General features: G+C 43.2%; 1 long non-coding RNA gene across 2 annotated transcripts; it reads left to right on the top strand.

Moving 5' to 3' along the window:
- Nucleotides 1–19,697: 19,697 nt before the first annotated feature.
- LOC118520406 (uncharacterized) lies at nucleotides 19,698–41,260 on the top strand. Of its 2 annotated transcripts, none has more exons than XR_004909651.2 (4): nucleotides 19,698–20,008; nucleotides 20,232–20,337; nucleotides 34,596–34,834; nucleotides 40,345–41,260. It is a non-coding gene; the product is annotated as an uncharacterized LOC118520406 (long non-coding RNA). The 2 variants fall into 2 exon arrangements; XR_004909653.2 differs by having other exon boundaries at nucleotides 34,732–34,834.
- Nucleotides 41,261–72,089: the final 30,829 nt, after the last annotated feature.

The raw sequence follows: 72,089 nt of genomic DNA on the forward strand, positions 1-72,089 counted from the left end.
TGTTGACCTATTTTTATTGATTTTGAGAGGGGTTCTGTGTGCTTCCTGGATTTTGATGCCTGTTTCCTTCCCCAAATTAGGGAAGTTCTCTGCTATAATTTGCTCCATTATACCTTCTGCACCTCTCTCTCTTTCTTCTTCTTCTGGGATCCCAATTATTCTAATGTTGTTTCGTCTTATGGTATCGTTTATCTCTCGAATTCTGCCCTCGTGATCCAGTAGTTGTTTATCTCTCTTTTTCTCAGCTTCTTTATTTTCCATCATTTGGTCTTCTATCTCACTGATTCTTTCTTCTGCCTCATTTATCCTAGCAGTTAGCGCCCCCATATTTGATTGCACCTCATTAATAGCCTTTTTGATTTCTACTTGGTTCGATTTTAGTTCTTTTACTTCTCCAGAAAGGGTTTCTCTAATAACTTCCATGTTTTTTTCAAGCCCAGCTAGTATCTTTAAAGTGATGATTCTGAACTCTAGATCTGACATCGTACTAATGTCCGTATTGAGTAGGTCCCTGGCAGTCGGTACTACCTCTTGTTCTTTTTGTTGAGGTGATTTTTTCCGTCTTGTCATTTTGTGCAGAGGAGAATAGATTAATGAGAGAACAAAATGCTAACAGGGTAACAACGTCCCCAGAAAATATACTCTAAACAAATCAGAAAAGACCTGAAGCAGTGGGAAAAGAAAGGGAAAGAGAGAAAAAAGAAAAGGAAAGAAAAAAAGAAAAAAGAAAAAGATAAAGATAAAAACAAACAAAAGCAGAACAAAACAAAACAAAACAAAAACAGAATGTGATCAAATATGATCAGGCTGGATTATAGATCAGTGCCACACACTAGATTTTGGGTGTATTTTGGTCTGTTAAAAGAAAGTCCCTCCCAAAATTTTAAAGAAAGAAAAACTTATATATGTACAAAAATAAGGGTTGATATGATGAAGGGATGGAATATGACTGTAAAGATGGAAATTATAAAAAATTTTAAAAAAGGATTTGATAAGTTGTTTGAAAAAAGAAAGAAGAGGATTAAAAAAAAAAAAAGAAAAAAAAGGGAGAGAATGTGATCAGGCAGGGGAGTAGAAAAAAACCATACACTAGAGATTTAGAGTATATTTTGATCTGTTAGAAGAAACTATCTCAAGATTTTAAAGAGAGAACAATTTATATATATATGCCAAAAATACGGGTAACTACTATGAAGGGATAGAATATGACTTTAAAAATGAAAAATAAAAATGTTTTTTTTAAAAAAGGGATTGATAAGATGTTGGTTGAAAAAGGGAAAAAGAAAAATTCAAAAAAAAAGAAAAAAGGAAAAAAGAAAAAAAGACAGTTAAAAAAAATAATTAACTTTGAAAGACTAAAGAATCATGGTAAAAAAGCCATGAATTCTATGTGCAGTGTTCCCCTAGCGCTGGAGTTCTGCCGTTCTCATTGATCGGTAAACTTGGTCTTGGCTGGCTGTTCTCGCTGATCTTCTGGGGGAGGGGCCTGTTGCCGTGGTTCCCAAATGTCTTTGCCGGAGGCAAAAGTGCCCCGCCCTTGCCGGTCCGGGCTAAGTAATCTGTTCGGGTTTGCTCTCCGGAGCTTTTGTTCCCTGCAAGCTCTCCGTACAGCTTTGGAGGCGGAGAGTGAAAATGGTGGCCTCCCAGTCTCCGCCCCGGCGGAGCCGAGAACTCGGGGTCCCGCTCCTCAGCGAGCCCCCAGAGAAAAGCCGTCAGTCACTCCCGTCTCCCCGGTCTCCGGCCACACTCCGCGCTCACCCGGCCTGTGACCGCGCCTTTCTATCTGGCACCCAACCCCGGGTGGAGTCTCCAAACCCAGCAGATCCCCGCGGTGCACTCCCACACCTCTCCTCCCGGGGGAAGAAGGTGAGTCTCCCCGGATCTGCCGCTTGTTGGGTCCCTGCTGGAGGAGCTGTGGCCCGACTGTGCCGCGGATCACGGTTTATAGCAACCCTGAGCTGAGAGCCCGCGCCTGGGCTCCGTCTCTGCAGCCGGCTTCCCTGCTCCGGTACCTGGGAGCTCTGCCGCACTCAGGCACCCCCGGTCTTTCTGTGACCCCGAGGGTCCTGAGACCACACTGTCCCGCGAGGGTTCCACCCCCCACTTCGCCACCAGAGTGACGTCCCTCAGCGGAGCAGACTTCTAAAAGTTCCGATTTTGTGCTCCGTGGCTCTATCACTTGCCAGAAGCGGCCGTCGGAGGCCCCTCCCCCACCGTCTATCCTCCCGAATGTCGCCTCGGATTCACTTCTCCGCTCGTCCTACCTTCCAAAAAGTGGTCGCTTTTCTGTTCAGAGAGTTGTTGCTCTTCTTTTCTTTGATCTCCTGTTGAGTTTGTAGGTGTTTAGAATGGTTTGATCCCTATCCAGCTGAATTCCTGAGAGGAGACGAAATCCAGGTCTCCTACTCCTCCGCCATCTTGCTCCGCCCCCCCTGTTCTACTCTTTATAAATACCATTTTAATTGCTATATAACATTCTGTTAAATGGATTTACCAGTATATAGAGACATTCTTTACTTGTTGAGCATATAGGTTGTTTACAGTTTTAAAATACATATAAGTAACACTGTAGTGAACATCTTTATATATGTGTATTTTTGATGTTTTAAAGTATTTCTTTAGCATAAATGATAAGAAGTGAAATTGTTAGTTTAAAGGGTACCAATTAACATTTTAAGGTTCTTGATAACCTTCAGTTAAATTGCTTTACAAGAGGGTTTATGTCATTTCCACTGCCACCTATAATGTATTATAGTGATGCTGTTTTCAAAAAAAATGCATATATCCAATATAGGACAAAGAACTTTATGTATGTAATGAAAACATGCACAGACTTTTCTCTAATAGAGTAGAAAATGTCCAACCTCAAGAAACAATTGCTAATGACACATTTCTGGGACCACAAAGTGGAATGTATAAGTAACAAAGCAGAAAAATATTTTATAAGCACAATTTGAAAGGCTTTTCATATATTGCTTTCTCTACAGATAGAAATACATGAAGCTCTTGAACTTTTTTTTTTTTTTTAAAGATTTTGTTTATTTATTTGACAGAGAGAGACACAGCGAGGGGGGGAACACAAGCAGGGCGAGTGGGAGAGGGAGAAGCAGGCTTCCCGCGGAGCAGGGAGCCCAACATGGGCTGGATCCCAGGACCCTGAGATCATGACCTGAGCCGAAGGCAGATGCTTAATGACTGAGCCACCCAGGCGCCCCGCCATTGAACTTTTTTAAAGATTTTTTTTTCTTTTCAGTCACAAAACAAATGAATTGAAGAGGCACTTAGATAAAACATCAGTGGAGAAAGCAGTAGTAATTTGTCAGACAGAATGCAATTTGAGGGGATGGGGAAACCTTGTATTTCCAATAATTTGTACTGACCAACAAGCAGCAACTTTTAGGACCCCTGCTCCTCCTCCCCTGCCCCACTTTGTGTTAGGAAAGCTCAGCAGGAAATGAGTGGATATGTCAGTAAGCCTGCCACAGACTTCCTCTCTCCACCAACATCTGTGCTGCTCATCCTTCCAGGCAGCACTGCCCTCTCCCTGACCTCCACAGCTCTCCTGATGGTGAGCGGTACCAAGTCCTGCTGGTACTGACACAGACTGCCCCACGAGCCTGTACTGGAGTCCATGCTGGAGGACAGGAAGGACATCACAATGTCAGAAGCCTACCCTAGGTCCTCTAGATGGGGCTCAGCCCAACTGTATCTACCTGCTGAGAGGGGAGAGGACACAGGAGTGCTTCTACTTCTTTGCACATGGATTGAAAATGAAGGAGAATAAGTATTTACCAAATCATGCCATCAATATACACATTTCTAATTTGGCCCCTGCCTCTATTGTATATTTTGTGTAGATATAATACCTTGATTCAGCAAATACGTGGCATGCAAATTTTTTTCTTTATTATATGAAATCTTCAGTTGAGAGTTGGTAGAAGACACTGGTACTTTCAAAGGATATGAAATGTAGGAAGTGCAGAATAATTCATATATTTTATTATTATTATTATTATACAACTCTAATAATATATTATTATTTGGAAAAATAATAATATATTTCATCTATGGATGCATAAGTTAAAGAACTCTTATCTTAAGTCCAAGTTCATGTTCAACATAGCAAAGTTGTGCCAGGTGCCAGACACTAAAGGAAGCCCATGGAGATCCTAGCTCTTTAGAAAACGTGCATTGAAAGGAGTCCAGAATCTAACCTTGATACTGACCCTTTGGTCTATAGAATCACATATCTCTCACATGTGGGAGGGAATAACATACAGCCTTCTAAGGAGCAGGAGGCCTTTCCTCCCGAGCTACAGCTAACACTTTCTCACTCCGGGGTGCCAAGCTGACCTTTCACCCAGCTCAAAGTGCTCTACAAACTCTAGTGAGAAGTCCTCTTCTCTGCTGGCACTCAGAGGAGGCATGGGGATTTGTTAATAAATGGTATCCAGGGGCTGACACAAGGTCAGGGGAACACGGGCATTGTTATCTGGGGGCATCAGATGCTGATGAGCAGCTTCTGACTTCTCCCAAGAGGCCATTCACCTCAGTCTATATTCCCAAGAAATGTCCTGAACAGCCCTCTCAGTAGCCCATGACCTCCAACTTGTGGGAGATTCCCCAGGTCACCATGTGGACTCTGGTCTTCAGGTCAGCCTGGGCTCTAATTGGCCCTGACTTCTACTTGCTTCTGTGTTCTTTGCTAGCAGCTAAGCTGCATTCGCAAGGGGAAGGAAATCTTCCTGATCTTTGAAAACATTAAAGGAAAAAAGAAATCAAAGGACTCACATCTGAGCTATTGCTCAGGGCCAAGTACTCCACTGATCTAACAGAAGGGGGACAGGTACACACCCGTGCTGAAGAAAGAGAGCTCTGGGGAGAGGCTCCATAGATACCACAGCTGAAACAAGTGCTTTTATTTTTTTAAAGATTTTATTTATTTATTTGAGAGAGAGAAAGAGAATGAGCAGTGGGGAGGAGCAGAGGGGGAGAGAGAAGCAGACTCTGTGCTGAGCAGGAAGCCCGACTCGGGGCTTGATCCCAGGACCCAGAGATCAGGACCTGAGCTGAAGGCAGATGCTTAACTGACTGAGCCACCCAGGTGCCCCTGAAACAAGTGCTTAAAAGGAGGAAGAGAGTTGTAGAGAAGTACTAAGGACAACAACTTGCATGTGGAGGAAATACTAATAGATCACAAACCATTTCTTTATACATCAGTTCATTCCATAATCACAACCAAGTAAGGTGTTTTGCTTACTGTACCATGTATCTAAAGCCTTCCCTTCTTGGCTACAACTTGTGCTAAAAAAGGACAGTGCTCTTTCCAGCCACAATTCTCCATTCTGATAACTGAAATAGCCTCCAACCGTTTCCACACTCTACTCCAAGAGAACACCCCAGACTGCACTTTAGCAAAAGTCATCTTTATGTCTAATCCAGCCATGATTTTGTCAAAGAGATTAAGCCTAGAAAATGTACCAGTTACCCCAGTCCCAGTATTTCTTTGCCCCACATTTAGTACATGTTTTTTCAATTTCTGCTTGTGAGGTCTACGAAGGACTCAAGCTCCCCCAAGCTGAGGGTGGTATCCTGCTTTCCAAAGACCTTGCTTTCCCAAAGACCACACTGCTTTCCTTGGAACTTGAAATTACTCTGGTGGCCATAGTCCTTGCCTTCAGGGCTCCTGAAAGCTAACTTGCCTCACTGGCCCAAAGCTGGGTTACCTTATGCTTCTATGTATCACCTGTCAGATAAAACATCCCCCTGCAGGGATTATCCCTACTCAGGGCTGCAGCCAAGCTCCCATTCTCTCACTTACCTGTAGGTCTGGACACATTGAAATAGGATAAGAAAATATTAGAGTGTCTCTAGTCATGTTTCTAATGCAGGCTGAAGAGAAATGTAGGCAATTCTCCATTGCCATCACATCCCACTGCCCTTGGCTCTTGTAGACTGGAGGCGTAACCTTGGGCAGAACATGAATGGACTCATACACGTGGCTCAACAAAGAGCTGGTGGTGGACTGTTGGTAGCCCAGAGCACTGAACTCATCTTGCATCTGAAATGAAATGAATGAGGGTCACCCAAGATCAGCACCATTCTGGCAGCACGATCTCTTCTTGTTCTGTGAAAGAAATACCACCCCGGCTAGTAGGAACAATGTGCACAGTAGACTTTCCTCCTGAGACTGAGATCCAGTATATATATATATATATGAAAAAGAGTAAGAGGGGTCTTATATATGTGTATGTCTGTGTGTGTCTGTGTGTGTGTGCATGTGTGTGTGTGTGTGTCCATGTGTACTAATGTTGGGGGAGGGTGTAAAGGATTAGAGAGTGCTACAAAGCATAGAAACAGGAACCAAGACCATGTGAGACCCTGTCTGGGCTCTCGATTCTCTGCTTGGACTGCACTGCCAGACCCTTAGAAAATTCAAGGAATGCCTTCCAAAGTGTGGGGTCCTCTGGGTACAGGTCTCAGGCAATATCCCTTCTTACCCAGGTCTGAGGGCAGTGCTGTTTGAGCAGGACTTTCTGCATTTAACTTCTGCCTCTCCAAGCCTTGTCTTCATTGTAACATATTAAGCCTGTTGCTAGCCCTAGACACCGAACATATATATATATTTTTCAAGTTGGATAGAATCCTGAGTCTTAGGAAATATTGTAAAAAGCAATAAAAACCAAATTGGGCCCACATAACCACAGCAGGCCCTGATTGAGATCTCATTAATACTCTTTGTACTAATCCTCAAGAATTAGCAAATACAACTCTATCCTGCTATGAAATACTCCCCACCTCTAGGGCTCAAGGAAAGGCTCAGAAAGAAGAGCCAAAGAAGCCTAGTTAAATGTATCTTTGAATGCAAGCATTGGGAAGCATCTTTAATAAGCCCTCTCAGGCTTAACGGAGCTTTCTGATAATTCCTTATTCCAAACTCCCCTATATGCCTTACCATTTACTTCTTATAATTCCCTCTAGTAGGTAATCAGGGTATCACATTCAAAGTCACTTAAGTTTGAATAAGGTTTTCCAGTGCCCTTTGAGCGCTTAAACGTTTCCTGTCTGCTATGCCTGTGCCTTTCGGAGAGCTCACTGCCGCAGCATTGGTTGGCAAAGACTTGAATGCAGAGAAGCTCATGTTTCTAGAATCTTCTAAAGAAAATCTAACTCCGCCTCCATGGGGCATTCAACCACTGTCATCCACCTAGTGACCAGACCTCAGTGTCCATCTCTACCTCTGTAGCATCCTACACCTAGGAGTTCTGAGGAGATTTTTGTTTGTTTTGATTGTGTTTGTTTGTTTGTTAAGAGGAGGAGGGACCTATTCCATAGCTTACATTGATTTTTCTCTGTGGCTGATGAAATTAATCTCAACTAGTAGCTCTCCCATGTCTGTCCTCCTAGGAAGTCTGAAACTGACCCCATACTGGGGAAAGTTCTAGGCCATTAGATAACTTATAGCCATGATTCTCACCAAGACACAAAATATCTGATGGTGGAGAGACTTTTTTAAAGAAGGAGAGGGGGACTTTGATAAGAAGGAGGATAGTGAATATCAGTTAAATCAATTGGTCCAAGAGCCCGATGCCCTTAAGACTGGCTGAAGCAAGCCCCAGACAGGCAGGCCCATCACAAGCAGCTGTTCCATTGCTGAAGAATGCTGCGGGAGCCGGTGCATCTACCCCACACTTGCTATGAACCCTCTGGGATCTCAGGTGGTCTACTGGCCTTGAGCTCTTACGTTCAGTTGTGTACTCTCTCTGTGTCTCCTTGCTCACCCTGAACCAATCCTGGGGAAGGAAGGGCAGCCCTAGAACCTGACGCATTAGTTACTAGGACTACCATAACAGAGGACCACAGACTGGGTGTTTTAAAACAATAGACATTTATTCTCTCATAGTTCTGAAGGTTGGAAGTCCAAGATCACAATGTTAGCAGCGTTGGTTCTTTCCAGAAGCTCTAAGGGAGAAACAGTACCATGCCTCTCTCTTGGCTTCTGGTGGTTGCAGGCAATCCTCAGCATTCCTTAGTTTCTAGCTGCTTCATTCTCATCACGGCTTCTATCATCGCATGGCTTCTTCCTTGGGTCTCCCCTGTGTCTGTGTCTGAATCTCTCTCCTTTCTCTTATAAAGATAGCAGTCATCAAATTTAGAGCTCATCCTAATATAGCACAATCTCATTCTAACTAATTATGTCTGCAAAGACCCTCTTTCCAGTTAAGGTCACATTCTATGGTTCCCAGTGGACATGAATTTTAGGAAGACACTATTCAACCCACCATACCTGGTCTTGGCCTAAAGCACTATCAGCCTCACTGTTTATGGTCAGTAAGGACTGTGCCAATGGACCCTGCACCATGTAGCCAGGACATTGCCCAGTTTCTTCTTCGATGCACCAGTGAGTGATAATTAATGCACTGGCTCTAATTTGTTCTCTGCGCTTCTCAGAATTTTCTGACCTTTCTCTGTAGCCCATGCAGGGATTATACCCTGCCTTGACCACCACAGCATGTGCAAGTCTGCATGCAGTTCATGAACTAAATATATAAATGAGTGGTAGTCTATTCTGATCCTAGATAAATGATGAAGTAGGTAAAATTTATTCTCAGAATTTCTGTATCTAGAGGTCCAAAGCCCCTATTCTACCCAGGTTTCCAGAGTCTTCAATCATATTTAGACAATGTCCCATCCCCACATCTCTTCTGACACCGTGGTCTCCTCTTTTCAAAATGTTCCTCGGGTTACAAAAAGGGTACTGAAGCCATTTGATACATTACTTTATACTAAACTATTTATAACTATCAATGGAATTTCTATTTTAACAGAGACTTTTGATACCATAGCTGAAGCAGGGAAGTACTCTGAGTATTTTGGCCAGGCCAGAGACTTATAGACAATGACCTGGGCCAGGAATAGCCCCTTGCAACCTACCCTGGCCAAGGCCAAGCCACTATGCCTGCCCCACACATGGTTAGTTCTGGGCCCTCCCTCCACTGATGGGTATGACTCATGTGCTCTTGTCTTCCTGCACGTCCTCTGCCTGCTTGCCTACTTGTCCAAATGCTCTGTTCCTAGTTCTCTCTGCTTTAGGTTACTTTATACCAACTTTTCATCTTTCGTCTTTTCTTCCATTCTTCCATTCCCTCTCTAAGCCTTGGATAATAGTCTTTTTGTCTTTATTTAAAAAAAAAAAGAAAAACAAAGCTTACTGTTTTTTTTACCCCTTAAGAAAATTTTTTTTTGTCCCTTAAGGAAAAATTTTATAATTCTAATTATCAGGGACAAAGTTAACATATTCAGAATAGCTGACCTTTAAGATTACTTTTGAGGCAGGATTGCTGCTTTATTTTTTCCCCAGAGACTTAATGATGTGTAGCTCCCAGTTTTTATTCACTGTCCTTTCAGTCAATTCAATTTCAAGGATTAACTTTTTAGTAGCCACTGGGGAAAGGTCAGTAAACTGGACCAGGAATGCATTTTATGGCATTTAAGCCCCTAGGACCTTCCTGGTTCTGTTTTCTGGCCCTGCTCCCCAGGGCTTTCTCCTACACAGATGGGCAGGCCACAGTGTGAGCCCCCAAGTGGAAGAGGGAAGTCTGGGATTCTCACGCTGGAATCAACAAACAGCTGTCAAGCCAAAAAAGCACATGTGCTCTTGGCACTGGTGAAACAATGGAGTCATTTATTCTGAGCCACATCTGGAGCCCTTGACAGTCCAGGTACCATACAGCCGCAGCCTGATCCTCTTCTAGGCTTTGCATACATCTCCCACATGCAGAGAGCTTAAAGGTCAGTAACTGCACAGATTCCACAACTGTACCCATTAGTCAGCCTCTACCAGGTGACCAGGGGAAGGCTTTTCCATTTATGAAATAGATGCCACCTATTCTGGATGGCTTAGGAAATTTGCCAACCTGATCCAGGAGCTGATAGTTTTGAGATCGTGTCAAGGAATAAGATGATTTTATTTTCTCTAACAAATATAATTTTATATAGTTTAAAAGCAGAGAAATAAGGATGATGAGGAGAAGGTATGCCATGACTGAAGCAAAAGCTATAGATGTTACTAATCTACGAATTCCCCATTGTCATCTAGCACTCCGTCTTTCTCATAATTCTCTCACACCGCATTCATTCATCTTGAAGATATTGCAGTTTCCTTACTGAATCATGCTCTTAAAAGGGCAAATTCTCTGTAGGGCATGTCTTCTCTTCCTTCCCCTTCCATCTTTTTTTTTTTTTTGACAGGGAGAGAGACACAGTGAGAGAGGGAACACAAGCAGGGGGAGCGGGAGAGGGAGAAGCAGGCTTCCCGCAGAGCAGGGAGCCTGATGCGGGGCTCGATCCCAGGACCCTGGGATCATGACCTGAGCCGAAGGCAGACGCTTAACGACTGAGCCACCCAGGCGTCCCTCCCCTTCCATCTTTGCCTAGAAAACTATTCTTTATACTTCAAGTCTAATTAAAGAATCACCTCTTCTAGGAAGTCCTCCATGGTACATGTAGATTGTTGTCTACTTGTTCTCATCACAGACCCATTTTCTGACCTCTACCCTGTTCTGTGCCTGGGTACCTGACCCCTGGAGAGCACATTACATAGGCTCCCTTAACAGTTTACTGCCATCTGGGTTTTGCTGATGGGAGATACCAACAGGAGATTAGAAAGTTGAAGTAATAGATTTGAGTATTTCTTCCCTGCTCTCCAACACCTGCTTTAGCATCTAATACCTGATACCTGCAGCCTTGCAGGGATGCACTCCTAGCTGGTAGCCCTTCCTCTGTAGTTATAGCTCCCATGGGCTCATGTGTCCTTTCTTAATCTTTTCAGCCTAGAGCATCAAGAGCTTCCCATGATTGCTGGACTCTGGGTCCCTCAACATCTCAGTATCAGGAAATATCCTGCCCACAACTCTAAAGGAACTAAACTCTAAAGGGACTAAAAAGTTCCTTCAAGAAAGGTCACTCAGTTGAACCATGTAAGGTGAAACTGATATGCTGCCAAGGTTCTGACCTCATAGTCTTCCACTTATGCCATCTTTTACGTTCCCTTCCTTTTCCCTCCTTGCAGCACCCTCTTAAATTCATCACAGTAATTACTACAGGGCATTTGAATGGCTACTTCACTTGTTCATCTCCCTTTTTGGATTATTAGCTTTTTAAAGACATGTTTCTGATTATTATGCCTGGTACATAGTATTCAATGAATATCCAGATGCACTCATTTCTGGCTTAAAATTTTGAATTAATGCTCTAATGCCTTTACCAAAAACACCTAAAGTGGGGCAGCTCTTGATATAAAAACTCAATAAATAATAATATGAACATAAAATTGTATAACTTTTATGTTCTGCAAAGTGCTTTATATTGTCATAACAGCTTTATGAAAAAATACATTTGGCTAAATAGATAGAACCAGTTGCTGCAAAGTCAGTTAACAGAACCTAATGGTCAAGGACTGGGCCCAAGAACTAATCAGCTTAGATTCAAATACTGGTTCTGATTCTTTCCAGTTCTATAACTTCAGACACTACCTAAACTCTCTGTGCCTTAGGTCCTTAGATAGGTCCCTAAACAGAGGAAAATAACAGCCCCACCTTAAATTGATAGGGGCAAAGCACTAGAATGGGATCAGATACATAGTAAAAGCCCAATAAATATTATTTCCTTATTCTAGATAAAACATTATTCTCATGAAGGTGTTCAAGAAAATACTTCTCAGCTTTGCAGTATGAAGAGCTTCTCCTAAAATAAATGTTTATCTTTACATCCCAGGAAGGAAAGTAGAGAAAATTCCCTGAGGGCAGCTTGAATCAAAAGTTTTCTAAACTCATAAAAGCCCCCCCAATTTTACACTTTGTGTTTTCTTCACATAGACTTCAATAATACCCAAGCATTCCCTTAACAGACATTTATTAAAGCACCTTCTGGCTGCCTGGCCCCATGAGATGAATTATAATCCCTTTCATCACAAGAGACAAGGAGGTAGACTGAGATTGGGAGGCAAACTTTCCTGAGTCCAAATCCTGGCTCTGCCCCCTTGGTGAGTGTGAAAAAGCCAGGTAAATCTTCTAGGGCACATTTTTGTCACCTGACAAGCAATAAAAATAAGGCCTACTCATTGGGGGGTGTTGAAGAGTGTTTAGACACCAGTGCTGCCTAGTTGCAATCCATAAGGGTCAGAAGAGGGCCAGGGCCATACAAAGGGCCCTCTTCCCTGCTCTGTCTGGGCCCAGGAACACGTGTTCCAGAGCATTCTGATGGTGACTCTGTACAGTGTTTCAACTTCCTTATCACCACATCCCTCAAGAGAGGGCCAGCAGAAGTGCATGAATTTACCTTGGTCGTCAGGTTGCAGTTCCAGTTACTCTTCTCCATCTCAAACACTTGTCGTAAAGCAAGACCAAGCTAGGTGAGAAAGGCTACCAAGTGTGAAGTTTCTGAGCCTAAGCAAGTTGGGGAGAATGGCCAAACATGGGATGACTCTGTGGAGGTATTAGAATCCGAGCAGAGTAAGGTAGGGGTCTATGTGGGGTGGCTGGGATGAGGACTTGGCCTGTACAGGTAAGAAGGGTGTCCCAGCATAAGATAGCTCAGCATATGGTCAGAGCCCAAGCAGAGTGAGGAGGGAGTCCACATTAGGGGTGGCCAGTGTGGGATGTTGGACTCCAGTTAGACTAAGGAGGGCGTCCGTGTTGAGACGACTCAATGTAAGGTGTTGAACCTGAGTGGGCCAAAGGGGCATGACCCAGCACAAGATACTGGAGCCAACACTGGGTGAGATGGGCACTCACGGTGAGGAACAAGATGGCAGCAATGATGAGAGACTGGTCATATACAAGCAAATAAACAAATACCCAATATATTAGGGATAATAGAATCCAGTTTCCTTGCTGGAGAAAGATGGGAGTTACAATATGGAAAAAAAATTAGGGGCACCTGGGTGGCTCAGTCGTTAAGCATCTGCCTTCGGCTCATGTCATGATCCCAGGGTCCTGGGATCGAGCCCCACATCGGGCTCCCTGCTCTGTGGGAAGCCTGCTTCTCCCTCTCCCACTCCCCCTGCTTGTGTTCCCTCTCTCGCTGTCTCTCTCTGTCAAATAAATAAACAAAATCTTTAAAAAAAAAAAAGAAAAGAAAGAAAAATTAGAATGAACCCTGTGATGTTGATTTGGAATTAGAAGTATCAATGTGAACATGCAGCTTTTAGATACTGACTCTGTGTGTGTGCATGTGTGTGTGTGTGTGTGTGAGTGTTCCCAGCTCTGCTCACTAAGAAGTCCTGGAAGCAGTGACACCCCCAAAGCAGTATGCACCTCTAATACCCATTTCTTGACTTCCATGTACCATTTTTCACTAAAAGGAACCAAAATTCCTCAGAAAAATGGCAGATTCTAGGACTAGGGTGAGAAAATAAGTTGGAATACTGAAACATAAAGCAAGGAAATACTCAAAGGACAATGATGACATGTCACAAGCACACACAAACCAGCTTGGAGGAGTTCTCACCAGCCCAAACTGCGACAATCTGAGCATCAGAATGATTAATGAAAGCAGTGGATTATAACCCATTGATTGACTAAAGAGACATGTGTACATGCAAGACACATGATTCTGGACTGGATCCTCTTGCTGGGAAGGCTGTAATTGCGCAGTGTCAGAAATTTGATGGAGTCTGAGGATTAAATGGTAATCATGCTCCACTTACAAGATGAATGAGTCCTGGGGGCCTAATGAACAGCCCGGTGACTATAGTTAACAATGCTGTATTGTATGCTTGACAGTTACTAAGAGAGTAGATCTTAAATGTTCTTACCACCACCAACAACAAATGATAATTGTGTGAGGTGATTGAGATGTTAACTGACATTGTGTTAATCATTTCACAATATATATGTGTATCAAATCGTTATATTGTACACCTTAAAGTTACACAATTTTATATGTCAATAATATCTCAATAAATCTAGAAGAAATGGTAACCATGTACCAATGTCAGTTTCCTGATTTTGACGGTTATTTAGAATAATGTCCTTAATAAGGATTTTGGGGTAATGAGGTAAAAAGTCAGCAACTTACTCCTAAATAGTTCATTAAAATAAATTATTTTAATTGTACTTGCAAATATTCTGTACATTTGAGATTGTTTCAACGTTTAACAAAAATTATATACTAAAAAAAAAAAAAAGTCTATAGCTAGAACTGTAAATTCTGTCCATGGGAAAGAGTGGTGGGCCCTGCCCTTCACAATTACATTGTATCTTAAAAGGTTTGTTTTCCCCTTTTACTCTGTTGTGCTAGTATTAGCTAGTGATGTGTGTTTAATTTTATACCCTGTGCTGGGAATGTTTTAAATCAGATAAGAAGGCTAAGAAGGCAGAGTAGGAGTGAAATAATATACTCCAGTGATTTTTATAGATTCCCAGGGCCCTGAAAATGCAAACACTTATTATGTTGACCTCCCCAACTTTACCCATAACTGAAGGTATCATGGCTACTTAAAAATCTGGCTCAGTAATTGTTACCATCAACTATGCACTACAGCCCTTGCTAGACACACTTAGCTCTGTCTACTGGCACAGCTCACACGCACCCTCACAAGGTGCCATCGGCAGCGCAGCCTTTTGGTAGGGCATTTTGAAATCTGAATCTAACTTTTTATTTCATCTTGAAAGCAGGTGTCATGCTATTGTCTCTAAACCGAAACCATTCATGAAAAGGAAGGTTTCCAGCAAATCTATGACACAAGCAAAGAAAAGACTAAGTTTAGATTCAGATGAAAACCCCCAAACATCACAATTTTCCCCCAGATGTATTTCATGTATACATGATAGTTATGTAGTTATGCCATCTGGGACACATAGCCTCCTAAGTCCCTGTGGCAGAGACAGAGATAATGGAGAGGCTCTGGGTGCTGACCTGAAAGTGGCATACGTCACTTCTGCTCGTATCCATTGACAAAAACTCAGTCTTGTGGGCCTACTCTAACCACACAGCATAGAGTCTCCCTGTGTGCCAGGAGAGTAAATGTATGTAAGCACATAATATTTCTTCCACAACAGGCAGTAAGCAAGGGTCTGTAAGCAAACAAGATCAATAAGTAAAGGTCAACTAACTTAAGGACTTTGGGCAGGATAGGAGAGACTTATGTTTAAATAGAACCATAGAAAAGGCAGAATGTAATCAGCATCATAAAAATACAGACATACTGCTCTGGGAGCCCAGAAAAGGAGAACTATCCTCAGAGTAGAAGCAAAAGAAATATTTTATCAAAAAGAAAGCATCTAAGTTGGATTTGAATGATACGTAGGACTGAACACATTGTCAAGAACAAGGAGGTACTCAAAACTGTATGATTTTAGGTGAACACTCTCAGCCAATCATACAATTCACATTTTTTTGAGCATGTTCCTAAGTGGAAATCGGTTTTCTGGGGAATTCAGAATATCCACACAATTTCACCCAGTATTAGTAAGAGGTAAGGAAAGCTAAAATGATGCTGAAGGACCTAATATATGGAGTTGAGCAGGATGTGAGCCTTCATAAACCTAGCTACTGTTTACATGTTGATATGTGTCCTTGGAGGGGCTCCGGGGGAGACCAGAGAACTTTCTGGATGTTCCACTTATCTATTTCTGTGCAACAAAATACCCAAAACTTGAGGCACCTGGGTGGCTCAGTCGTTAAGCGTCTGCCTTCAGCTCAGGTCATGATCCCAGGGTCCTGGGATCCAGTCCCGCATCGGGTTCCTCGCTCCACGGGAAGCCTGCTTCTCCCTCTCCCACTCCCCCTGCTTGTGTTCTTGCTTTCGCTCTCTCTCTCTCTGTCAAATAAATAAATAAATAAAATCTTAAAAAAAAAATACCTGAAACTTAGCAGTTTGGGAGTTCCAGTCGGGCTCACTTGGGTAATCCTTTTGTCCTGTGTCCAGAGATGAAGGCCACTTATTGGCATTCAATTGGTGGATGGGCTGATCTGCAAGGCTCAACAGGGCTTCTCTTATATGTCTTGTACCTTTGCAGGGATGGCTGGGAGCTTGGCTCAGCTGGGATACCCACCTAAGTGGAGTGCTCACCTTGGCCTCTCCGGCATGGTAGCCTTGAGGTAATCACACTTTTTTCATGGTGGCTCTGGGCTCCAAGAATAAGTTTCCTAGCAAACAAGGTGGAAGCTGCATGACCTTTGCAATATCTCAAGTCCAGCATGTTCTGTTGGTTACAGCAAACCACTAAGTGTAGTCCAGCTTCAAGGGGATGGGAACTGGATCTAATCTGTTGATGGGGGAAAAGTAAAAAAAAAAAAAAAAAAAAAAAAAGTTGTAGCCATCCTTAATTGGCCACACCGGGGTTTGGAAGTTTTAAAATATAAAGAGCTATTTAAAAAGGTAAATCATCAAGTGTTTCTTGAGCCTCTCCTGTTTTTAGGGCATGGTGCTAGGAAATCTACACAAACCTGATGGGAGGCGGTTTGTAGCAGAAGTTCAGCCAGTAACATGGGGTCTTGTTGCTGGTTCCAAATAGCAGGGTGAGCCCCATCAAGTTACTCCCCTTCTCCCGGTGTCAGTGTCCACATCTGTTGTATGGGTATGGACACCCTTGCCCTGCATGGTTGAATTATTAGAAAGTGAATCAAATGGATGGGAAAGAGATTTGAAAAATGTGAACTGCTATGTAGTCAGGCGCTGCATTATCACCAGTCACGGAATCTACCCTCAGGGAACTAATTGTCTGGTTGGTAAAGGGAGACCTTGCTGGCATGGAAAAAAAAAAAAAAAAAGTGAGGAAAACAAGAGAGCATGTGATCAAGTCTGGGCCTTGAAGCTCTGACTATAAACACCGCAGGAAGGAGGAGAAAAGAGGGACTAGTATGAGCCACTGGGGAAATCAGACTTTTTCTTTGCCATTGAAGAGACAGGATAGATTTGCAGCTCCACAGGAACTCTGGGAATTAACATTCTTACACGCTTACACACACCGCTGTTTTTGTTTCAGGATGGTGACTCTTTATTTGCAACCACCTTAGCTGGGTTAGGGGAAACTGGCCCTGCTGCCTTAACCCCACACACGTCCCCTCTGTGTCACAGAATGCAGCAACCACACGTGAGGTGTGCTGTGGCCAATGCTCTTGGCATCACAGGAGCTTTTGAAGACCTCCGGCCTCCACACTCCCTGCCAGCCCTCAGCTTCGCTGTCTTTGAAGCAAGTTGAATCTAACAGGCCCCCGAGCCTCTCCTTGGGTCTTCTCTTTGCTCTCTGGATCTGCTTCTGAGTGACAGCTTCTGGTGGTTGTATCACCTTTGTCCAGACAGGAGGAGCTCAGCTCTTGGGGGCCAGCTTTAGGGAGAGTCCTATTGAGTCTCTGGCAGCAGGCCAAGCTCTCCAGAGAGGGATCTGGGCAAGACTAGAGACCCTGTGGCTCTGGTCCAGGGAATAGCAGGGAAACCAAAGGCTAGCCCAAGGGTCCCCTTCCTTGACGCACTGCCTCTGGCCTGGGCTCCCTGAACGTTTGTTAGGTCCCACCAGACCCTGCATGTAGCCTGGAGATGCTGGACACCTCCAGGAGTGCACCTCTGGGCCTGAGTTCACATCTCTAACCGACTCAAGGTCTGCCACCTTGAGGTTCTTCTCATACAGGAGTATCCATGCCCATACCTGGAAGTGCTCACAGCCAGTTTCCAAAAGGGGACAAATGTTAATGGACGAGGCAGATACTCCACATAGGCCATCCAGATGAGATAACTAAGGCTCTGACAGGTAATATGACTCTAAAGTCACAGAGCTGGTATGGGGAGGAAAGCAGACTCCTAGACCCGTGCAGCCACTCTGCCCAGCATGCCTTCCAGCTGGCACCATATCGTTTTTGTTCTTTCTCTGTTTTGCCCTCTCCAAAAAGACTGAACTCTGTGTGAATAGGTTCCTTACTCAATGCTCCTATTTTGAGTACCATGTCTCTTGTTAGTTAGTCCTACATTTCCAAAGGACTATGGGGACTCAGTATTCCTTCTCTATATTTTTTCTAGTCTTAAGTAGTTTAAGTGTTCCTGTACCATCCCTGCTTGTCAGTCCTCAGCAAGACTGTGCTGCAATTTCCCACTTCTCTAGGACTCCTTTTCTTCAATGCTAAAGTGTAGATACTACTAGCTTCTGGCATGTATGCACACGCATCAGAAAATTTACTCTCTCTTACTAAAAGTTCTCATCATCTTTTTATTACTTTTTGTCCACATCCTTTTCTGTGGCTTCCTGGGTGTTTTTGCACAGGTGACTGACTAGTGGGCCAGGCACTGTTATGCTCCAGATAAAGCCTGGCAAATCCCTTAATGTTCTCTCCCTCCTCTTTTATTACACTGCCTTTTCCTTCTTGTATTCATTTTGGTGGAGGCAAAACTGGCCAGCTGGGGGTCAACTTGAGTTCTCCTGTAGAACCATTTCCCTTCCAGTGTAGAGGGCTCCCTGAGGAAGAGGATGTGCTTGGACCTCCGGTAGCTGCTGCACATGAGCTGGACATGGTGACTTCTGAGAGTCACAGAGAGAGCCATATTTCAGCCACTTTTAGTAAGGTACCATATACTTTCAACTCTTCCAAGCCAAATCCTTTGCCAGCCTGAACTTCGCCCTGATGCCTGGTGGTGGGCTTCTTACCACTGACCAGGAATGTCCACAGGCAGCGTGCAGGCAGTTCTGTGGTGTTTGGCCTCATGTCTGCAGATTTCCTAGCTGGCTGGTTGAACCACGTGGTCACTGCTTCCAGGTCCTGGACTTCAGGGCTGGAAAGAGGACTTTAGAATCATGTCATTTCCACTGAGGCCACCCAGGCCCTCCCCGCACCACCCCGGAACACCATTGAGCAGAAAGCTCCCCATGGTTTCTGCGAAATTTAAGTGGAGAAGAGTAAAATCTCAATCAATGCAAGTTGGGGGTCAGTGTTACTATTACTATTATTGTTGTCAGGGTAGGGGTCTTACTTTAAACAAAGTAAGATGGTAGCCTCTGGATTCAGGCCAGATTGAATGTGAATCCTGACTCAGGCATTCACAATAGTATTTTGGGTGAGTCATGTAACCTCTCTGAATCCCGGTTTCCTCTTCTGTAAAGTCGGTATATGTGTGCCAAACTCATATGGTTTTATGAGAAAGAAGGGTAATAACAGATGTAAATTACCTAGTAGACATTCACCAGAGGTGAGCTCCCATCTGACCCCCAGTGGAGTGCAGATTCCAGCTGCATGCAGCTTGACAGGCTAGTAAATATTTGTAGGTGTAAGAACCCCCAGAAGAGAGCTTAAGACACATTACTTGGGCAACCTTGAGTCTGCCAACTGGCCCAAGGGAAACTGCCCACCTTTCCAAGGACCCACACTTTCTCCTCCAGAAGCCCCGCAAAGACTTCTCTCCTAGCCCTCCCCCACTGGTCCTTATTTATAGAAGCCAGATGACTCAGCCCAGGGAAGTATATGGGCACAGACCCATGGGACTTCTTGTTGTAGCCAGGAGACAGAATAAACCAGAAAACAGCCCCTGAAGTGATGAAGAATCTGGCCAGAAGCTAAAGCCAATTCAGCTGTACCCTTTGACCAGAAAATTAAGCGAGAGAGACTCCAGGGACTGCAAAAAGTGAGTTCCCTGAATTGTTAGGCTCCCCTGAGCCTCAGCTGGATCTTCGGTTTCGTTGGTCTGCCCGACAAACCCTGAACTCCTCCAGCGCCAGAACTTTGCCTCTCTACCTCCCCAGAGCCTCCCACAGTGCCCAGCACAGCGGAGACACTGGATGAATATTTGCTGAAATGAACTGACAGACAGCGGAGGTGCTATCACCGCTGAGTCTCAGGGACTGAGGAGCAGGCTTCGAGTGTGGAGCATCCAGGCTGCCGGATCTCACTTCTGCCCCAGAAAAAGGCTGGCAGTGGCTCCTCTCCATCTTCTGAGGTTCCCTTATGTGCAGGGAAAGTGAGAGCTTCCCTCCCGAAGCTTATTAACTTCAGTGCATCTAATTATCCTGTGTACAGTTGGGTAAGTTTGAATCGCCTGGTCTCCCTGCATCAGTTTCAAGGTTTTAAACGATTGACAGCTCCAATTAGCTGTAATTAGAAAGGATTAAAACCATCCATCAGGCGAGTTTTATAGATAGACCCTATGCTTATATCTTCATTTGAGATGGGGGTTGGGGCGGGGTGGGGACAACCTCATGTTAGTCTCTCCCTCTCAATCTCTCTCCCTCTCTTTTTTAAAACAGAGCCTATGGACCCAGATGATGTTAGTGGTAGAGAAGACACTTCTTGATCATGTGAGAACCAGCCCTGCTTTGGTTTGCATTGTCTTGGGTTTGGCAGCTGATAATGGTAAGGAAGCGGAATTCTAACTAGAGAATGAGGTGAGGAGGGTGTGGGGGGGAAGAAAAGCCTTCAAAAAGGAAAAATTGCAGAAGCTGTAATCCCTATTGCAAAGGCTCACTAGGAGTACAGGCATAATGAATCTGGCTCCCTAGCACTTTATCCTGCTTTTGTTTACCTAACAGTTTGACAATGCATATTTATGCAAATCGGCAGTGGGGCTGTGTTGGCTGTTCATTAATTAGCATCTGATTCCTCCTGTGTTAGCCAGGCTCCAAGAATTCCGCTAATTTGATAAACAGCTGATTTTCCCCTCAAAGGTCTTTAATGTGGTGCCTCAGTCTGGATTCAGTGTGAGTGGCAGGGGCCCTGAGCCCGGCGTGTTGCTGCCCAGGCCCGAGAAGAGCTGCCCATGAGGCAGGAACCCCACTGGCAGATGAGAGAAGAGGTCAAGCAGAGGATGCAGCAGCCTGAGGTCTGAGGGACTTTAGGATCCTGGAGCTGGAGGTGCTTTTGTAGAGGCGGTCAAGGCTGAGCTGGGATTAAGGTGGAGCAAACACTTGTTCAGATCCCACTGCGACTCTCTTTGGGTGTTTTAGAACGTTCCGTATGCAGTAGCCTTATTTAGTCCTCACAAAGGCCTGACAAGAAACACCCGTGGAGCATTATCTGATTTCATCCTCATAATAAGTATATTATTAGCATCATCCCATTTTACAGATGTGGGCATCATGGTTCAAGGAAGCCTGGCGGAAATGGCTGAGCTGGATTCCAAGCCCACTCGATTCCATGTTCCTCACCCTTTCCCCAGCTTTGCTGGTGGAGAGGCTGAGAACATCAACATCAAAGCTCAGAGAAGCAGACTGATGGGGGACAGAAATGCCTATGGTGAGCTAGCAACCCTGGAGGGCCTGTTGTCATCTCTGCCGTCCAGCCCAGACAGAAAGCTCATCGCCTCTGTTGGGAAGTAACAGCAGGAAGAGACTGCGGGGTCTGGACTGGAGGACAGGGAGGCCAGCACAGGGCAGCTGTCCATATGGCACAGAGTGACTGGTCTATTGGTTTTTATTCTGTGACACCTGAGCACAGAAACGGCAGGTCTATGGATGCCACAGAGGTGTTTCCTAGACAGCTGCGTCAGAGCCCTGCTGTTCCCACCTGGAGACATGCATCTGCTCCAGGCTCTGGGCAGACTGCCACTCTCTGCGGGTGCTGCCCTCTGACCCCCTACCTGCTTCACTGCCCTGCTGCTATTGAAGTCCTTTGCCCTTCCTGTGTCAGACCGCACACACACACACACACACACACACACGAACGCATGCACATGGCCAAACCCTCATGCACAGAGACATGCACACATGCAGGAACACCCTTGTGCCAACCTTCCTCCCACTCTGCTATTCTGAGCACAGGAACCTAGCTCAGCCCACAGCTGACCGCCCCCTCTGGCCCTGCTCCAACCCACGCTTTATTAATACATCCATCCAGTGTGCATCTCACTGAAGGAACCCTGGGATGTTGCTGTTTTTAGCCACATCCAGGATGGGAGCAAGGAAAGCACAGGAAACTTCTATCCCTGCAGAAACTGCAGGAGTCCTGGTAGGGCAGCCTGGGGCTCACAGGGACTGGAAACCCCTCCTCCTCAATCCCCAGGGAGGAGTTGCCCCTCTCGAGAGGCCTCTCTAGAGGTGTGGGCATGCTTCTAGCTAGACCACTAACTTAGGAGGTTGCAGCTCCCATTTTCAGAGGTAAACAGTGACAGAATATAAATTGATGGCTGGTGTTAAATGAAGTCCGTTTCTCCATTCAAGGCTCTGGAAAGCACCACTGTGAGTCCGTTCAGGTGTTTTCTCTTTTCATGATTCACATTATCATCATTTTGTTTGCAGGAGGAAGCAGAGCATGAGCGACTGCAACCAGGCGCCTCTGCAGGTTAAGTCCACTTACCTCCCCAAGCCAATCTGGTCAGCATCCCTAGCCAAGCATCCCCTGTGGGCCAAGAGCCAGCCATTAGAACTGAGCTGCTCATTAACAAACCAGCAGTAGCTGCCTGCATCCCTGCGTTCCTTTTGTCCTCCCCCAGGACCCTAACAGAGCCTTTGTTTCAGAGGGAAGAAAAGCAGGTAGCCTGTCTCACCAGGCTGTTAGGGATGAGGATCTCTACCAACAAAACCAGGGACCAGGGTCTGGCTGGGAGTAATTCTTTAAATTCCAAAGTGAGAAACTGCTACACAAACATACTAGCCCTTCTGAGCCCTAATGCTGACCAAAGCCACAAGGTTTCATAGAGTCCTGACTGCGTGCAGAGCAGTGAGGTCGGTGTGCTCTGAAAGATTTGAAATGAGAATTAAAACCACAAAAAAACAAGCCTGTGATCACAGCCATGCTGTGAAGAAGTTCGTGACCACATTAAGAGGCTAAGCTCTAGCTGAGTGGAGGAAAACCTGGCTTGGAATCCCAGTTCTGCCTCTAGCTGGGGAACCTTGGGGCAGGAGATCAACAAAGGCTTAGTGAGGCCCCTCCACACTAGCAGTCTAGGGTGAGGATCACTCCCATTTTATGAATAGCACCTCCACCCACTCAGCCCCCTTAGCTCTGTTTTAGCATTTTTGTCAGGTAGGGAAGGCAGGGATTGCAGTTCCCAGTTGGCAGATGAGAATCAGAGGATCACAGAGGCTGAATGATCCTTTTAAATTTGCCCAGCAAGAACACTGGAGCTGGACCAGACATTGCCTGTACCAGCCACCCCACTGCTGGGAAAGCCCTTCAAGACCGAGGCGCCTTGCTACTGCCCCAGCTTTTCTGCATAGAGGTTCCCTTAAATTGGTCCTAGAATGTAGCTTGTAACCTACTTGGGTGACTTCTGTTCTGTCACCTTGACATTTTCCCCAGCTCAACTCTGTTCCTCTCAAAATGTTGCCTTTGGAGAGAACTGGGTTGCAGCAGATCTTTCAGGCAGTATGTGGCCTCCCTCCCTGGCCACACGCCCTTCCCACCTGTCACAAGAGAGCCTTCTGTTCTTTTCTGTGCTTTACTACCTGTGGCTTCAGAGGGCCTTAGGCTGTTTCCACTGAGCATTCTGTTGACTGCACACTCTGCCTCCTTGTTCTGAAGCCCACAAAGTGTGGGGAAACCTCCAGGGCTTTGAAAGGCCATCTGAGAAGACCCTCCTTTGCCTCCCTTCGCCCCGACCCCTTCCCTGAAGAGATGAAATGTACTTGAAAGGGGTTCCCAATGCCTGGCTACTGCTTTGCCTGAGCTAAAATATGGCCTCAAGCTATTTCTGAGGCTTTGTTACTCACATACAAGAGATGTTTGCTCAACTGAAATCCACCCAGAGCCTCATTTTGAGGTAGCACCACAGCTGAATCCCGTTCTGTTCTCCTGGGTTACCGCTCAGCCTTTCACAGGTGCCGGATGGCCCCGGGGGGTTCAGGGCTCAGTGCCTCTTTCCAGACTTAACTCATTCATGCTTTGTTACTTGCCTTTTGTATGTTTTGCCTTTTTTTTTTTTTTTATCCAGGCAGGAAGAAACATTTTCCAATTTCACTTAACTTCTGTTCCCAACACAACCCTCCCCTCCCCACTCTGCCCCATCTACTCACACAGCCCCTGCCAGGAACATCACCTTCTGAAACGGGCCCTAAAATGAAAGATCAAGAGAGGCTTCTGCTCTTCCCCTCAAGTAAAATCCCTGGGTGTGTCTTAGGCAGGATGAAATCACTCTCTCACTGCTGAGGTTTCTCTGAACCTGGCCAAAAAAATCCTCTCTGTTTCAAGAGGTTTTTGTAGATCGATAGACTGTGCTTGTGGCTGTTTTATTGTACCAAAGTGCTCTCGGATATGTGGTGTCCAAAAAATAAAAAGAGAGAGACAGAGAGATCAATAAGGTAAGGATACCAAGAGCACATTGATTATCACTGGGAAACACTTTCCGAAGGGTTGCTGGGGCCGCTCTAGGCCCAGGAACTAACTCTGGGAGAGTGAGAATGACCTGTTTTCCTCACGCCCCCCACCATATTAATCAGTTTGTGGCAAATTCAGATGTTTCCACTTTCCACTCGTTTATGGGTATGTCATATCTGTGTGCTTTGGTAGGGCAGGTAGTCAAAATTAGGGTGGGGAACAATAGAGCTACATCTGCCTATCTGTTCTGACCAAGGGCTCAGCCTTTGAGGGTGGAGGCTGAAGAAGGCCAAGGCTCTTAGAATATCATCGAAGTGTGATTCACTGAGACCCAATTAACCTGAGGGCTCAGGGAACAAAATTATATCTGCTGCCCTCTGACAAGATCTCTAAAATGCTGAGTGACCCTATTACTTACAACACACACCAGGGTACTTCCAGGAATGAAAGAGGGTACTGTGAATAGTTGCACTAAAATCTGTCACAGGCTAGCCAGCATGTTGTTCTGTTGTCTCCCACCCCCTCCCCCTCAAAGCAAAGCACTTCCTTCAGGAGAAGATTCAGTTCAAAGAAAAACACACACACTTTGAATCAGAAATTCCAATTATATGTTCAAGATGATGAAGTTTGGCTTGCTAGAACTGGGGATAAATTGAGGGTAGTCAGGACACAGTGGTGAAATCCTGCCCTCTGTGACCAATACCATATCAGGAAGCAGAACACAAATACATCACCTGGCAGAGGAAGGACAGCCCCACTCCACACTGTGCCACCCTCCACCCTCTGTCCACCCCTCACCCTCCACAGAGAACCTAGATTCCTACTTCACTGGGACTACCCAAGACGTCCAGTGGGACCCTCCTCAATTTCCGACTCCTGAACTGACAGCCCATTTTTTGGGCCCTCCCTCATAGGAGAGGCGGGTGTTTAGGACCCAGGCCACCAGCTCCTCAGCAGTCTCAACATCATCAGTTGCCTTGCCTCTCCCCTGGTCTTTAACCTCTCCACCCTCTTAGATCAATCCTATGGGCATTCAAACATGTTCTAATCTTTCCCATTAATAGTAATAATAACAATTTCTTTACACTCTAAATCTTACACCATCCTCTAGCTAGGTGTATGGTTCTCCCTCTTTTCACAGCCAAACATCTCAAAAAATGTTGTCTGTGTTTGTGCCCCCACTGCCTCACTTTGCCGTCATGCTTCAGCCCACTCCAATCTGGCTTCTGCCCCCAGCTCATCACCAAAAGGGATCTCACTAAAGTCACCAACAACCTCCATACCACTAAACCCACTGGACATCTTTCAGTTTTCCTGTCATTTGCCCTCTTAGAGTCTTTCAGCAGCCCTGATGACCATTCCCTCCCTCCTTCTTGAAACACTCTTGTCTTTTGGCTTCTTGGCACTACAGAAAGTACTCCTGATTTTCTTTCTCTTTCTTTCACCTTCCTCTCAACCCCATTCCAGCCTCCTAATCCTCTAACCCAACCTTTACCTTTTGGTTTCCCTGGGCTCTCCCATGCCCCATTTCCTCTGCTTTCTCCCTAAGCAAGTTCATACCATCTATGACCCCAGTTACCCCCATACACCAACTTTGTATCTACAAACTCCAGAGCCTGAGAACCATGCATCCAAGTCTAACTTGGAATGCTCTACCCAAACACTGCATAGCCCGAGCACCTCAAACTCAAGATCCTGCTCTGGTAGGCCCCATCTCAAGAAAGCATCACTTTCCAATCCTCCCAGTTAATCATGATGACATCATGGCATCCTTCAGATGTGACCCTCATGTTTCACATCTATTCCATGACCAAGTCCAGTTGTCCCTTCTTTCTAAATTTTTTTTAAAACTACTTTTCTCCATCTCTGCTGCCATAATTATACTCCATCTTTATTACGATTCTTCACCTGGACTTATGGTGAAGACCCCTTTCTTGTCTTCTGCATCTACCCACCCCCCCAGAATAATCGCAGTCTCTCACTCTCTCATTAGATAGATAGATATAATATATATAATATATATGCATGTATATACATATATATGTATATAATCATTGCTCTTTCTGCTTAAAACCTTTCAAAAACAATATCCTTATTACAATCTACAAACTCCTACAAGATCTAGACCCCTTATCTGCAGTTCCAATCTCATCCCACAGCCCTCTCCCCAAGTCATTATTTTCCAGAAACCCTGCTTTCTCATTTCCTCAGACTTTCCAACTTCTAACCTCAGGGAGCCTTCTCTCTCTGGCTCTAATCATCCTCACTTCAGCTGATTCATTTTGACCTATTCTTCCAGTCTCAGCTTAATGTCTGACTTTTCTATCCTCAATTAAGTGCCTTTACATTTTGCTCTTATGGCATCCTATAATTCCACTTTGTTGCACATATAAGAACCATGCTAAAGAATTATTTGCTTATAGATACCTCTCTTAAGAGACTATAAACTCTATGACAGCAGTGCTTATTTCACCTATATATCCAGTGTCTATTATATAGTAGATGCTCATTAAAAACTTGATGAATGAACATTACACTTTCAAAATAACGGAAATAAACTGGAGTCTGTTCAGAAGAGAGAGACCACAGGGCAAAGAGGTCTTATACAATGCCATGGTAATAGAAGATATTTCCACAATACTTACTATGAAGTGAGGTGCATACAAAGAACTTCATTTATATTGTCCTGATTAATCCTCCTAGAAAACTGTTAGGGGGTTCTATTGTTACAATTCCCATCTCTTATATGGGAAAGTTGAGGCAAAGTTCTTTTCAAAGTTCCCTCAAGGTCACACACATACAGTTAATGAAGGGGGCAGTGGGGACTCTGGCCCCTGAGTCTGAGTTCTTACCAACTCCACCATATCATCTCTGTAGGAAAGAGAAGGAAACTTTCTTCAAATAAGTGAAGTGCTGACATGTGGAAATGAAAAGCAGCTTGTTCTGTATTGACCCAAGGGATAGAATTAGAACCAATGATTGATTGACTATAGGGAAACAAATTTTGACTCAATATAATGGGAAGAATCTTAGGATAACTAGATCTGTCCAAAAATGGAATGGGCTGCCTTAGGTGGAGGAACTTAAGTTAAGGTTAGGAATCAATTGGACATACAGAAGATAGACAAATGTTAAGTGGGCAGCTTGATTAGAACATTTGATGCCTGTCACAACCCTGACAGTCTGCACAATTTATCCGCCACACTTTATACATTTCCATCTATTGTACCGAGAGATGACAAATATTTTCAGCACCATGACCATGAATCTCAGTTATCAATAAAAAGATACCATTTATTTTCTATTTAATAAGGTGGCTTCCTCCCGTTCTTTTTGAATGAGGCAGTCTGACATTTTTTAAGTAATTAACTACTAAGATAGGTGAGCCGACTCATTTTGGCACAATTTGAAACAGGAGAGAGGCTTCCTGGCCTAGCCATATCCAATCAGAAATCCAATTAACCAGGACAAACATTCCCCAGCAATGCAGTTAATCCAGGTTTTCACATAGAGCCTCTCCTCCCTCTCTAATCTTTTAGCCACTTTGTCTGAGGGTGGTTAAATTCTGTATCAATTTACATGCTTGTTTATAAAATACATCATAGACTAGGAAAAAAATCTAGCCACTCTAGCTTGTTGTTTCTCTGCTTCTAGAGTAATTTTGTGGTGGGCGGGGATAGGATGGAAGAAATAAAAAAGAAAGCAAGAGAAAAAAAAATGAAGGGGCTGGTAGGAGAGGCCTAAACACTGCAATTTTCCAACCATTTTCATCCAAATTGTCTGCAATTTCCAGGTGGCCCAGGCTCCAAACTGCAAGTGAATGCTGCCGCAGTAATCCCGGCTTGAGCCCAAGCGCTGTTGCCTAATAACAGCCGAACCCACAACAGAACGTGCAGGCGCACACCCCACCATGGCAGAGTCCGTGTTTAAAGCAGGGCAAGGCTGAGGAAATATGGCCCAAATCCCTCTTCTCACTCTCCTGCTTCTAGAAAGAGTCCTCGGCCAGGTTTGTAGGAATCTGAGTCAGGGGAGTCTGTTTCAAACATTACAACTCCTTTCCTCCATTCCCTCTCCTCCCATCCCTTTACAGATGAGAACGCTGAGGCCCAGAGGAGTCTAGTGACTTCCCTGAGGTCTCACAGAGAGTTACTGTAGCAATGGGGCAGAGACTTGGGACTGTGGATACCACTTCTTTCTCTGCCTCTTTCTCTCTGGTGGATGTAGACAAAGATCTTGAAGGAAGAACTCAGCTCTTTACCAACGTACCTTACCTGTCTATGTGAGAATAAAATAAGAAATAAAAATAGGATTCAGAAAATTTAGTATTCGTTATGTATGAAAGTCAACTCTAGGATTCTAGAGACTAGAATCCATCCATGAATGAGAAAGAAGACATACCTAGTGGGATATGAATATCTTGAACTGTTGAAAGTTCATTAAAATTCATAATGAAATTGATAATTAAACACATAAATACATGGCATGGCAGGCATTAAATCTAATTATTGTACCTCTAAAAATCAATTTGTGCATGTGGTTATTAATTTGCGGTTGTCATTAATTACCAATGACAAGATCAATATGCAGCTACTTCCTGGCTTCTACCATACCCTGTCCAAGAAATGGGTCTATACTAAAATTCTGGTCATAGTGGGTTTTCTGGAGAAACCAGTTATGAGCTATACCATGAATTTGGTCCAGGAGGAAGAGTTCTGAGATGGTTCTGAGATGGTTCAGGAGATCTAGCCACCATGAGGTGATTCTACCATTGAGGTGTGTGTCCCTCGGTGACCTTTGTGATTGCCTGTTTATACATGTGACATCTGGGGACAATTTTAATGTCATCTAGTCTCTTCCACCATGTCCGATGCTATCATCTCCTACCTGTGGGATACCTGGTGGGTTATTTAATCCCTCTATTTCCTCATATGAGACAAAGGCATCAAAAAACACAGCATCCAGAGCAGGGCTGGGCACATAGCAATCATTTTTTTGTTTGTTTGTTTACCAAGTTTTATCAGCCTGTTTTTCTGTGAAGGTGAAGTTTCATTCATAATAATCATAATAAATGATATATACAATAAATGGAAGCTATTATTACCCTGATTCTTCCAATCTCTCAATGTTGCTGGGTGGGCAGGGGATCAACAACAAAATGACATGTAAGAAAGCCTTTTATTAACTGAAAAGCACTTTAGCCACCGAAGATGAACGTTTCTTCCTGATCTAGACGGTAGGGGGTCACTTGAGGGCTTGGGCTCAGGGCAGGGTCTCTTTCTCTCTCACGTACTTTAGATGGGAAAGAATAACTGGCCCTGCATTCTGTGTAATCCCTCCTGGGAGGGCAACTTCGAATCAGCAGTGTTTAAGCATCGGAACCAGCCTGATCCCTGGATGAGGCTATTGCCCGTGTAAGAATTTAGGTGACAGGAAAAGGGCACTTCCAACCTTCACAGTAACTTTGCTAAGTATTTTCCGATAAGGAACTTATTTCCAGAAGTAAGAGAGAAACACAAACCTCCTGGTACTAAAAGGCATCAACACTAACGTGTAAGTGACTGTACCCACTGCCTCAGAAAATGGAGAAGACAGCACAAGATGACAAGACTTCCGAGGTGCAGCTGGAGGATCAAAAGTTAATTTTGCCAGCACCCCAGTGTTGCCAGGTGGCTCTGTGAACAAGTATCTTCCTGATCTATGCAAGACTCTGTTGCATGTGTCCTTTGAATAGATCAAGAGCACATTCTTCCCACTTCCAGCCCCTTCTCCCCCATTCGGTCCTGGCACATGGACCAGTCTCCCTAGCGTGGAGTTTCTGCAGGGCACACATCCAAGCTAACAAGCAATAGTACTCTCAGAGTGCTTGATATTGCACGATGATCAAATTGGTTTTCCTGAAGAACCCAGAGATTAATGAAGCCACCCACTACCTCCCTATCACCCCCTGCCTGAAAAAAGGCTTGTTTGATTGTTTACTTCAGGGGAGGAAAATGAGAGAGATGTAACTTCACATGGAGCTAAAACACTTGTCTTAAATCATCTCCTCCAGACTCAGTTCGCTGGGGCTGTACATGGCTTCTCCATCCAAGAGCACTAGATGAGTGGGCTGACATATTTCAGTGCACTTTGCTCACTGGCCTGTTCCCGAGTCTCTGGCTTGAAGATTCAAAAATTCAGTCTCTTCCACCAGGAGTAATATATTACCTTGCATGCTGGCCCTGTTTTCTTTTTTCCTCCAAAAGAGTGAGAGACAATCCTTACAAAGCGCTCTGCTCTGTTAGAGTGGCAGAACCTCTAGATTTTTCTCTGTACCTGTTCACAGCTTGTTACAGTTTATGCATTGGGAAGTGTTTCTCTTTTAATTGATACCAAGGGGCTGCTTGCTCCTTTAAAATGATTCAGGAATGGCCCTGCTCATTAAAGGAGAGAATAGAAGGTGGGGCTGAGATGTAGCTAATTATGTCAGGCTTGAGAAAGAGGGCAGGTGAAGTCTTTTCATCCGAGACCTTTGCAGATTGCTAAATTAAAAGAATGTCTTATGCTGATAAACAGGTTGGAGCCAGGCAGCGGAGCACAGCTATTGGGAGGTCATGGTCAGGGCTGCTAGGTAGGGGAGGAGGCAGGGTTTACTGTTACTGTAGGCTCTAGAAGGTGAGGAGGTGGGGGCACGGAGGAGAGGCGGCTTGTGAGGAGTAGATTGTCCTTCAACTTCCCTGCGCCCTTCCACATAGACACACAAGTTTTAAAATCATGGACAGAAAAAAAAAAAAGGCCAGCCAATTACAGCCCACAGGCTAAAACCAGCCTACAGCCTGTTTTTACATATTATAACAATTGGGAAGAGGAGGGCCATGGAATAAAAAGAAGAAATGATATTTCATGATGTGAAAGTTATGCAAAATTTAAATTTCAGTGCCACAAACAAAGGTTTATTGGACCCCATATTTACGGCTGCCTCTGTGCTATGACAGCAGGGTGGGAGAGTTGCAACCGAGACTGTATAGCCCATGAAGCCTAAAATACAGTGGACCCTTGAACAGCATGGGGGTTAGAGCCAATCCCAGTGCAGTCAAAAATATGTGTATAACTTCTGGGGCATCTGGGTGCCTCAGTCAATGTCTGACTCTTGATACTGGCTCAGGTCACGATCTCAGGGTTGTGAGATCGAGTCCCCCATTGGGCTCTAAATGGAGCTTAAGATTCTCTCTCTCCCTCTCCTTCTGCCCCTTCCCACTTCTCTTTAAAAAAATGTGTATAACTTTTGACTTCCCTAAAATTTAACTACCAAGAGCTTACTTTTGACCAGAAGCCTTACCATTTACATAGTTGGCTAACACTTATTTTATATATTATGTGTATTATACACTGTATTCTTACAATCAAGCAAGCTAGAAAAAGGAAATGGTATTAAGAAAATGATAAGGAAGGGCGCCTGGGTGGCTCAGTTGGTTAAGCAACTGCCTTCGGCTCAGGTCATGATCCTGGAGTCCCTGGATCGAGTCCCGCATCGGGCTCCCTGCTCGGCAGGGAGTCTGCTTCTCCCTCTGACCCTCCTCCCTCTCATGCTCTCTGTCTCTCATTCTCTATCAAATAAATAAATAAAATCTGTAAAAAAAAAAAAAAGAAAATGATAAGGAAGAGAAAATGCACTTTTAGTCCTGTATTGTATTTGTCAAAAAAAAAAAAAATTAACATATAAGTGAACCCAGACATTTCAAACCTGTGTTGTTCAAGGGTCAACTGTATCTACTATCTGGCCCTTTACGGGAAACCTATGATGATCCCTGCTCTAAGGTAAAGGGGAAATAACTGGGGTGAGTTGGGTGCAGAAACTGCTTTAGACCTGGGGTTAGAGCTGGGTCTGAAGCCCATCTTCACTCCTGGAAAAAATCACGTATGTCTCTGAGCACAGGTATCCCCATTTGTAAAAAGGAAATAAACAATGCATATTCTGTGGATGTTAAATAAGATGAGATACATGAGAGGGGGAAAAAACCGGCACAATCCTTGATATAGAATAGATTCTCAATAAATAAAAACAGGCAGCATTATTCCCAATAGTCAAAATATAGAAACAACCTAAGTGTCCATCAATGGATGAATGGAAAAAGATGTGTGTGTATACAATGGAATATTATTCAGTCATGCAAAAGAACAAAACCCTGCCATATGTGACAACATGAATGGTTCTTGAGGACATTATACTAAGGGGAATAAGTCAGACAGAGCTAAACAAATACTGCATGATGTCACTTATATGTGGAATCTAACAAAGCTAAACTCAGAAAAAGAGTAGAATGTTATCAGGGGCTGGAGGAGAAATGGGGAGATGGTGATCAAAGAGTACAAAATTGCAGTTAGAAGATGAGGGATCTAATGCACAGCATTGTGATTGTAGATAACAATACCGTACTATACGCTTGAAAGTTGCTAAGATAGTAGATCTTAAATGATCTCACCACAAAAAAAGAAATGGTAATTATCATGTAGCAATATATCATGTAGCAATACATATATATATATATATATATGTATCAAATCAATGTTTTGTGCACCTTAAAGTTATACAATGTTATATGTCCGTTATATCTCAGTGAAGTTGGGGAAAAGACAACAGAATGAATAAAAGAATAATTTTATATATAATCTTTATCAAAAGCCTGCACATATTTAAAGAACCCATTTTGGTTCTTATTTCTTCAGGAAAGTTCCATAACTTCCCAGCCAACCTTGCCTCAAATCATCTTCCCCACCTCTGAATGTCTGCAGTGCTTACCAAACTTCTCCTTTTAACCTCTATATGACCTCTTGATGCTAGCTTTTATAAGGATCTAGCTCATTTTCTTCTTCAGATTATCAGCTTATTGGCATGCTGACACATTCTCTGTTGTCCATGAACTAGTTTAGAAGATGTGTACATGCACCACTTGGTGAGAAACACCAAAAATGGTGCACAGACAACATGCTGTAGAATTTCATACAGGGCTGGGGTGGTCAATGAAGGCTTCAAAGAGGAGGTAGACCAGGATCTGAACATTAACATTCATGATATTGCTTGTGCAGAATTTCCCCCAGATAGAGAGAAGTGGCACAGGACATTCTAAACTGGGACAATAATGTGTAAGCCAAGGTATGGAGACTTGTTTCAGGAATGGAGCAATCAGATTGCGGTGGAAGATGGGGACTGGTAGCAAATGAATTAGGAAGTTTGGGGCTTCAAGTGACAAAAAAGCAAGCTCAAACTGGATCAAACTAAAGAAAAATGTATTATCTCAAGTAACTAGAAGTCCAGAAGTAGGACTCCAGGCACAGTAGGACTCCGGTTCAGTTTCTGTGTCATTTCTCTTGGCTCTGCCCATCTCTATGTAGACTTTGTTCTCAGGCTAGTTTCCCATGTGGTGTCAGGATGGCTTCCAGCAATGTCTGAGCCAATATGCTACGTCTAACAAAACAGAGAGAGGAATAAAAATCCCCCCTACCCCTGGAATGAAAGCCCTTTCCTTCACTCTCATTGGGCCACCTGGGGTTACATGATCATTGCTAGATCTTTACCAGTCTAGCAAGAGCAGGTAGTGGGATTACTATGAGTGGCTTAGATAAACCCCAAAGCCCAGCATCCCCTAGTCACATAGGCTGCATGGAGAAGGGGTGGATACCTGAGTAAAATTGGAGTGTTGCCAGAAAGGAGGAAGGAGGCCCAGATGCTGAGTAAGCAACTAACACTGCCCTCCTCAGATTATAAATCACTAGGAAAGGAATACTGAAGCCCAGTTGCAGATAACAGTAGCTATCAAGCTCAAAACTTCACACGGCATCTTGAAAATAAAAATGGCTCCTTGGGATTGCTTTCTGCCACAACCGACTCATGCATGGGTTTGTAATAACCTGAACAAACCCGGGAAAGGCTGAGCCAAAATACTGAGAGGAGGAGGCAGAAATAAGTTGTTATAAACCAGATTTCACTTTGATTTTCTGTGCAGCATAGACAAAAATCATGTCTAAGGGGCTTGACTCAGCAACCTTGTTATTGGCCCAAAAGGTAGCTCCAGTCTTTTCATTACTACCGCCCAGGAAAATATCGCTCTCTTTGGCATTCTCTCTACTGGGGCTTACCGAGAATAGCACACTCTCTCTCTATTTTTTTAGAAATGACAGAAATATTCCTGGTGCTTGGGTTAGGTAATTAAGATTTGCTGTGGGAACATCGAAGAACCCCATAAAATGGCTGTGTGGCTTGGTAAATGAATTACTTAGTGTTTAATTACTAAAAATTACTATCAATTACTAAATGTTACTGCAAATTACTTTCAGAATAGACACATTTGTTTGTGGCTATTAATGATTTCAATTACTCCTCATAGGTAATTAGTTTCTGCACACAGAAGGGCACCAACTGTCGAATAGGAGCTCAGCAATAGAAAATGCTGCTCCTCTATCAGCTTCTTTCAACTCAAAGCTGAGATCTTAAAATGAACATTGGAGACATCTTTTCTCTAGGTTTCTCGGCTACTTGCACTACTTCCCTTAGGACTCAGAGGGCTGGAGAGGACCTTGGAGACCTTCTCTTCTGACATGCAGAAGAGGAAGCAGGACACAAGAGGTCAGTGTGTGTGTATGTGAGTGAGTGTGTGTGTGTGTGTGTGTGTTTAATCACACACTAATACCACAACATAGATGAACATCAAAAACATTCTGCTAAGTGAAAGATTCTAGTCACAAAAGACCACAGATTGCATGATCCCATTTATATGAAATGTCCATAATAGGCAAATCTATAGAAATAGAAAGCAGATTAATGGCTGCCTAAGACTGGAAGAGAGGGGAAAGAGTGGGGAGGGGAAGAGGGGGTGAGAAGTGGGGGGGAGTGATAAGGAGTGACTACTAAAGGGCACAAGGTCTATTTTGGGGCTGATGATGATATTCTAAAATTGGATTATGGTGATGGTTGTACAACTCTCTATATATATTTAAAAACATTGAAATTATATACTTTAAATAGATGAACTTTATGGCAAATAAATTATATCTCAATAAAGCTATTAAAACAAGTAAGTTTAATCATACAATTAGATGGTGGGAGGGCTAGGTCAAGGATCCAACACCCCTGACTCCCACTTTGTTGCTCTTTTCACTAGGCTATCCTGCTTCAATATATGCCCAACTTGCTAGAAGGCATAGCTCACTGAAGAAGATAGCTAATTAGATTCACTGTTGAAATTGTGGTCTTATTTATGAAGGACTTCCTTCTAGCTATTTGTATATTATTAAGAGGACATAAACCATGTTCATTAAAGCAGCACACAATGCAGGCAGAAAATGAACTTAATAACATAAAATTAAATAAAATAATGTCTTAGCTTGGATTCTCCCTGAAAAACAGAGCTTGTGACAAAAGCTTTCCAGCAAGTAGTCTATTTTTAGAAGTGATCTTAGGGAATAGGATGGAAGGAATGGGTAGATTAAAAAGGGAAAGGAGAAAAAATCAATCCCATGATGCACTATTGAGTAGACTCAATAATTGTGAAGAACTGGGACTCAATGCACTAGGGATCTCTGAAGAATCGTGTACATTGTGCTTCAGAATTGTGTGCCCAAGAGATGGAGAGGGAAATATTCAAGCACTGGCTTCTGACCCCATTGGTAAAGGATTATCCTCAGGATTGTGTAACTCCTTCGTTCTTTCAGATTACATATGAGTCAGCACAGTTGAACAGGATCCTATTGCATCCTCCAAGGTGTAGACAGAGAAGCCCAAGAACAGAAAGTAAATGGTAAGCTGTGCAGCTCAGATGGGCTCTGGTCAGGCTACCTATCCATGCAAACTGTTGACAAAGCAATTGACAAAACCAAAAGATGAGCCAATGGACTTCATTAAACCTAATAACTTCTTCTCTGTGAAAGACAATGCCAAGAAAATAAGAAGACAAGCCATACGCTGGAAGAAAATATTTGCAAAACAAAAATCTGAAAAAGAACAATTACTCAAAACATACAAAGAACTCTTAAAACTCAACAATAAGGAAATGATAAATCCAGTTTAAAAATGAGCAAAGGGTTGAACAGACATCTCACTAAAGAAGATACTCAGATGGCATATAAACATAGGAAAAGGTGCTCAACATCATATGTCCTTAGGGAATTGCAAATTAAAACAACAACGAGAAACAACTACACACCTCTTAGAATGGCTAAAATCCAGAACACTGACACCAAATACTGGCAAGAATGTGGAGTAATAAGGATTCTCATTCCTTGCTGGTGCAGCTACTTTGGAAGTCTCTTACCATACAATCCAGCAATCATGCTTCTTAGTATTTACCCAAGTGAGTTGAAAACTAATGTTTACACAAAAACCTGCACACAAATGTTTATAGCAGCTTTATTCATAATTGTCAAAACTTGGAAGCAATCAAGTTGTCCTTCATTAGGTGAATAGATAAATAACCTGTGGTACATCCAGACAATGGAGTATTATTCAGTACTAAAAAGAAATAAACTATCAAACCATAAAAAGGATTGGAGAAAACTTAAAAATGTATTATTAACGGAAAGAAGTCAATTTGAAAAGGCTACATACTGTACAATTCCAATAATACAACATTCTGGAAAAGGCCAAACTATGGAGACAGAAAAAGATCACTGGTTGCCCTAGGGGAGGGGGCATCAATAGGCAGAGCACAGAGGACTTTTTGATCAGTGAAACTGTTATATGTGATACTGTCATGGAGGATACATGTCAGCATGGATTTTTTTCCGAAATCATAGAATGTACAACACCAAAAATGAACCCCAATATAAAGTAGGGACTTTGGGTGATAATGATGTGTCAATGTAGGTTCATTGATTGTTATAAATGTAGCCGTGTGGTGCAGAATGTCCATAGTGAGGGAGGTTGTGTGGGTGTGTGTCAGGGGAGAGGGGATATATGGAGACTCTATACTTTACACTCAATTTTGCTGTGAACTTAAAACTGATATAAAAAATAAAGTTTATTAATTCAAAAAACCACAAAAAAAGATTAGTCAAGAGGGTGAGATGGGTCATCAAAGATGTCCAATAACAATATAAGAGATACTATAATATCAGAATTATATATTATAATAATAGAAGCTTCACCAAGAACTCCAGCAAGACCAAAATTTAAGAAAAACTGAGTAATGGAGGACAAGAACTTTCAGTCTAGAATAGAAGATCCAGAATTTTAATTAAATCTCAGCCTTCTAGCACTTTGGGGAATTTACATTACCCAAAGGTCCTACATACAGTCTTCAAATAATCACACTCAAAAATGAGTACTTTACTACACTCTTCCCACTCTCCATCATCCTCTCATATTCGTAGCTACTGTTTGCTCTTATTCTCTGAAAACCTTTCCTTAGATGGGTCAACCTCATGCCACGTCCATGTCTTCTCTCACCTCTGCACACATCTTCCCCCTGCTTCTTGTGTTATTGCTTCTTCCTCGAGTTCCCTCCTCTACTTTCCCTTCTCTCTCGCTGGACAGAACTGAATTTGGAAGGGATTTACATGTCTTATTTTAGTTAACCCTCATCACAAGCCAGTTAGGGAAGTACTCTGATTAGTTCCATGTTATAGGAAACTATGGCACCAAGAGTTTAAGCAACTTTTCCAAATTCATACAGCTAGTTAAAGATTAAATCAGAACATTGTTAAGAAACAGAAATTCAACTAAGTTGATGATCTAGTTGGCTTTATTAAATGATTCATGAATTGGACAGCATCCCATCTAGGAAGTAGAGGGGAACTCTAAGGAGTTGTAGGGAATGGAATGTTTTCATAGGAAGGAGGGGGGGGGGCAGGGAAATTATTAGCAGAAGAAAAGAAAGAATTGTTCCAGGCAAGGTCACTTTCCTTTAGGGGGAACAAACAGTGGGGTCTCATTAGGTGGATTACCTCATCTTCCTTTAGGGGATGGAGATAGCCCATGTGATAGATTACCTCATTGGCACTGACCAGAAAATTCCTGACTGACCACTTAAGACTACATTTCTGGGGGAGGTTAAAACTGCAATTAGTTTGGTATTAAATCCCAGTTTGGTGGTTTGGCCTGGCATAACTGACCCCATCTTGGGCATGCATTTTGTTTGTTTGTTTGTTTGTTTTTGTTTTTGTTTTAACATTGTAAACCCATATAGTCTGACAGCAGACCCTATGGTCTCAACTGCCCAGATCCACTGAATGCTTTAGGAAAGTTTAATGCAGGGATTATTCACAAAGTTATGAGCAAGGTTAAGGAAATTCAGCAGAAGATAGTGAAGTATCCCAGGGCAACAACAGCTGTTCCTATCCCTCAACCCTTGGGCCTAAGGTTACTGGAACCTGGAGAGAGCTATAGGAGAGGGCAACCCAGTGGGAGCTGTGGCCTTGGATGATAAATCACTTTGCCAATCCGAAGTCCAGGAATGAGAGGAAGGAATAAATATCCCAACCTCACTCTCTGGTCTCTTGCTGGAGTCTCCCACTGGCTGGAGCCAAGTGAAATCCAGAGGGCAAAAGAATATTTAATGCTGTCCCTAGAGATCAGTGTCCCTGGACACATAGCAGGAAGAAGGGTGGAGGAGTCTGGAGGACAAATGGAAAACATGCAGCATCAAGTCTCAGCTAAGATCCAAACACTGGTCTGATTTTAGTGTTGCAGTGTTCTTTCCTAGAGGGGATCAGAGGGGACAGCTGCCCTAATCCTGTATCCAACTAACCAAAGCCAAAGCTAAAATAGGAGCAGGTGCAGTATCTGTCAAGGCCATCACTAACAGGCATCATCAAACGCTCTCATCTTCAGCATGGTCAGTCCAACTTGGCAACAATGCCCTGGCCGCTTCTACTAACACAGTCATGCCTTTGAAGATTTTGCTCCCTCTAATGATCACAAATGGCTCTGGTGAACAATCTCTAGAAAACAAGGCTGACCAAAATACCTGTATCAGGCACATATAGCAGTTCTCAAATTCCATTCTGATGTGCACAAGAGAAGACTTCTAAGCTTGACTATACAGAGCTAATTTACATAGTTCCATGTCAAAAGGCTTGCAAGAAATTATTCCAAAATGCATCTTATAATCATATACATGTTTCCTGTTCTCACCTAAATGAGCTGAATATGGAAGAAATAAAAAAACAACCTGACCACCATGGTTTTCTCTGAGTCCCAGGAACTATGAATAGGTCAATGCCAGCAATGGCTGCTCATCTTTTTCAGGTTCTCACTGTGTACTAGGTACAGTGCTGAGCACTTAACTAGCATTGGCTGCCACCGTCCTCACTGCAACCCTAAGAAGAAAGTACTGTTTTGAGTCCCACTATGTGAACAGGAAACTGAGGCTTATGGTGATTAAGTCAGAGATATCAGCTATGTGCCGCTCACTGGGCTAAGATCAAGAGGGAATGCAAAAATGAAAAATAAGAAGTCAGTGAACTTAAACTCTAACTGGGGGGAGAAAACAGTCCTAAAAAAAAAAAAACCTGCGAAGGGGCTCCTGGCTGGTTCAGTCAGTAGAGCCTGCAACTCTTGATCTCATGGTTGTGGGTTCCAGCCCCATGTTAGGTGTAGAGATTACTTAAAAATAAAATCTTAAAAAAAAAAAAAAATCTGTAAAAATGAATAGCAAAAGGGGTAAAGGATCCAAGTTTTCAGAAAGCAAGCAATCAGAGCGGACTGGGTAGTCAGGGAAGCTTTGCCTGGGGTGGTGGGAATTGAGCTGGGACCAGGAGAAAGGTAAGGTTGGAGTGGGACTCGGGAAGGTGTGGGGCAGGCTGGGCCTGACCAGCAAGGAGCTAGGAGTCTAGAAGAGCCATCAGGGCAAGAGCGAAGATCAGAGGGGCTCTTGGCTGCACTCTGTCATCCTCCCCTAATTGCCCACTGCCCTGTACCTCTACCTCTCAGTCTCACACAGCTCAGAGCCAGCCCTGATGTTCCCTTTCCTACCTCTTGGAGCACTGACCAGTCCCCAACTGCAAACTTCCCACTCCCTGAAGGCTCTGACGGGTTGTAAATAGCCTGTTTTGAAAAGTAATTGCATGTTTGGGGCTGGTGCTTGCCATTTGTAATTGCTCATTCTTCCCCCATCCACTTTCTCTCTTCCTATTCCCTAGGTTTTTTTCCCAGGAAGTAACTCCAGGAGCTTTCTGGGCAAATGACTGGAGGAGATAACGAGGCCCTCTGGGCCACACAATTCAACCAGACTTTGCTGACCAGGGAGCCACTCTGGACCTACTACTTGCTTCTAACTATAGGACAGAAAAGACAGAATGGGCTCATTTCCCCCTAAAAAATTTCTCTGAGAAGCAACAAACTGGCTGCAAAGATGCCTACCCTAATCTAGGACACATGGACCCTCCTTTGCCCCGGCACTGGGACAGCAGAGTCCTGCTGTTCAATGACGTCTGTCTACTACACCCTTCCTGGCCCCTGACCCCCTATGTCCTTCAGAAACCAAATAATCAGTGTTCATTTACTGAACACCTACTATGTGCAAGACTACCTTAGGTGGTCTATTTGACATATTTTCCCTTCAAAGTAGGTGTGCCCTTACTTTGTGAGTGCCCCAGGCTCCATGCCTGGCCCTGCCATCTCCGCATCTCCTCACCTCTATGGTCTGGCCCTGCAGAGGTAGAACTAACCAATGGTGGAGCAAATCTTACTGAGCCCCATCATTTCCATACATTTTGGGGCAAATTCCAAACATTGGCACCTGAAACTCTCTGACTGTTGTAGCTCACTTTAGCTGGAAGTTTTAGGGAACTGATGCCTGTTGGGGCAACCCTCAACCAATGAATGACAGAAGCTGGTGGATAAACATTCCTCCCTCACCTCTCAGGCAGGCTAACTTTGAGATGCATATTCCACACGGGCATCTAGAATTGCCCAGCAAAAATGTGCTCCAGTCACCTACAGTGGAAACTTGCTTGAAAACACAATCTTTACTAGCATTCTTCCTTTCACTGTCTACTTCCCATTTACCTACCAGTGTTGCTGGCATCTCCTTCAAATAAAATACTTGCACTTGTATCTTTGTCTTAGTGTTTTCTTCTTGGGAAATCCATATTAAGTCAGTTGGTACCAGAAATGGTATTAGGAAGGATATGCTCAGAATGGGGTTCTGAAGTTAGATCCCTTGCTGGCCAGATGACAAGGATCCCATTACTGGTAATAAATGAGGTGAAATAAAACACATTATGGTTGTATAAAATTCAAAACCCTGTGGAAGTCCTTACCTTTCATAGATGGAACGAAGACTGCTGAAAATCAAGCCCACAATCTGATTTTCAAATGTTACAGAATTATAAATAGGGCTGAAATCACAAAGTTGGTAAGTTTCCTATGCTAAAGTCAGAGAAGGAGCAGGATTCTGAGAGCTGGAATAGGGACATCTAGGCAGATGCCTAGATGAATATCTTGTTAATCAGAACTAATGAGCAAGAAGTGGCAAGAACTCTGGATAACCTGGAAAGACATATGTGCACCAGTTATTGGGAGATAACCCTGCGAAAAGTAAGGGGCCTACTACATCACTGAAGATTTTAGGGGTCAGAGAGAGGAGGAAGATGGAGGTGGAGGAGGAGAACCCTAGGTTGGTCTTATCCCAAGAACACAACTAGATAACTATCAAATCATCCTAAATACCCCAGAAATCGACCTGAAGACTGACAGAACAAATTCCACAACTAAAGGGAGAGAAAAGGCCACAGAGAAGGAGCAGGAGACAAAACTGGCTTTTCTGACACACAAAAGAAGGCAGAGACTTAGGCAGAATGTGAAGATGGAATTTATCCCAAATGAAAGAAAAAGATAAGGCCATGGCCAAATATCTAAATGAAACAGATAGAAGTAACATGCCTAATGGAGAATTTAAAGCAAAATCATAAGGATACTCACTGGGTTTGAGGAAAGAATAGAAAACATCAGTGAGACCCTAAAAATTTTAGGGGGTTAGTGGTCTGTAACATGTCCAACTCTCCTCTCCAAAGTAAAGTTTGTTACCATACCTTGCATTTGTACCATTTAGAAAAAGACCCAGCACTTGGCAGTTTCCTTTGGGTTTTTGATGACAGCACATACCACTCTTAAGAATGCTGCTGTGACCCATTTATCCAGTGACTTAGAAGGTTGTCAGTTTTGAGTAGTGCCCAAAGCGAAAAGAGTTCTGCAACACTTGTGGTACAAGTGGCCCTAATGCTTGGCGCATGTGATTCATCAGCTCTCGTGTCTTCTAGAGATATCCATGATAGACAGGGATGCTTTATGGCATTCCTAAAAGCCAAAACTGCAGAGCTGAGGTGCAGATCCCTAGGGCTCTGGAGCAAGACCATGCTATCTACAGCAAATCATTACTCACCATTTTAAAAGCAGTGCTTGGTATGTTACTACAGCCACTTGACTATGGAATATCAATGGCGATGTTACTATGAGTGCCAAAGATGAACTGAATATTTTCAGACCCACGAAGTTGTAAGGTTGAATGGGCACAGCAGCAATCATTATACAATGGAGGCAGCAATCCTCTCGCTCAGCTCACACCTGCGGCCTCTCCAGCTGACTGCAGAGAACAACACGCAGGCTTGGTTCATGGAAGGGTCAGCTCACTAGTCTGCTATGGGCATAAAATGGACTGTTGCCATAAAACACCCCCTTCGGGAATAGTCCTGAAAGATAGTATGAGTGGAAATCCCTCCAGTGGGCAAAACTTGGAGCAGTAAATATTTGTATGGAGGGTGAAGCAGCCTGCTTTAAGGACATACATATGCTTCTAGGCAGTGGTGAATGGATTAAATGTTTGCTTGGGAGCTTGGAAGGAGCCATTTCAAAAGGTCAGAGACAGAAGCCTAGGAAAGAAGCATATGTGTGGACCCATAAGCAGGGGCCTGGAGTGTGCAGAGTAGCGGACACTCACACTGGGAGAAGCACTCAACAAGCAGACGGACAGGAAAACTCATCCAGCAGCAGTCGGTGAGCCCCAGCCCCCCACTGCCTGCACAACGGGCCCATCAATGAAGCAGTCATGTGGCAGAGGTGGAGGTTTAACAGGGGCCCAACAGCATGGGCCCCTTCTCACCAAACCTGATAGGTACTGCGTTTGGGGATGTCTGATCTGTTAGCAACAGAGACTGATGCTAAGCCCCAGGTATGATGCTATCCCTCAAGGGGACCAAACAGCCACTTGGTAATAAGTTCATCACACTGGATTCCTTTTGCCTGTAAGAGGCAGTGATTCCAGATCAATACACTTCCTCCATATTTGGGGTATTGTATTGCATTTCCACGCACAGTGCATTTGCCAGTTCCACCATCTGAGACCTCACAGAGCATCTGATGTTTTGTAAGAAGCCCCCTAACGTTGCCTTAGACCAAGAAATCCTCTTTATGATGAAGGACGTATGACAGGGTACACAGGAGTCCTGAGGAAATAGCCAGAAAGGGCATTCAGAATCTCTGCTCAGAATGGTCTGGTGAGGACTTGGCTGCCGCGGTGAGACCTCGGGAGGCACAGCTGGCTTGGGCCGTGCAGCTGTCCCACTGGCACTGACAACAGGAGCTCTGCGACCACACTGCACCCAGAATCAGGGCGTCCCTGTAACCTCTCCCATCACCAGAGGATGGCCTGCTGCCCCTGCTTCTTGCCTCACTACTCCTGACTCAAACCCGTGGCCTGTGTGTTTGTCTGACCACATCTGCCTTGCTGCAGAGGAGCCTGGAAAACCAAATGCATGGCATCGTCAGATTCTTTGTCAGAAAGAGGGCTCTAATTTCCACCAAGATTTAATAAGATGTGGAATTCCTCAAACACAGGAAGGGGTATTAGATGCTGAACAGCCAAAATAAATGGCAGATCTCCAACACATACGGTCTTTTAAACTCAAAACAACTCAGTGTGTTACAAATCCCTCAGAACCTCAATTCCCTCCTCTGTGAAATGGGGATGTATGACTGGCTCAAGCTTACACAGAAGTGTAGTACAGGATTCAAATGCAGAATTCTGATTGCGAGTCCTGTGTTCATCCCATGACACAGTGCTGCCTTTTCCTTTGGGGTTTTCTCCCCTTTATCCCTCTTGCGAGCATCATGCCTGGCCCTGAGGTACATTCCCTACCTAGCCCCCTCCTTCCTTGCTCCAGAATGGGTGGCACAGAGGAACTGCTCAACTAGAAACCAATGACAGAGTACACCCAGCTCCCCAACAGTCAGAGGAGAGCTTCTCTGAGTCTCTGAGGTACTAGTCCAATGACAGGGCTGCGGGCTTCTTTATGGGGTGCCCTACTCCCTTGCTGCTAGTGAAGGCTCTTTCCTTGCCACTCATTATGGTCTCTGCAGTATGTAAGTTCTGTGGCCAAGGTTCATATAACTGGGAGTGTATTTATGGCGGTCCATACTCTTTCTTAGGAAAATATTGATTTTCTAACAGCAGAATGACTGTAGAGCCATTAAATCAGACTAGACTATCATAAAATCCAGGATTAACCAAAGAGTACTTTCACCTTTTCTTTTAGTTTCTCATGGGGAATCGGGAGTAGATACATCCACTTAAGCAGGACAGATAAATTGTAGCATTTACTACTTGATTTGAACAAACCGCCACAATTCCCCACACTTATTGCCGGATAAGTAATTAACCATTCAGTTCTTATTTTAAAGATTGACTGACAGGAATGAAGGAGGCCTAGTTGTATTAAAAAAAAAAAAAAAAATCCAAAGGCTCCTAATGGGAGCTACCCCATTATGCGGGAGACCAGTGGAAGGGGAGTGGATTATGCTGGCAGTGGGGGATTGCTCTCCAGTCCCTGCCCTGACCAGAGGATGTGCGAGCTCATTATCCAACTGTTAAAGTCTTAGTTAGAAGAGCAGTCAGTGAGGTGAGGATTTCTTTTTTTCCTTTTTGGGAAGATCTCTATCTTTCTTCTTTATTGATTGCTTGCTTTTCATTTTATATCCTTTCTCCCTTGCCTGAAATGAGAAAAATGAGCCCTTGCCACGGGCTTTAAACTTTACACCCAGACAATATCTCCCCCTTATCTAATGCCAGGCAAGAAGCTTCAGCCCAGAGGACCCTGGGTAATGCTACAACAGATTATGTCATAAAATGGAGAGATAAGCAAAAGAACCAATCTAAAAGCCACAGCAAAATTTACTTTTCCACCACCCTCCGCTGCCCTTTTAGAAGAAGGCTTTAAATCAATCTGCCTTTGCCATAAATTCTCTTTCTAAAATTTGATAACAAATGCAATATTTTCCTTAGAGATTGGGTTCTAATAAGAGGGAGGTTGGGGGTGGGGAGCAAGCAGGGTTTAGCAAAGTAATAAAATGCCATGATTGATCCTGGTCGGTGGGGTTGCTTGGAATTACCGATATTCTTGGCTGGCAAGCATAATCCAGCCAAGTCATAAATTTTGTTTCTTTCAGTAGACAGTTGAGTCTCTGTATTGATCCCGATTTGTTGTTCTGTTCTCATGTAATTGCTCCCCGTGATTAAGACTCCAGGTTGGCAAGGAAGTCTGGCCAGGCCAGGAGTGTTAATGGGAGTAAGCACAGAACTGGAGTTTACCTTGCCTCCCCACAGTGGATACTAACACTGGGATGTGGAGGCTGAGCCACTCTGGAGACCCAGAGTGCCCAGGGACAGGCTGTGGAGTCAAGACCCCACTCCACCAGTCACCCTTTCTCCAAGTACTGTGCTAGATAATGCCCTCACTGGTCCACATGTTCTTTGCCCAAGTGTGATTCCTCAAACACACTTAGGATGTGGGCCTCCCAGATGTAGCAGCACCCAGTGTATGAGACTTCACCTTACCACAGACAGAAAAACCGATGCATGAGCTGGATAAGAACTACTCCAAGGTCATACACTATGCAGAGACATCCACCACCCAATGACTTCACCTAGAAACTAAGCCTTCCAGCCCAGATTGGAACCTGGCCCAAGAGAACCCATGAGCAGAGGGTTAGGTCCCCCAAATCCCCAAGTTTGGATCTTGGGTATCTTGGGTTACCCATCCATAAAGCAGAAAAGTTTACAGTCACATCATTTATACATAGGCCAGACTGCAAGCATACTCATTTATCTCCACTCACTAGCTATGTGACTTTAAGCAAGTGGCCTAACCTGAGTGTCAGTACCTCATTTGCTAACTGGGAATAATCATAACACCTGCCCCATAAAGTTTTTGTGAAGATTTCAATGAGATAACACAGGAAAGTACTTGGCAGAAAAAGTATTATTGTTGTTGTTGTTGTTGTTGTTATTCCCAGCTTTAGCTTGTGCAAAGAGCCTTGCAGTTCTTAATAGATAAAGACTGTGGTACAGAGATATTTGGAAACTTTCTAAGCAAAGGAGGCTTTTACAGTAGAAGGAAATGTATATTTTGATAACTTGGATTATCTTAGTCAAATCATGGGAAACTAATTTAAAATAAGGTTATGTGCCTTTAAATAGGAACTCAGATAGATTCCCTAGCACTGCACTGTCAAAAGTCAGTTCAACTTTATTTCATTCCGGTCGTCTCAGAGATGGGAATGGGAATTCCTCACTCCATGAATTCAACAATATTGCAGTTAAATCATCTGTATGTGATTCGCCTGTCTGGTGGTGGGTCCATTTGACTACATGCTTTAACAAAAATATTCCTCAAACCAAGAGTGATTTTCTTCTTCTTCCTTCCCTTTCTCTGAGAGATTTAACCAAGGTGATGGTGGAGACTGGAGCTGCCAAATCAGTCATGGCTTGTCAGGACAATCTCTTTCTCTCTTATTCCCTTCCATTTCCCAGACTGAGATAAGGGACCTTAACTTGAGATGCTGGGCCCATCTCAATCCAGTATCAAGGGGGAGATCCTTTGCTTCTGAGTCCTAGCCTCCTCTCCTGACATCTGCCCCTCACCTACAGCCCCCAGATTTCCCCCCCACCCCCATCAAATCTTGCTTAGGAAAGGGTATGCTTTTAGCTATAGGATAGAGAAGCAGGGAATGGACTCACACTGCTGGACTCTCAAACCTGACTCCTACAATTATAAACTATGACACTTAGGGAAAATTAACCTAATCTTTTTGTGCCTCAGTATCCTCTTCTACCAAATACAGATAATAATACCACATTTCCTATTCCATAGGATTGATGTGAAGACTAAATATGTACTTTAAATGCCTGGGGCATGGCAGGCCCCCCAAAATGCTAGCTTGTCTGAGCTGTTTTGGAGCAGTGGTGGGAGAGGAAGTCAGGCTCCAGTAGGTGAAGGAGAGAATGGGAGGTAAGTAGAGGTGGTGTATAGACAAGGCTCTTCCAAAAATGTAGCTGTGAAAGAATGAGAATGGCCATTGTTGGCCTCTCCCAGGGAACCCAAAGTGTTCATGCAATGTTTTTTCCAACTCGTCTTTTTGTCAGGTGAATAATTTCTAAATATGTCTGAAATGGAAGAGATTTAGAGGAAATATTCCAGTTGTGTTTTACCTTCTTTCAAAAGAATTGCAAATTGTGTGGCATTTTTCTTACTACTCTGCCTTGACAAGGAGAGGATGGGAATGAGAGTGTGCAGGAAGCTTTAGAAGTCATGGAATGGAGATCCTGGGCATAAAAATAAAGGACCCTCTTTCTGCCTTTGTTTCTCCTTGTCTTCCATCCCCTAGGGATAGCATTAAAAGTCGTCTAAGATAGCACTCTCAAATCTGGCTGCTCATCAAAATTATTTGGGAAGTTAGTAAAATATAGATTCCTGTCTCCTTTTTGAAAAGTCTCATTCAGTACATCTAGGGTGGAGACCGGAATTTGACATTTTTCAATAGCTGTTATTGTCTTGGTGATCAGGTGGGTTCAGGGACCATACTGAGGCAATCCCTCATTTTAAATGTAATCTTGCAAGGCAGGGCCTCTGTCTCACAGTGTGTCCCTGGCTAAGCTATGGGGCATGTGCAGGGGCTGGGAAGTAGAGGATTCACTCCTACAATGGACTCTGTCTGGGGCAGAGAAGGGGGGCAGTGCCCCTTGAGCACAGTCTCTCACAGAGACCCTATAAGACCATCAGGAAGCCCTCTCCCATGGCTTCATCTTCCCCATACCACAAACCTACCGAAACCAGTGATGATGAGCAGATTGATGCCATGAATTACGCAAGGTAGAAGGATCCAAGGCTGGCCCCATTATTCCACTTACTTGGTCCCCTACCTCTCTTGCTCTTTCCTTAGTCTCCTGGATTCCTCTCACATCCTCCAGTCTGTGCCTCAGATCCCTCCATTACAGCGCAAGGAGAATGAGGAATATTTGTTTGCTCCTTCCCTGCCTCTAACAAGTTTTTAGTGCCTTGGGCTAAGGAGACTCACTCTGCTCTCAAAGGAAGGATTCTGGTCTCAAGCATGAAGAAGGCATTGAGTGCCTGAGTTCTGCTCAGGCTCCCCATCAGCAAGAGCTATGCCTAATTTTCTCACTAATTACCAAAGAAGGGATCACCTCATCAAAGCAAGTACTATTTTTTTTTAATGGCAATAACATAGTCCAATTTCACATAAGGGATCTGTGTTGTTCCAATTAATGGGGCTTTGACTTGCTCCTTGTGAAACCATTACCCCAGTATTATTGTGCTATGGAGGAGTTCCCATTCTTCCCATTTTAAGGGTCACCACAACAGCTATGAATGTTCTATTTTAGCCATCTGGTGGTGATAGGCACCAAAAATCTCTATTAGAATATCTCTGACATTAAAGTCTCTACTCTAATGGAAGAGGGATGGGAATCCCTCAGTTTACTGCATCACATACAAAGGAGAAATTAGTGAACATTGAGGTCATGTGAGTTATCCAAGGTCACACAACTCACTTCCAGTTGGCCTGGCTTCTGGTTCCCACAGCCTCCCTGAGCCTTGCCAGATGACAAGTTTTCCCTAGTGTCATTACAAACAAGTCAAGAAGCTCAGGAGGGCACCCATGGTGAAAGCCCTGACTTTGCGTCCCTGAATAATCAGGGTGCCTGCTTCCTTTCTGGGCAGCCAAGCCCAGTCATCATTGGAGGCCACAAGAAGGAGAAAAGAGAACCTTTCTTTCCAATTTGAAAGGCAACAGCAGTGCCTCATCTGCTTGTTCAGCATCCTCAGTGAGGGGCAGTGCTCCTACAGTGGGGGTGCTGTAGATAGACATAACCCAAACTAGGCGTCCAGATCAAACTAGGCATCAAGAGAAAGAGAGCAAAACCACTATACCCTGGACTCTGCCATAGGCATTTATCCCAGAGAAATAACAATTTTTATTCACACAAAAACCTGTACATGAATGTTCATAGCAGCTTTACTTATAATAGTCAAAAACTGGGAACAACCCAAATGCCCTTCAATGTGTGAGTTGTTAAACTGTGGTACATCCATACCAAGGAATACTGCTTGGCAATAAACAGGGATGAAGTATTGATACAGGCAACAGCTTGGATGGATCTCAAGGGAATGATGCTGAGTGAAAAGAAAGCCAATTCCGAAAGTCTATACACTGTGTGATTCCATTTATAGAACTTTTTGAGATGACAAAATTATAGAAATGGAGATAGATTAGTGACTGCCAGAGGCTAGCGGTGGGGAGGGAGGCTGCTGGGGCTATAAGGAGGCAACATGAAGGATCCCTGACATGATGAAACTTTTGTCTTAACCTGGTCACACAAATCTACATATGCAATAACATCATAAAACTGCATCTAACTAAACACACACATACACACACACACGGACACACAAATGAGTATATGTAAAATGGTGACATCTGGGTAAGATGGGTGGATTATGACAATGGCAATCGTCTGGTTATGAAGCTTTACTGTAGTGATGCAAGATGTATGAGTGGTATACAGGATCTCTCTGTATTGTTTCTTATAACAGCATGCACATCCACAATTATCTCAAAATAAAAAGTTAAAAAGAACTCTATCAGCCCTAGTTTAATTACTTTCTTCTTTACTCTGGGCTGGATTTAGTGGCTTTCTTCCAAAAAATAAAGTATGGAAAAGAAAAAAAAAATAGTAACTTTACAGTGAAGACATTTGGCAGTCACCACCTTAAGCGGGTGATCAAGGTCAGCATTATCGATGAAAGTCATGTTGATCATGTACCCCCTACTGTGAGTGATGAGAGGGGTACTTCACCTCAGTGGCATTCTTCCCCCAAATCCATAATCTCAGTTTAATCGTGAGAAAACATCAGACACTCTCAAATTTGAAGGTCATTCTACAAAATACCAACTTTCATGGCCTTGACATTTCTGAAAACAAGGAAAGAATGAGAAGCTGTCACAGATCAGGTTAGAAGAAGGAGGAGACATGATGGCTAAATTCAATGTGGTATCCCGAATTGGATCCTGAAATAGAAAAAGAACATTAGTGAAGAAACTGGTGAAATCTGAATACAGTGAGTAGTTTCGTTAATTACATTGAGCCAATATAATATAACAATATGATATAACTAACTGTGTTCAGACATACATAGACATACATAGCGATCCTGGCAGAGATCAGCCAAGACCAGCAGAAGAACTGTACACCTGAGTCTGGCCTGAATTACGAATTCACAGAATTGTGAGCTAAATAGGTGGTTGTTTTAGACCATTTAAAAAAAAAAAAAATTAAGCAGCATGCTCAGCCCCTGATTACAGCTATATATCTAGATTTTTATCTATATCTACATATCAGATATAACGTTGAATTTTCCATCCATCCTATCTTTCATTTATTTCCCAAAATAACCCTGTGAGTTTTGAATTATCATCTCTATAGTACAGGAATGTGAGGCTCAGAGAGGTTGAGTGACTTGCTTAGACTGCACAGCTGGTAGCAGTGCTGAGAGTTCAGTCCTCTGAGAACAGGTCCAGTGTTTGACTTATTCATGTTTCAATCCCTTATCTATTATCTTATATTTTAATTTGTTTTCATTAGTATATCCTACTTTTCCAACAAACAAGAAGACATTTCAATATAGCTTGTATCTTAACCTTTTTTATCATCTTTCATAATATCTTGCACATGTAGACCTCAGCATACTCTAGTTAAATGGAATTAAATTAACCTCTCAAGAGGCTGATTTTCTACTCTCTCTGAGCCTATCACAGTGCCTTTGCTGTGGTCAGTTACTGGTTGCTGGAGATATTGATGATGTCTGTAATGTATTCTGACCTTTGAGCTAGTGAGTGCAGAAAGGCCACAGTGTAGCCATTATTCAAAAAAAGGAGGCTATTATTGGATCTCTCTTTCCCTTCATAAAACAGGAATGTGGCTAATTAGCCTGCATCTTTCTTTCATTGACCAGAGCTGTGTGGAATGGACAAGTGGCCACTACAGTGGGAAGTGGGAGCAGGAAGCCAGAAGGCCACAGTGTGGTCCCAGGAGGTGGGACACTCCTCCCCACAGAGGGGGTCTTACACCAAAAAATCAGAAAAGGCTGGTTGACCCAGCTCAGGCTTGAATGACAAACAACTTGGGTACAAGTCTGGACCCTGCCACTAACTGGCCAGGAGACCTTATCCAGTCCCTTAAGCTCTCTGGGCCTCAAAATCCTCATCTGTGAAGAGGCTCTGAGAAGGTCAAGGTGCCTACTTGGGCCTGGCACACACTCACTGCCTTAGAGTCCCTACTCTCCTTCCCTCCTGCACTCCCGCAAGTGTGTCACATCTTCATTTTTCCATAATAAACAACTGTTTCCCCATTTTATCTTTTGGGTAAGTTCAGATTTCCATGTGCAATAGCCAGGTTTCTTAAAGTGAGTTTAGTAACTTTTCCTTTCTGACTGGATTTCCAGAATCAAGGGTTGGGATGTGCCCGGGATCACAGACCCCAAAGGCTGTGAGTATATACCCCAAAAGCAAACACTCATGGCTCCTGAGCCGGGCCCACTTCAGTGGTGTGGGAGCGGAAGCTGTGGAAAATAAGAAGGTGCTGCCTGGGGATCAGGACACTAAATGGTGTCCATACAACCAGTAAATTTGTAAATTTGACAAGACAGGGAAAACCCTCTCACTTCCTGCCAAGTGCCTCTTGCTGTCACTGACTGAAACGGCACCAAGGAAGCTGTTCTTTTGGGTCTCGGTGCTATTTTGTTCTTGAGAGTCTGAATGCAAACCACAGAGCCCTGGAAATGGCATGCCTCCAGGACTTTGAGATGGCATCCCAGGCAGAGCAAGGTTGGTGAATTGTGCTTGTTTGGAGGAGGAGGGTGATGCCAAAGCAGGAAAGACAAAGGTCTTCTGAGAAGGAAGAGGCATGGGATCACGTACCTATTTGATGGCTTCGTCTAGACTGAGCTAGGCAGGGTGGGCCCCATGGGACCTTGAGCGAGTGAGAACATGAATGACTGTGTGCGTTCAAAGTAAATTTGAGAAGAACAGAACTGTTCAGACCAATGATCTCTGGATCTCTTTATCGTGTTTGGAGTCGAGTCTAATCAGCCAGATTTTTCTAGGTAGCTCTGTATTCATATTTTCTATGAGACCACATTGGCTTATTGTCATTGTTGTTTGGAAAATATGAAGAGACGGAAAGCTATAAGTTTTCTGCAGTTAGGGATTTTATCAACCTTGTTCACCTCTATGTTCCCAGACCTAACTCTGTGCCCAGGGGATGGCAGGCACCCAGTCGGGTGTTTTTGAACTGCACTGACCTGTTGAACTGAACTTTACTAGAAAAGAACAAGATGGTTTTACCTACTAGAGGCCTTTCCCTGGGAAGAAGTGTGCCTTCAGCACGCTGTGCTCTGTTCTAAAGAGGCAAGCTGCATCCCCAGGAGGGCTGTGGGAAGGAAAGTCATCACATGAAGCAGAAGTTCCTTTGAGATTTGCTGCCCAGACCATCTCTGCCCCAGACCCACATCGTGGGCTGCAGCTGTCGGGAGAGAAGCTGCCAGAACAGTGTTGGGATGGTTGGACAGCTGCCTAGGGCTACCCTCTAAATCATCTCAGCCAATCAAGCACTTAATGTTCTCTGTTCCTCAAGAATGTTGCACCTCGGCGCTGCCCATGTATCTTTCAAGTTTTATCTTCAACATCTTATAAATCATCCATTAAATACCTCCCAACTAATGCACACGGCTGTTGTTCTCAGCTAGGGCTGAAAAGTGCACAAATCAGTTTTACTGCATATTAGTCCTGCCCAGTGGGCTCTAAGAAAAAATAAGAGAGAAGCCAGAGAAGGAAAAGGCAACTCTTGGCGGTCCTGCCACAGCTGCTGGCATGACCTGGAGGCCAGTGATTGAAGGGTGATAACCCAGGGTGTTGGCACCAACACCACATCACAGGATTCCTTCTGCATTCCAATGCCAGGGAGGCTTGTCCTGCAGGGCAGTGGCCTATGGAGCGGAATGCAGCTGCGCATGTACCTGCTGGGCACTGTTTTGACCAAGCCAGGGAAGAAGCTCTTGCTGGAAAAAGCTCCTTGCTCCACTGGCCATGGAGATGGTTGTGGGCACAAACTTTCACTGAACCTCTGACTCGTCACCCTGCCTTCCTATACTTTATTTTCTGCATCTCTAAAGTGGGAATAATCCATATCTCCTAAAAAGGAATTTATGATTTTTAATAAAATGATATATATGAAAATACAGTACCCATCATAAAGTAAGTGCTTGGTAAGTGAAATGAAACACCAGTCTTGGTATAAGATGCTACAAACAAGCTGGACCCCCATTCCAACTGGATGGAAGTGCCAGGTTTGGTCTTTAGCCACACCACACTCTATGAAGGGCTTCACCCTTCTCCTCTAATGAGACTATGTGACTTTGAGCAGGCCTTAAGTATGTTAGCTGATCTGTGGGTTGATCAGAGTAAAACTTCTACCTCAGTTCAGGGTCAGGACTGGATAATTCCTTCTAATGGGTATTTGATGTGTCCGGATCTTGGAGGAAAAGAGGAGGAGCCTGAGGTTAGAGCAGCAAAGGTACTGAAATCCAGCCCAAAGACCTGGGTTCGAGCCTGGCTTCATGTGAACTGTCTATATGATCCTAGGAAAGTCACTTCAACTTTCTGAGCCTGCATTTCAACAACTATAATATGAGAGCATTCAACTACATCACTGGCTTAAAGAGGACAGTTATTCCCAGAATTATTATCAAACAAAATTTTGTGGAAGCCCAATATATACAACAGTGGAACTAAATTTGCTCTGGTTAATGCCATTTGCAGGGGCTGGAGGCCCCACATGCTGTTTCTTTCCCTGCCCTTCCCTTGGAGACCTCCAAAACTCCTCTGATGAATCCCCTCCAAGCACAGTTTATAAACCACTGGTCTAGAAAGAATCTAAATTCCCATTACTATGGGAATTGTTCAATGAGCCTCACTGTATCTGTACGATGAGAGACTACTCAGCAGTTAACAAGACTAAGGCAAATAGCACCACAGAAAGGCATGTCACTAGGTGAGAAAAGCAAGGTGTAGAACAACATATGCAGTGGGGGGACCCCATTTGGGCGTGCCTAGACACAAACATGCACACATACACACAGAAAAAGCTCTGCAGTATTTACACTAAATTTCTAATCATAATTTCCTCTGGGGAGGGTGCAGAGAGTGCAAGTGAAGTAAGGCTTTTATTTTGGCTCTAGTGTCTGAGGTTTTCTTTTCACCAAAAAAAAAAAAAAAAAAAAAAAAAGTTTATATGTTATATGATTTAAAAAACATAGAGTACTTAAGGCCTTTCCAGTTCTATGACTCATCTGGCTAAAGTGAATTCTCGAGCTCATTTTCCTTTTCAATATCATTTCTGAAATGAGATATTCTTGTGGAAAGTCAATACCACACAGAAAGTACCTAATTCTCACTCACTGGAATGTGGGAGCCCTCATCCTGGGCTGAATGTGCCTCTCCCTGGACTGTGTGATTTGTAAGTGCCAAGTGGCCCATAGCTTGCAAACAGCTCTTCCACCAGCCTTCAGATATGCCCCAAATGCCCTCCATTGTATGAAACCACTATCCCATCTGGGCTCCCCGAAAATGTGCATGGCACCAGGAGGCTAAGACAAGACAGACTCCCATGAACCAGCATGGATCCCCATGTCATATTACTGGGAGAGGAAACAGCAGAATTTGGGCAGGAAAGCCTTCTACAAAATCATATGAGAGTGACTTAAGGATCAATCTGGCAAAAGATAGAGCAATAGCAATCATTTTCAAATTACTGTTCTGTATGGTCCATTTTGTACTGAGGAAATAGAGGAGTTGTGTCTTAGAAGAGAGCTGGCCTAGGATGTTGAGGCTTTGCACAACCAGTGTGTGTGTGCGTGTGTGTATATATACATACATACATATATGTGTGTATATATACATACATACATATATACATATATGTATATATGTATAAAGTTATATATTTAAAATGTTTCCCCAGACATAAAGCTATCAAGATGAAATTGTGAAGAAACGTGCAACTTTCTGAGAAGTCGTTGATTCAAAAGAAAGGGGACAGTTACAATGGGAAGAGATGAGACTTATCAGCACACATTCATGGGAGACTGAAAGTGGGAAGAATTCTTCAAATACATCTCAAGGAACATTTATTCAGCAGCTATTATACGACAAGCCCCGTGCTAATCACTGTCACGTATGCTTTGTGCTTAAGTTTCTTCATCTCTAAACTCAACAAAAAGACTTTTAGAAGAGAAATCCTCAGGTACTTCACAGGTTTTTTTGTACCCAGAAGAGGAAAAGAACAGTTATGGACCTAGAAACCTGTCAAGACTAGGTTCAGAGATGTTCAACCCAGGATCAGAGGATGAATTTTGAGCCCAAAGGGGAAAAAAGTCCCTGGTATCCCACCATATCAGTTAGGGTTAAGTTCAGCAGCAACAAGATCTCTGGAGAATGACACCATAAATAGGACAGAAATTTATGTCTTTCTTCAGGAAAAGAACTGCTGAGGTAGATAGTCTGGTCTCATATGGATACGTTGTGATCATCAGGGACTCAGGTTTCTTCCAGCTATTTGCTCACCATCCCTACCTGTGGCCTCTCCTTAGTGGTTGGAGTGCTTTCTGAGGGCCATGTTACAAACAGCAGGATGGAGAGAGCAGAAAAGAACCTTTTGAGAAGTTCCTTACAACTTTTTGAGCTCTTTGGCCAGAACTTAGTCACATAACCATGCCTAGCTCCAGGAAGCAGAGAACTGCAGTCTTTGTGCTTTCTAGCTATTTCCTTCTGGAAATGTGTTCAGCTAAACACCAGAATCCTGCTATTTGGGAGTGAAGGGGAGATTGAATACTTGCTAAATAAATAGCAGAGCCAGCCATACCCAGTAACCAGGGGCTGAGAGAAATAGCTCTTACCTGGTATGGAGGAGATGCTCAAAAACTGCATTGGTAGGAACCAAAATAGTTAAGAGAAATAGAGGGCTAAGGAAGTGTGACTTCTACCTATGAAATCTAAGTCCAGCATTTTGGGGCATCAAGAGGTAACCACTCAGAGATAAAACCAACTGCAAACTTTGCATTTGAGGTATGCCTTGCCTTGTTTTCTGTTGTCACAGTTTTTTTTTCAGGGAGATTTCAGGCTTCACAATTAGATGAGGGTCTGCTCTGATAACAGGGATGGTGTCTTTAACAATCTTTGCTGGGATTTCCATCTTTTTGGAAAAGGCACATTATAAGATGCCCACCATACTTTCTTTCTTGAGTATGAATGGAGCCTCAGGCTTCAATTCTTCAGGACCCTGGAAACCTCCCCAGTCACCAGCAGCCCCCAGCTCCTATCTCCTCAGTCTATGACTAGACTCGAAGTACCATGAATCAGAGACCTCATCTTGTTTTGCTGTCTATTGTGTCCTCAGCATCTAGCACAGTGCCAGGCTCCCAATAAATAACTTTGAGTGAATACATGAATCCATTCTTTTAGCTACCAGTAAATGGATCCTCCAAAATGCTATGTTTGTCATGTTACTCCACTCAGGAGTATACAAGTGATTCCCTATTTTGAAAATAAAATTTACATCCCTCATACCCATTGTTTGGATGTCCACTGTGACAAACTTCTTTTTCCCCATCCAACTCTGACTCCTACTGCTCCCAGCAGGCTGGTCTTCTCCTTGCCCCTCCTCATACCAAGTTGAGAGCAGAACCTAGTCTTTATCATTTCTTACTCTTTATCTCCTCTTCTTACCAAGCCCTCTCCCTCTAAGGCCTAGCAGAAAACAATTTTGCACACTTTTCCATCCCTAAGTTCAGCCAATAACAACTTGCCTTCATTTTAAATTAAAACCAGAATGTTTCTCATTTGCATTGCTCTTTACAGATTACATAAAGCCTCCTCACATAGTAAATATTCCATTAGGTTGTTTCCAAATTCTAGCTCCATTCTACAAAAGAGGCTCAGAGAAGTTGAATGTCTTCTTCTAGGTCACATGTCAAGAAGAGGCAGAGCTGACACTCCAACCTTGGCCATTCAACTCCAGGAGCCATATCTTTCTACCATGGCCCATCATGCCACTGGGCCTCCTGGGTACATAGGTCCTTGGTCTGCCTGTCTTGGCCTGCAGCCCATGGCTGGAGAACCATTTTTCCATGTTTCACATGCACACATACATGCACATACATAGATTGCTTCCCTCTCCTTGCTCGTGGCCTTTTCTTTCTGCTTTTTCATCATCATCCACTGTGAATAATGCTGTCAAATACATGGGACCTGCCACACACTACTTGTCAAGTTATGAAATCACAGTGGAAGCAGCAAAGGCAAAGGGCCATATTCCTGTTTACAAACATAGCAGGTTGGGGGCAGAGCAAGATGGCAGAGGTGTAGGAGACCTGGATTTCATCTGGTCCCAGGAATTCAGCTGCATAGGGATCAAACCATTCTGAACACCTACGAACTCAACAGGAGATCGAAGAAAAGAATAGCAACAACTCTCTGAACAGAAAAGCAACCATTTTCTGGAAGGCAGGACGTGCTGAGAAGTGAATCTGAGGTGATATTCGAGAGGATAGACGACGGGGGAGGGGGCCTCCGTCGGCCGCTTCTGGCAAGTGATAGAGCCGCGGAACATAAAATCGGAACTTTTAGAAGTCTGCTTCACTGAGGGACATTGCTCCAGTGGCTAAGCGGGGGGTGGAACCCTCGCAGGACAGTGTGGTCTCAGGACCCTCGGGGTCACAGAAAGATGGGGGGTGCCTGAGTGCAGCAAAGCTCCCAGGTATTGGAGCGGGGAAGCCAGCTGCAGAGACAGAGCCGAGGCGCGGGTGCTCAGCTCAGGGTTGCCATAAACCGTGATCCATGGCACAGTCGGGTCCCTGCTCTTCCAGCAGGGACCCAAAAAGGGGCAGATCCAGGGAGACCCCCCTTCCTCCCCTGGGAGGAGTAGTGCAGGAGCGCACTACAGGGATCTGCTGGGTTTGGAGACTCCACACCGAGTTGGGTGGCAGAGATAGAAACGCTCGGTCACAGGCCGGGTGAGCACGGAGTGCAGCTGGAGACCGGGGAGATGGGAGTGATTGACTGCTTTTCTCTGGGGGCACACTGAGGAGCGGGGCCCCAAGTTCTCAGCTCCTGTGGGGTGGAGACTGGGAGGCTGCCATTTTCACTCTCGTCCTCCAAAGCTGAACCAAAAGCTTGCAGGGAACAAAAGTTCCATAGAGCAAACCCGAGCAGATTACTTAGCCTGGACCAGAAAGGGCGGGGCAATTCTGCCTCCAGCACAGACAATCAGGAACCACTGCAACAGGCCCGTCCCCCAGAAGATCAGCAAGAACAGCCAGCCAAGACCAAGTTTACAGATCAATGAGAATGGCAGAACTCCAGCGCTAGGGGAATAATGCACATAGAATTCATGGTTTTTTTACCATGATTATTTAGTCTTTCAAAGTTAATTTTTTTTAACTGTCTTTTTTTTTGAATTTTTTTCCCTTTTTCAACCAACATCTTATCAATCCCTTTTTTAAAAAACATTTTTATTTTTCATTTTTAGAGTCATATTCTATCCCTTCATAGTAGTTACCCTTATTTTTGGCATACATATATAAGATGTTCTCTCTTTAAAATTTTGAGATACAGTTTCTTCTAACAGATCACAATATACCCTAAATCTCTAGTGTATGGCTTTGTTCTAGTCTCTTGCCTGATCACATTCTCTCTCTTTTTTTTCTTTTTTCTTTTTAAATCCTCTTCTTTCTTTTTTCAAACAACTTCTTATCAATTCCTTTTATAAAATCTTTTATAATTTTCATCTTTATAGTCATATTCCATCTCTTCATTGTATTAACCCTTATTTTTGTACATATATAAGTTTTGCTTTCTTTAAAATTTTGGGAGGCACTTTCTTCTAACAAACCAAAATACACCCAAAATCTAGTGTGTGGCACTGATCTATGCACCAGCCTGGTCATATTTGATCATATTCTGTTTTTGTTTTGTTTTGTTTTGTTCTGTTTTTGTTTGTTTTTATCTTTTTCTTTTTCTTCTCTTTTTTTCTTTTTCTTTTTTCTTTCTTTCCCTTTCTTTTCCACTGGTTTCAGGTCTTTTTTGATTTGTTTAGTATATATTTTCTGGGGACGTTGTTACCCTGTTAGCATTTTGTCCTCTCATTCATCTCTTCTCCTCTGGACAAAATGACAAGAAGGAAAAAATCACCTCAACAAAAAGAACAAGAGGCAGTGCCGACTGCCAGGGACCTAATCAATATGGACATGAGTACGATTTAGGAACTAGAGTTCAGAATGATGATTTTAAAGATACTAGCTGGGCATGAAAAGAGCATAGAAGTTATTAGAGAAACTCTTTCTGGAGAAATAAAAGAACTAAAATCTAACCAAATCAAAATCAAAACGGCTATTAATGAGGTGCAATAAAAAATGGAGGCTCTAACTGCTAGGATAAATGAGGCAGAAGAGAGAATCAGTGAGATAGAAGACCAAATGATGGAAAATAAAGAAGCTGAGAAAAAGAGAGAGAAACAACTACTGGATCACGAGGGCAGGATTCAAGAGATAAGTGATACCATAAGACGAAACAACATTAGAATTATTGGGATCCTAGAAGAAGAAGAAAGAGAGAGAGGGGCAGAAGGTATAATGGAGCAAATTATAGCAGAGAACTTCCCTAATTTGGAGAAGGAAACAGGCATCAAAATCCAGGAGGCACAGAGAACCCCTCTCAAAATAAAAATAGGTCAACACCCTGACATCTAATAGTAAAACTTACGAGTCTCGGAGACAAAGAGAAAATCCTGAAAGCAGCTCGGGAGAAGAGATATGTAACCTACAATGGTAGAAACATTAGATTGGCGAAAGACCTATCCACAGAGACCTGGCAGGCCAGAAAGGACTGGCATGATATATTCAGAGCACTAAATGAGAAAAATATGCAGCCAAGAATACTATATCCAGCTAGGCTGTCATTGAAAATAGAAGGAGAGATAAAAAGCTTCCAGGACAAACAAAAACTAAAGGAGTTTGCAAACATGAAACCAGCCCTACAAGAAATATTGAAAGGGGTCCTCTAAGCAAAGAGAGAGCCTAAAAGCAACATAGACCAGAAAGGAACACAGACAATATACAGTAACAGTCACCATACAGGCAATACAATGGCACTAAATTCACATCTTTCAATAGTTACCCTGAAAGTAAATGGGCTAAATGCCCCAATCAAAAGACACAGGCTATCAGATTGGATTAAAAAACAAGACCCATCGATATGCTGTCTACAAGAGACTCATTTTAGACCCAAAGACACCCCCAGATTGAAAGTGAGGGGGTAGAAAACCATTTACCATGCTAATGGACACCAAAAGAAAGCTGGGGTGGCAATCCTTATATCAGACAAATTCGATTTTAAACCAAAGACTGTAATAAGAGATGAGGAAGGACACTATATCCTATTTAAAGTGTCTATCCAACAAGAAGATCTAACAATTGTAAATATCTATGCCCCTAATATGGGAGCAGCCAATTATATAAGCCAATTAATAACAAAAGCAAAGAAACACATCAACATCAATACAATAATAGTGGGGGACTTTAACACCCCCCCTCACTGAAATGGACAGATCATCTAAGCAAAAGATCAACAAGGAAATAAAGACTTTAAATGACACACTGGACTACATGGACTTCACAGATCTATTCAGAACATTCCATCCCAAAGCAACAGAATACACATTCTTCTCGAGTGCCCATGGAACATTCTCCAGAATAGATCACATCCTAGATCACAAATCAGGTCTCAACCAGTACCAAAGATTGGGATCATTCCCTGTATATTTTCAGACCACAGTGCTTTGAAACTAGAACTCAATCACAATAGGAAAGTTGGAAAGAACTCAAATACATGGAGGCTAAAGAGCATCCTACTAAAGAATGAATGGGTCCACCAGGAAATTAAAGAAGAATTAAAAAAATTCATGGAAACCAATGAAAATGAAAATACAACTGTTCAAAATCTTTGGGATGCAGCAAAGGCAGTCCTAAGAGGAAAGTATATAGCAATACAAGCCTTTCTCAAGAAACAAGAAAGGTCTCAAATACACAACCTAGCCCTACACCTAAAGGAGCTGGAGAGAGAAGAGCAAATAAAGCCTAAATGTAGCAGGAGAAGAGAAATAATAAAGATCAAAGCAGAAATCAATGAAATAGAAACCAAAAGAACAGTAGAACAGACCAATGAAACTAGGAGCTAGTTCTTTGAAAGAATTAACAAGATTGATAAACCCCTGGCCAGACTTATCAAAAAGAAAACAGAAATGACCCAAATCAACAAAATCATGAATGAAAGAGGAGAGATCACAACCAACACCAAAGAAATACAAACAATTATAAGAACATATTATGAGCAACTCTATGCCAGCAAATTACATAATCTGGAAGAAATGGATGCATTCCTAGAGATGCATCAACTACCAAAAGAAATAGAAAACCTGAACAGACCTAGAACCACTAAGGAAATTGAAGCAGTCATCAAAATTCTCCCAAAAAACAAAAGCCCAGGGCCAGATGTCTTCCCTGGGGAATTCTACCAAACATTTAAAGAAGAATTAATACCTATTCTTCTGAAACTTTTCCAAAAACTAGAAATGGAAGGAAAACTTCCAAACTCGTTTTATGAGGCCACCATCACCTTGATCCCAAAACCAGACAAAGACCCCATCAAAAAGGAGAATTACAGACCAATATCCTTGATGAACACGGATGCAAAAATTCTCACCAAAATACTAGCCAATAGGATCCAACAGTACATTAAAAGGATTATTCACCACAACCAAGTGGGATTTATCCCTGGGCTGCAAGGTTGGTTCAACATCCGCAAATCAGTCAATCTGATACAATACATTAATCAAAGAAAGAACAAGAACCATATGATCCTCTCAATAGATGCAGATAAAGCATTTGACAAAGTACAGCATCCTTTCTTGATCAAAACTCTTCAGAGTATAGGCATAGAGAGTACATACCTCAATATCGTAAAAGCCATCTATGAAAAACCCACAGCAAATATCATTCTCAATGGGGAAAAACTGAGAGCTTTCCCCCTAAGGTCAGGAACGTGGCAGGGATGTCGACTATCACCACTGCTATTCAACATAGTATTAGAAGTCCTAGCCACGGCAATCAGACAACAAAAAGAAATAAAAGGCATCCAAATTGGCAAAGAAGAAGTCAAACTCTCACTCTTTGCAGATGATATGATACTTTATGTGGAAAACCCAAAAGACTCCACCCCAAAACTGCTAGAACTCATACAGGAATTCAGTAAAGTGGCAGGATAGAAAATCAATGCCCAGAAATCAGTGGCATTCCTATACACCAACAACAAGACAGAAGAAAGAGAAATTAACAAGTTGATTCCATTTACAATTGCACCCAAAACCATAAGATACCTAGGGATAAATCTAACAAAAGAGGCAAAGAATCTGTACTCAGAAAACTATCAAATACTCATGAAAGAATTTGAGGAAGACACAAAGAAATGGAAAAACGTTCCATGCTCATGGATTGGAAGAACAAATATTGTGAAGATGTCAATGCTACCTAGAGCAATCTACACATTCAATGCAATCCCTATCAACATACCATCCACTTTTTTCAAAGAAATGGAACAAATAATCCTAAAATTTGTATGGAACCAGAAAAGACCCCAAATAGCCAGAGGAATGTTGAAAAAGAAAAGCAAAGCTGGCAGCATCACAATTCCGGACTTCCAGCTCTATTACAAAGCTGTCATCATCGAGACAGTATGGTACTGGCACAAAAACAGACACATAGATCAATGGAACAGAATAGAGAGCCCAGGAATGGACCCTCAACTCTATGGTCAACTGATCTTCGACAAAGCAGGAAAGAATGTCCAATGGAAAAAAGACAGTGTCTTCAACAAATGGTGTTGGGAAAATTGGACAGCCACATGCAGAAGAATGAAACTGGACCATTTCCTTACACCACACACAAAAATAGACTCAAATGGTTGAAAGACCTAAATGTGAGACAGGAGTCCATCAACATCCTAATGGAGAACACAGGCAGCAACCTCTTCGACCTCAGTCACAGTAACTTCTTCCTAGAAACATTGCCAAAGGCAAGGGAAGCAAGGGCAAAAATGAACTATTGGGACCTCATCAAGATAAAAAGCTTTTGTACAGCAAAAGAAACAGTCAACAAAACCAAAAGACAACTGACAGAATGGGAGAAGATATTTGCAAATGACATATCAGATAAAGGGCTAGTATCCAAAATCTATAAAGAACTTATCAAACTCAACACCCAAAGAACAAATGATCCAATCAAGAAATGGGTAGGAGACATGAACAGACATTTGTCCAAAGAAGACATCCAAATGGCCAACAGACACATGAAAAAGTGCTCAACATCGCTCGGCATCAGGGAAATCCAAATCAAAACCTCAATGAGATATCACCTCACACCAGTCAGAATGGCTAAAATTAACAAGTCAGGAAATAACAGATGTTGGCGGGGATGCGGAGAAAGGGGAACCCTCCTACATTGTTGGTGGGAATGCAAGCTCGTGCAGCCACTCTGGAAAACAGTATTGAGATTCTTCAAAAAGTTGAAAATAGAGCTACCCTAAGATCCAGCAATTGCACTACTGGGTATTTACCCCAAAGATACAAATTAGGGATCCGAAGGGGTACATGCACCCCAATGTTTATAGCAGCAATGCCCACAATAGCCAAACTGTGGAAACAGCCAAGATGCCCATGGACAGATGAATGGATAAAGAAGAGGTGGTATATATATACAATGGAATATTATGCAGCCATCAAAAGGAATGAAATCCTGCCACTTGCAACAATGTGGATGGAACTGGAGGGTATTATGCTGAGCGAAATAAGTCAATCAGAGAAAGACATGTATCATATGACCTCACTGATATGAGGAATTCTTAATCTCAGGAAACAAACTGAGGGTTGCTGGAGTGGTGGGGGGTGGGAGGGATGGGGCAGCTGGGTGATAGACATTGGGGAGGGTATGTGCTATGGTGAGCGCTGTGAAGTGTGCAAGATTGTTGAATCACAGATCTGTACCTCTGAAGCAAATAATACATTATATGTTAAAAAAAAAAAAAAGAAGAAGAAGATAGCAGGAGGGGAAGAATGAAGGGGGGGAAATCGGAGGGGAAACGAACCATGAGAGATGATGGACTCTGAAAAACAAACTGAGGGTTCTAGAGGGGAGGGGGTGGGGGGATGGGTTAGCCTGGTGATGGGTATTAAAGAGGGCAAGTTCTGCATGGAGCACTGGGTGTTGTATGCAAACAATGAATCATGGAACACTACATCAAAAACTAATGATGTAATGTATTGTGATTAACAACATAATAAAAAAAAAACACGGAAAAAAAAAAAAAAAAACATAGCAGGTCACTACAGGAAGCTGTCCTTAAGTCAAGTGTAGCAGAAATGGGTAATGGACCTGGGAAACAGGACACTAAGAAATCCACTGCTGGGTGCCTGGGTGGCTCAGTTGGTTAAGCGACTGCCTTCGGCTCAGCTCATGATCCTGGAGTCCCAGGATCGAGTCCCGCATCGGGTTCCCTGCTCAGCGGGGAGTCTGCTTCTCCCTCTGGCCCTCCCCCTCTCATGTGCTCTCTCTCTCTCTCTCTCAAATAAATAAAATCTTTAAAAAAAATAAAGAAAGAAATAAAGAAATCCACTCCTGGGCCTGCCACCAACCAGCTAGATGACCTTAGGAAAATTGCCTTGCCTCCCATGGCCTCAGTTTCTTAATCTGCAAATAGGGTGGTTGAATTAAAGATCTCTCAGACCCTCTTTTAACTCGCTGAAAGACGTCCTCTGTTACTGAGTTATGCTTGCAGTGGCTCAGTGCCCCCCCATCCAGGGGACATTACCAAATCAAACTCACTACTCTGTTCAACACCTCCTTCACACAGTCCCCACATCTCCAAGAATCTGGATGTACACTCAGTTTCTGACTCTACCAACCTTCTTCACAAAACACTTCTCTGGCCAGCCTCTGTGAGATGCCAGAAACCCCCTCCCCTGCACCCCCTCCCTTGCACCCCCTCCCCCCCTCCCCCCAGCTCAGCTCACAAGCCAGCCAGCCCTCTGAGGGGGCCCAAAGGTGCACACAGGCTCTCAGGGTTGTACTGTTTGCAAGTGCTGCCACCTCCTGGATCTTCAGTCTCTGGGCACTCCAGCTGGAGAGGATGCCCAGATGCTGGCTCCTTGAGCTCCCTGGGACCAGCGATGCATCATGGCAAGTGCACTTGTTTGTTATTTACACTATCGTCCCCAGGACCCAATCTGTTACTCTGAACCCTCTTTCTGATGTAACTGAGATTTTTTAAAGTTAGATGCATGAGAGCCCCATGTCTAATCACTCAACCTGCATGCCCAGGCTCCAGGCCAAGGTTCCATAAAGATAATAAATACCAGGCACTAAAACTAGCCCATCAGGCCCTGGGACAAGTGTTCTGGGAGTCAGGGGAGCCTACAGCTTGGACCTAGCAGGGTTTTCTCATGTCTCATCCTGGAGCCAAGGCTGGGGCAGCGTCAGCTATTTAATCCTGCTGGTAACTCACTGGAAAGCCACAGAGAGGGAAGCAATAGGAGGTAGCTTCATCTCATCCACAGCTGCCTCCAGCTCTGCCCTGATTAAATCTGTAATCACCTTCTCACCTAGGGAAGCCCTGACCTAGTTTCTTAAAAGATATGGGAAATGCAAGATGACAATTATAGAAATAATAAAATCTCAGAATGTTAGAAATGGAAAGAATGGTAGAGATCATCTGGATTCATAGAATAGAGATGAAAAATTCCCAAAGAGGTGAGTAACTTTCCAAGTTCAATCAACCAGTTATTGGTTGAGCTGGAACAAGAGACTGTGTTGTGTGATATACAGCCCAGTGGTCTTGTCCACTGCTCAATGATAACTTACTTATCGCAGAGGCAGTAGGAGCGGGTGTCACAGGAGATCATGACAACCCAAGTAAGAAAACCTGGAATGTAATCTCACTGAGTGATTTGGTGCTCACTGAGCTTAGTTTCCACATATGTAAAATGTATATGAAACAATCTTGCACATAAATTTGTTGCTCATACTACACAAAATAACAAATATTAAGCACTTAACACAATACTCTTTACATAGTAAATGTAGAATATATATACATATCTATGTACATATATATAGAGAGAGCATATATATATAGGATATAGAATATAGGACATAGTATGTGTGTATATATATATATATATATTATTATTATTATTTATTTATTTATAATACTAATAATCCTGCCCATCTATTTAGCCAAAACCAATAGGTCAATGCTTCAAAAACATTAATTATTTAGAAAAAAGGAAGGACTCTCATCATTCTTTGAATAAATAGGGTTGAAGCTACAGGGATCCACATGCAGCAGTTACCTAAAAATATCACAGCTCCTCCTAGGTAGCACAAAGCAATAACCCAACCTCAGATGCCAGTTCTAGCTCAATGCCTGTGAACTCAAACAAAGAAGATGCAAGTCTGTATTCAATCATCATTAATTCTATGATTGGATTCTGGAAAACCAGGAAAAGACATCTATTTAACAAAGAATTACATAGCGCTTACTACATGCCAGGCACTATTCTAAATGTTTTACAACAATTAACTCAATTAACCAACCTAACTTAATTCAGTGAGAAAATTAAAGCATAAGAAAAGAATTTCCATGAGTTCCTACAACACAACTATACAATCACCTGCATATACCCACTCTGCTTTCTTTCTTGTCACTGTTGTTGAGCCATCTGTGCTTCTAGCTGAGGCCATTCCTTCTCTGTGTACCAGATCCCATCCCCTCTTAATGAAAAACCATTGCTCCAGAATCTCTCCCCTCTCTCCTTTGTCATGCTGGATGCCACTAGATCATTTGAAGTAGCACATATATATGCCATTTTTTTCTCCCATTGAAAAACAAAACAAGCAAAAGGCGCGCACGCACACACACACAGACACACAGACACACACACACACACACACACACTCCCTCTTGACTCCACTTATCTCCAACTCACTTCATTTCCCCACTTTGAGCAGAATTCCCTGGAAGAGTTCTTTATGGGCATTGCCTCCAATTTCTCCTCTCAACACATTCCAGTCAGTCTCTCACTCCCTACACTCCACCGAAGCTGCTTGTCAAGGTCACCAGGGACCTCTTACTTCAAGGGTCAATCTCAGTCTTAATCTTACTTGATCTTTAAGTACTATTTGATACAGTAGACCACTCCTAATTAGAACACTTTCTTCTCTTGGCTTCCATGGTACCACACTCCTGATTTTCCTCATACCTCTGTGACTGCTTCTTTTCAGACTGGTTTGCTGATTCTGCCTCAGCTCGAAATGTTGATAATCTGAATCAATTCCATGGCTTCACTATCACTGATAAGGTAGTGATTCCAAATGTTTATCAGTGACCTCTCTCTGATTTTCAGATTTTTTTATCTAACAGCCTTAAATATCTAGCAGAAGGAAATCCTTAAAATTTGAAAATCTTCAAGATATAAGCCAAAATTTCTTAGGATGCAAAAAGCATTAACTATAAAAAAGATGCATTTCACTTTATCAAAATTAAAAATATGTACTTTTTGAAAAATAACATTAGGAAAAAGAAAGGGTAAACCACAGACTAGGGAGAAAATATTCATACAATACAAATATTTGACAAGAGACTTATATCCAGAAAATATAAAACTTTTTCAACTCTGTAATAAGACAAAAAACCCAATTGTAAAAACAGGCAAAATATTTGAACAAACACTCCACAAATGAAGATATGTAATGGCCCCAAAGCACATAAAACAAATCAACATTATTAGTCATTAGATTAATGCAAACTAAAACTTCAGCAAGATACTATTACACACACACTAGTATGGCTTAAATTTAAAAGACTAACAATAACAAAGGTTGATAAAGATATGAGCAACTAGAGCTCTCACACATTGCTCTCGGAGGTGTAAAAAGGCACAACCACTGTGGAAAACTGGTTGGCAGTTTCTTTAAAGTTAAACATACACTTACTCTATGGATCCAGCAATTCTACCTCTAGATATTTATGTAAGATAAATGAAAATATATGCCCACAAAAAAAAGGAATTGCACACAAATGCTTATGGCAGATTTACTACTAATAGCTCCAACTTATCCACTACTGAAATGTCTATTAAGAGATGAAAGATTAAACAAATTGTGCTACATTCACACAATGGAATCCTTATAATGAGGGTAAAAAGGAATAAACCACTGAAACTAGCAACAACAAGGATGAAATGCAAAAACATTAGGTAGAATGAAAGGATCCAGACACGAAAGAGTATATACTGTTTGATTTGATTTATATGAAATAGTAGAAAGAACAGACTCATCTATGATGACTGAAAGCTCATCAGTGGCTATGTGGGTCAGGGATGAAACAGGAATAGACTATAAATAGGGATGAGGGAACTCTTGTGGTGGGGGTTGGGGGGTAGGCGGGGGGGGGTGGTTGATGTAATACTTGTATTTTTCTTGTACTGGTGGATACATGGGTGTATACAAATATACATTTGTCAAAACACATCTAGTAGTGCATTTAGAATCAGTGCATTTTATTTTATGTAAGTTATACCTCAATAAAGTTAATTACAGAAAAAAAAAAATCCAAGATCCTTACTATGACCCAAATGGCCCAACACAACCTGGCCTGACCATTACCTCTCTGATCTCATCTGCTACTATTCCTCCCCAGCATCAGGTACCTGCTATTCCCTCTGCCTGGAATGCTTTTCATGTAGGTATTTACATAGTTGGATCCCTTGTGTTCTCCAATTATTTGCTCAAAATGTCATCTGTTTAGAAAGGTATTCTATAACCACATGGTCTAATTTCAAACCCCACCCCCATGCTTCCTATCCCCTTTTTCTGCTTTAGTTTTTCTCCTTAGCTCTTCATCACTGTGTAATATATTGCTTTTTTGTTTGTTTGTTTATTGTTTGTCTTATCCCATGAAGAAGTTGAGAGTTTCAAACTCAAGAATTTATGTCCCATGAGGGCAGATATTGTTCTGTTTTGTTCACCACTCTATCCGTAGTGCCTCAAACAGTACCTAGCTGTGGCACAGATGCCTAGCTAGCCCCCGAAGATTCCCATTAACTAGGTTTAACATGGTAAGTGCTCATCAAGAGACTGCATTTCCCAGCATGCTTCTTCCAGGTGGGGCTGTAGGATCGTGAGTCATTCCCTGCCCAGTGGTCATGTGGTTACAGGTGCAAATGGAACACATGTCTACAAGTGGTGACAGCCAGGCGCTATCAGAAAAGTCCTAACCTCAGAATCCTGGCCTCACCAAGTGTCATGGCCCAGAGAAAGACTTGCCACACTTGCAACAACAAAGTCTGATCTCCTGGTCATCGTTGAGAAGATAAAGGAAGCATCCTATCCTCTAGGACTGGCTGACTCTTTTTCTTCTGTTACTTAGGAGATAGGAGAGGCCTCTTCCTTTAGTTTGCCTCCTAAATCCTGCATCCCTATTCCTCAAGGATCTGTAACATTGTATTTGTCTTCCACTGTGGTCCTGTGCCATCCCAGCCCCATCCCCCAACACCTTCATCTGGCCCTCCCTCAGCCCTCCCCTCCTTCCCTGGCTCTATTTCCTATATCCTCTGGAAGAGGCTCCATTCCAGGCCTTTCCACCTGCTGTCACCTCCATGGCTCTTTTCCACTCACTCAGGCCGGAAAGGCTCCATTTCTCTCCATCTCACTAGTTTCACAAGTACAGTTGGTCCTTTTCTTCTTATTTACTAGAAACACTCAATAAATCCTCAATGTTTCAAATAAATACTAGGTGCTAAACACCCTTTACAACCAGCATCCCTTTATAAGGCTGAAGCTCTAGGTAGAATAAAGTGTTTGTTGCTCCCCATTACTCTCTCACTCCTGCCACCTCTCTGTCTCATCACTACGGTTCTATTAGATTTTGGCAGCTTAAGGTCCCCCTGCTGCTTCTTTTGCAGATTAAGAGGATGACTTTAAAGTGGGACCTTTGACCAGTATTCTCACATTCTGCTAATAAAGCCTTGGTGTAATTAAACACTGCTTTAAGGAGGAGGACAAGTTCCTACACATGTACACACACACACACACACACACACACACACACACCCCTACCTTGCAAAGCCAAGTGCCAGCAGCAAGCTAATGCCTCCCTGAGCTGCGCTGAGCTCCCAAATGAGAGGGGCCATCTCTCATCCCTGACACTTACAGTTCATTAATATCTGCTCATACTTGGAGATAGGAAGGAGAGAATACAAAGAAGCGCTTCCCTCAGAGATTTGATGTGGGAAATTTCTCCTGTCCTGATGTTCAGGTCCCCCAACCTGTCTAAGGGAGAAAACAGGTAGCAGTAGGGTCTTTTAAGTGATATCTGGGATATTTTTCATTTGATACACATTCTAACCCTGAACTTTCTATTCAGAAAACTAAACTCTAGCTAGCAACATTTTCAGAGACACACTAATACATGATGGTTACAAAGGAGGAACTCAGAACCTAGCACCAAGGTGCCCACAATCTCTCTCCAGGGCTCTTTCCAAGATAGCACACAACTAGGACAGGCAACCTTTAGGCCAGTGACTGACTTGCCACCTCTCTGCCTTAGTTGTTTAGGAATTGGGGGAAGCTGGACATTGACATGTATGATGGAAGCTCTATTCAAGCAAATCTGATGAAAAACCACATGGAAGAAGAAAAAGATGACTTGGGAGGGGCTATCTGTCTTACACAGGATGGTCTGTAAAATGATTCCACATAGAATTCCCTTAAGCAACAAACACTTCCATTACATTAAAATATGATCCTATTTACCCAAATTCAAACATTAGACGACTTTTCAAGAACATATTATTACATGGGGAAGCACAGAGCTGCCTAAATAACGCCCAGAGAGCCTCCTGGGGTAAGTTCAATTTTCGAACCGAAAGTGAATTTTCATCTGTAAAAGGTGCCCCAAAACATTCAAAGGGTCTTAACCCAACCTAAATGGATGATTTCTTTTTTTTTTTAATTTATTTATTTTTAAGATTTTTTATTTATTCATTTGAGAGAGAGAGAAAGAGAGAGCACAAGCAGGGAGGGGCAGAGGGAGAGGGAGAAACAGACTCCCTGCTGAGCTGGGAGCCCGCTATGGAGCTTGATCCTAGGACCTGGAGATCATGACCTGAGCCGAAGGCAGACGCTCAACCATCTGAGCCACCCAGGTGCCCCTAAATGGACAGTTTCTTATAAAAAAATAGAACTTTCACTTGTAAATAACTCAGATAAACTCCAGTATTATTCTCTCCCATTGGAGTCAGAAGACACTCTAAGAAACAGGTACAAGATCAACCTGAACCCCATGAATGGAGTCAGGAGCAGGCACCAGCACCCAA

This window comes from Halichoerus grypus, chromosome 3, assembly GCF_964656455.1.
Source record: "Halichoerus grypus chromosome 3, mHalGry1.hap1.1, whole genome shotgun sequence".
NCBI lineage: Eukaryota > Metazoa > Chordata > Mammalia > Carnivora > Phocidae > Halichoerus > Halichoerus grypus.